Source organism: Carassius carassius, chromosome 7, assembly GCF_963082965.1.
Source record: "Carassius carassius chromosome 7, fCarCar2.1, whole genome shotgun sequence".
Classification (NCBI taxonomy): Eukaryota; Metazoa; Chordata; class Actinopteri; order Cypriniformes; family Cyprinidae; genus Carassius; species Carassius carassius.
Genome location: NC_081761.1, coordinates 29,784,661 through 29,846,587, shown reverse-complemented (window position 1 = coordinate 29,846,587; position 61,927 = coordinate 29,784,661). Strand labels below are relative to the sequence as shown.

General features: G+C 37.9%; 1 protein-coding gene across 3 annotated transcripts; it reads right to left on the bottom strand.

Annotated features, from left to right (window-relative positions):
• Positions 1–6,241: 6,241 nt before the first annotated feature.
• rnf24 (ring finger protein 24) lies at positions 6,242–55,476 on the bottom strand. Of its 3 annotated transcripts, XM_059554474.1 has the most exons (7): positions 55,115–55,476; positions 52,286–52,339; positions 27,533–27,682; positions 13,048–13,090; positions 12,799–12,840; positions 8,560–8,639; positions 6,242–6,808 (listed from the first exon to the last, which is right to left on the bottom strand). In XM_059554474.1, the coding sequence occupies exons 2-7, from the start codon at positions 52,300–52,302 to the stop codon at positions 6,667–6,669; spliced, it is 474 nt and encodes a 157-aa protein (XP_059410457.1). In that variant the 5' UTR covers positions 52,303–52,339; positions 55,115–55,476; the 3' UTR covers positions 6,242–6,666. The 3 variants fall into 3 exon arrangements, with proteins under 3 accessions (XP_059410457.1, XP_059410458.1, XP_059410459.1); XM_059554475.1 differs by lacking the exon at positions 52,286–52,339 and having other exon boundaries at positions 55,115–55,473; XM_059554476.1 differs by lacking the exons at positions 52,286–52,339; positions 55,115–55,476 and adding an exon at positions 47,476–47,670.
• Between the last annotated feature and the right edge of the window lie 6,451 nt (positions 55,477–61,927).

Genomic DNA, 61,927 nt, shown 5'->3' with positions numbered 1-61,927 from the left:
GCCATAATGAATTGCAAGCGCAAGGTAAAATTTGTGAAAGTGTAAATAAGATTGCAAGCGTAAATCAAATTTGCATGCGCAAGATAAGATTTGTAAAGGTGTAAGTCGACTTTCAAGTGTAAGAAAAAAATATTTGCAGCATTTTAGTGTTATTCGTAAGTGTAATTCATGTATTGTGAAACTGCAGCTTCATGCTAACGCAAAATAATAAGGATCTGCATTCTTCTGACTTCCATTTTTCCGCGTGTACACTTTTGGCACTGTTTCAGCGCACAGATGCGGCCAAAAGTACTGCAGGTCTGTGAACATCAATTTGCAAGCGAAAGCAACAGAGTCAAGAACTGCAAAACAGATTAATTGCGTAAAATCAAACTTTGTTTAAAAAATAAACTGCTGCAAACGTCTAAATTACTTGTTGGGTGCGTAGGATAAACGCTCCCGAAATAACCTGGTTTGCACAGTTCGTCTTTCTGCGCTTACAGTTTTGGCACGATTCTATCACTGACTTAGCTTTGCAAGCGTGAAAGAGGAGGGCGGGTCCACCTTCTTCATGTAGCCAATCAAATGAGCTTCTTGCTGACTCTCGATTTACTCTTATCTGATTGGTTCAATTATCGCGCCAGTCACCAGAAGAGAAACAAACTCCTTCGTGAGTGACTTTCTGACTTGGCTCAGCATCTTCCTCGCCGCCGTTATGGTACTTTTAACGCACACACAAATATATAATAATAAACAATTGTTGTAGGCCTATATTAAAATAATTTATAAGTTGTGTAGGCTACTATTAAGCCGACTCCCGCCTCCCGTGTGTTAATACTGCATACTATGACATTCTCGGTGTTAAGAAAAACAGATTCGGCTGGTTTGGCATTTTCATTGAAAGGATGTATATGTTAAGCATCAGCTCAAAGGTCTAAGCATATTATATGGTGTATATCATATAATCTGCTTAGAGCTTTGAGCTGATATCCAAATCTATAATTTGGGAAGGTGCGAGGAAGATGCTGAGCCAAGTCAGAAAGTCACTCACGAAGGAGTTTGTTTCTCTTCTGGTGACTGGCGCGATAATTGAACCAATCAGATAAGAGTAAATCGAGAGTCAGCAAGAAGCTCATTTGATTGGCTACATGAAGAAGGTGGACCCGCCCTCCTCTTTCACGCTTGCAAAGCTAAGTCAGTGATAGAATCGTGCCAAAACTGTAAGCGCAGAAAGACGAACTGTGCAAACCAGGTTATTTCGGGAGCGTTTATCCTACGCACCCAACAAGTAATTTAGACGTTTGCAGCAGTTTATTTTTTAAACAAAGTTTGATTTTACGCAATTAATCTGTTTTGCAGTTCTTGACTCTGTTGCTTTCGCTTGCAAATTGATGTTCACAGACCTGCAGTACTTTTGGCCGCATCTGTGCGCTGAAACAGTGGCAAAAGTGTACACGCGGAAAAATGGAAGTCAGAAGAATGCAGATCCTTATTATTTTGCGTTAGCATGAAGCTGCAGTTTCACAATACATGAATTACACTTACGAATAACACTAAAATGCTGCAAATATTTTTTTCTTACACTTGAAAGTCGACTTACACCTTTACAAATCTTATCTTGCGCATGCAAATTTGATTTACGCTTGCAATCTTATTTACACTTTCACAAATTTTACCTTGCGCTTGCAATTCATTATGGCATAATTTTATCTTCATAGTCCTACCATTGATTTCGTGAACACTAAAAACATCATGTCCGCCAGAGGTCAGTAGAGCACTCTGTAGTGGCTCGTGAACTCCAGTGCGTCTTTTTGAATTGCTTAGTTAAGTAAATGATTCCAGGTTTTTAGTTACACATACACTAGGTATATGCTATACATAACTGTTTATTTGTAAACATTGTTTTATCACTCACATCGGGCGTAAGCTTAGTGCCCGTGGAAGTTTTTGTGTGTGATACAAATACAAGAGTTTTCAGGAGCAATTTTATCTAGCTACAGTATATTTATTTGTGTACATTATAGACAAGCTCTTTCTCTCCTGTCACCTTATCACCAGAGAATTGTGTTGTGTTTGATAAGCACGTGGTAGCAGGCGATACGTGAGTTGGCTGATGTTAGTGGGTCAGTAGGCTGGAGGACAGAGTAAATATGTAGAGTAAAGGGTTACTGGCCTTTCAGATAAAGAGTGTTTACATTTTCAGATTCAAATGTGAGGGGTGCATAATGCAAAGGTGTTGTTGGGTAAGGAGTAGGCCTGTTTTGCAGTGGGGAATACGAGAGATCTAGCAAAAATCTAATTAAATTCATTTCTTAACACCCTATTAAATACACAAGAAAATGAGCAGGTATAGGCTGTTGTACATAAAGCAAATGTACGCAGAAAATTACAAGATGTTTGCAGAATGTATATCCTTGACCTCCTTTTACATTTGTGCATCGCAGGGCAAACGAAACAGACGGCGTGAGAAGTTGCTGAGAATTTTTCAAATAAAACTCTGAAGATGGAAGATGCACACATTGTTTATAATAGTGACAGATCTGAGACCTTATGTGTGGTCAAATCCATCATTACTAAAGGATAGTCTTCAGAGAGTGTGTAGCGCTGAAATAATTTGCTATCAAAATACACCACATAGGTTCTTGAGAGAAATTAGTCACAATTCAAGGGAGTCATAATTTTAATTAAAAGCCAAAAATTGTAATCAGTCCCAAATTAATGCATGCAAATTGTCCAAAGGGGAAAAAAAGTAGGTGGAGTAAGATGCAATGCCTACTTAAAGAGCCCATAAAGCTTCCTGTCATTAAAATAAGTGCAAGAAAAGTGATAAATATGCTTCCTGAAAACATACATAGCCTACATCACGGAGACGTCTGCATTTACACCAGCCAGACGTTTCTTTTAGTGTTTGTTCATCTGCAATACCTCTATAAGACATTTCCTAGATGTCAAATAGACGTCTATTAGATGTCTTTAAGTAATACGATTTAGAATTTATAGAAAACTGACATCTTACAGACATTTTTTTTCACATGAAAGTGAATTTTTCTACATCAAATACAATTATTCTGTTTATTAATGTACAGTATATAAATGTTTCTAAATATAACAAGCATTTTTGTCTATAACTAATCAATAAATGTGTGCACATTTTTTGGATCCAAATGCAGGAACTGGTATTAGTTTCAATATTATTTGATTTCATTTCTTGCTTAGAGGACAACTCCGTAAATAGTATCTTAACTCAACTTAGTAAAATGATCTATCCTCCATACAGATTTCTTTTTTTTTTTTTTACAGTTTGAAGAATGAAAACCAATATTCTTTATTTCAAAAACTTGCCAACTTTATTTACAATTCAAGTCAGTCACATGCAACATATTTTAATGAATATAACACAAAATTAGCAAAAAGAAAAGAAAGAAAAAAAGCATCTTTGCATTTTTTTATTTTCTTCAAAATGTTGATTAAATATACAAAAATATAGTTTACAAATACTGTACAGAAAATATTCTGCTGCAGAATTCTTACTTTTACAAACATGTTTGTGAGATTCAAAAACATTAGCAGTGTTAAAACAAGAAGGGGAGGGCTCGTGTTTACATCTGTGAGGTCACAATAGTGGGGGGTGGAGCAAGAGAAGGAGGCAAAAGAGTGGTGCAATGTACAATTGTCGTGATGGTTCATAATGACTTATGAATGGGGTAGCTGTTACATTGGCAGTTCCGTTTTGATTGAAATTACAAAAAAAATTTGAAATACACCATGTGCCTTAGTGACTCTTGACCACATTCTATGAAACATCTGCTTTACAACAGAATAATACTGCCAATATCTTCCCAACAGACTTTTTCCCCAACAATGAAATCTTTACCTAGTCTAAAAAGCCTGTTGGGAACAAACAGAAGTGGAAAAGTTAAACCAAAACCAGATATTAAGTAATGATCAGTAGAAAACATTAGTTTGGATATATTGAGCAAAAATGTAACCCTCCAGTATAAACACGCTAATTTGACCTCCAGTTTTCTAGATGTTTTCAAACTGATCGTGGATTTTTAAATGGCTTTTAACAATCTCCACAAAGCCTAAATTTGCATTAGCACTAACGTAGAGCTGTTAGTACTATTGAAATGTTACGGGTTTTAAACATAAGCACACAATAAATTATCGTTTTTTTTGCCCCATTTCAACGGAGAGGCACTGAAAAGTACAAATATGAAAAAGTGCAGTAATGTAATTCTTGATTTTAGACACATTCAACTACTTTCACATTATATTGACACAGTTGAACCACAGCTCTCTATATGCATACATCCGTGATCAGAGTGACACTTTAAGACCTGCTGTGTTACAAACGCCACAGAGATGAAGGAGAGATCCTAATTTAGGACTCAACCATATTTGTCCATGATAAGGAATTACAAGTCTAAATGAAACCCTCAGTGTTTTACATTTTCTTAAGACAGTACCAGAGCAAACACACAACAACAACAACAACAAAAATCCAAAAGAAATGACCTTTCATTAAAATTAAATAAGCTCAACTCAATTCACATCTCAATCTAGCCTTTCAAAAAACCATGAAGATACATTGCAGATTGTGGTGGGGAGTTTGCTTGGCAATAAATGGGTAGTAAACCATTCAGTCAGCACTTTAAACCGAACCAGTGCTGATTTAGCTTAGGTTTAAATAAAACATTACTTGCTTCAGATAATTCTGCTTGGCATCAAAATAAAGTTGACACATCTGGCATTGTTTGTGGTGTTGTGGCCAGTCCGTGTACGTAATATCATACATATTTCCCTTCTCGAGTGGCTTTAGCATGGAGGGCTCAGAGACCCAGCCGGACCCTATGGCAGGTTGGTGGAATGACCCTGCAAACTAGCTGTATAGCAGAGCAGGAAAGAGCCAGAGCTTCTATTATACTACAGAGAATAAAGAAGGGCCTTTCCTGCTGACTGAATCCACCTGCTGGTCATTGATCTTGATGGCTGAGGAATCTGTGTTGTGCTGGACTGATTCATTGAAAGAGGCTGGAATGATACTTCTGTAGAGTAGATTGTGTATGCGACTTCAGGTCAAATCTTTGTTTGTTTCTGTAACCTGTTTGATTTGACTCACTAGTGTGGCATTGCATTTATTAATATTTCTTGGAGACAGATCTGGGGTTTTATGCCAAGGATATTTTCAGAAAGCTATGCAGCACAATATGAGAGCTGGTGCGAACACACACAGACACACACACACACACACACACACACACTGGCTGTTTTGAATAGAGCCACAGCTTCATGTGAGATATGTAATAACATATGGAAATATAATACAGCTCAATAGTACCTGGGGCATAAAGCCCCAGATCCACGCAAAAATTTCATAAAAAGACTAAATATACTTTGGGACATTTTGTTCAGTTTAAATTTGGTTAAAACCCCTAATTTAGTTTGCAACTATTTCCATTAGTTCTATCAACTGTAAAACTCTGCAGATGATAAACAAACTGAAAAGAGACTCTCTGGATGGGAAAAATGAAGCCAGAAACTAATACTTTAACTATGAAGACTTTGTGAAAACAGAAGGGGTTTAGAGCAGTACGTGTGGGCCAACATAATAGGAGATGCATCTAAAAATTAAATGTATTATATATATATATATATATATATATATATATATATATATATATATTATTATTATTATTATTATAGAATATCTGTTAAAGTTCGAGAGAAAAAAATAAGTGTTTTTCTGCTTTTTCTTTAGCCTTTTTGTTATCTTCAAATGCTCATCGAACACGGCCTTGAACTTGAATGTACTGACATGTGTATGTGTGTGTGTTTGTGTGTATTTAACACAGCCCTCAGTTGAAAAGCATTTATATATATTTATATAAAATATATATATATATATATATATATATTTATACAAATATAAAGATGTCCAAAGATCAAATACTGCTGGGTCACATCCTCGCCTTAATAAGACAAACTCTGCATTCACATTTGTTTTGGCCACCAGCTAAAGGTCACTGCGAACCGTATCTATTTTTCCCGAGCATCAATACAAAAACACTCAAACAAACATATACACAATGGAGAGCTGCTATCCCTTTAATATACAGTATAAACCTAACCCTCTCTAATGAAAATAAAACCAATGGTTTGCTCTGTGGCTCTAAAAAAGTTTGAAATCATAAAATATAAAACAAGATCTTGCTACTATCACAAGCAACTAGGTTTGAGTTTTGTGTAAAGTGCTTAAAAAAAAAAAAAACTTTAGTTAAAAAAGTTGTTTCTGTCTTTTTTTTAAATGTATTTTTAATGTTATTTTTTTAGTCCTTGTCTTTTATTTGCCTCTCACTGGTGTCCTAAAAAAAGTGCTTTGGTGTGGAACAGTTACTTTAATCATGGCTTGGCCAAGTAAACTCAATTCTTCGTCATTGTCCCACAGGAAAAAAAAAAACTAAACCAAAATAAGATAGATTGAGTAAATCATCTATTATTGTAAATTGGAAAAAGATAATAATCCTTTGTAAAGCCACCAAGGCAGGACATGAACATATGCAGGTCACAGGTCACCGTGGCTCCGGGCACAAATCCTGTGCTCTGTCCTTGGATGAGAGCGTGTACCTGTACATGAGGGAGTGTGAAGGTAGTGGTGGTCACATTTTTAGGAGAAAAAATGAGGGGCTACACCAGGTTCTCCACTCCGGGCAGAGGCTGCTGCGTTGGGGGCACAGATTCGGACATGCTCTGCTGCTGCGCCAGCTGCAAGACGGGCATGTTGCACAGCGGGCATACCTTCCTCACCTCCAGCCATTTAATAAGGCACCTGAGACAGATACAAAGAGGTTTAGAAGGTGAAAGGCTAACAAGATAATAATCTGCCCCACATTTCTCAAATCAAGGTAGAGTATCCCACTACAAAGAGACTCTGCTAACCCAAACCACCAATAACGCTCCTGATAGCAAGTCTAAAGTGATCTCATGTGATGTCTCAGCACTGGCTGTGTGTCTTCTCCTCGCAGGAAGCCCATGTGGAATGTGAGACTGAATCTCGGGTTAGTTTGAGCGAGATGTTGCCATCTCTGCACTGATGAATAATTCACAGTAAGCACCAATCTATTTTAGGCCGTGTTGGTCCCATCAAGTAAACAAACAGATCTATGATACAGAAGTCCCCATTTAACCACTTGCACAGTTGGGATGTAGGAGCAGTGATAAAATTATTTATTTATAGATTTAATAATATTTTTATTTCACAATTTAATCATACAGATTAAAAAAAAACTTCTAAACTTCCCTGTATTTCAATAACAACCCATTATAATCAGTATGCATTAATAATAATATTTTATACATTTCTTCATTTTATAATTATTATATAATTCCAGTCATTATTTATATTTACAGATTTAATCATATTTTTATTTCACAATTGACTCATGCTAATTGAGAAAAACCTCTCTGTATTTGAATAACAGTCCATTATAATCAATATGCATCCAAACAACAACATTTTATCCATTTCATCATTTGTTATAATCATTTTATAATTTAAATTATTATTTATATTTACAATTTTAATAGCATTTTTATGTCACAATCGACTCTAATTGAGATAAACCCCACTGTATAGACCTATTATAATCAATATGGATCCAAACAACAACAAAAACAATAATAATAATTTATACAATTAATAATTTTAATGATTATTTTATAATTTTAATAATCATTTATATTCACAGTTTTTATATTTCTATTTCACAGGCAGGTTTTCTGTCCTTTATGAGTAGTCCAAATCTATTTCTTTTAAGATCTTCTAAAGAATCATGGGATGAAAGTGACAGAGGAATTTTAGGGGGGATTTTCCATAGGCGTGTCCTGCAGTTCATATTTCATAGTAGAGCGTGACATGAAAATGATATGTATCAAGTGATTTAGTGTCGCATTATATTATATTTCCATGTAGTTTATTTAGGGCCTAATTTCATAGCACACATTGTGGCCATACTGCACTGATTCTAAAATAATACACATTTTTATATGAGTTAACATACAAATAAAAACGTATTCATTAAATAATTAACTGCTCTCATTTTACCAGTTTACCATTTAATATTTGACTTCACTTCAGTGACCCATTTAAGCTATAAAGATTGGCTGGATTCCCACAGAAGCAAACTACAATGTTGAAATGTTTAAAAAGAGCAGAGAGTTCCCCACCCCTCTGATAAGTGTCCAAGCATTGCTCTGACATTTACTTTGGCCTTTACTCTGAAGTACAGCCCAGTGCAAATGTTTCAGGCACATTTCAACTAGATCAGTGGCAGAAGAACCCATGCAACACTGCAAATTTGCATTTCATTTTAGGTTTTAAGTGTGCACTTTATGTAATCTGTGCTGCTAGCAAAATCTGTCTGCCACTGTTCATCAAACAGGTGGTCCAATCTCAAACCCCAGTGTTATTTTTGGCCCAGCTGGGTCGCTCAAATAAACAGAGTGCAAAAAAGTGTTTGGTGCTGCTAGCGTTGCAGAAATTTTCCTCTTTTAGAAAACAACATATGCCAGGGTACTCACTTTCTGTGAAAGGCATGTTTACACGGGCAGATTCCCAGCTCATCTTTCTGCTTGAATTCCTCCAAACACACCGCACAAATCTAGGGAGAGAAAACAATATATTCCAGTGAACACACAGATAAAATTATTAAATCTAAACATTTTTGCCATCAAAGATGAAAACTGTTCCATTGAATACAAACAGCAAGTTATTACAAGAAATGGATGATATCCCCTTCAAAAATCAGTGAGACTTGAAGATATGTTGTAATGCAGTATTCATGAGAACTATAAGATCGACGTGCCTGAGAACATTTCTTTTAAGGCTTTTCCATCTTAAGCCACGAAATAGACTGTACTCGAGAAGTTTCCTTTTCATCAGTGGAAGCGCAGCATTTTTTGACTGCTGCCTAACATGTCTAGACCTAGTGCTGTAGGAGGCGAGTCAAACACTTTGATTAATGATCTGTCTCACATCAGAGAGTGGAATTCTGTGAACATTTGGACTTAATTAAATGCTGATGTAATCTGGAGGTTGGCAAAAGACTGGTACTGGCTATTCCACAGAAGGCTGAGGGCTAACAACAGCTAGTTCCTTTGAAAAAGTAGCTAATAAAACTCAAAGGAATTTAAAAAAAAAGAAAAGTAATCTGAGGAAAAGCCAAATAGCAAGACAGGATGTACCAGGGTAAAGATATTAAACCAGATGCAAACAGTGCTTAAAAGAAATTATGAATATTATGTATTTCCAGAAAGAATAAAAAATGTTTTCCTTCTCCCAAAATTTCACAACATTGTACTATGGAAATGACTACATTTCGTCACAGAAGAGAAAATGACTCATTTTCACAAGCTAACACCCTTGTGGCATAACTACAGCTACTGAAAGGTTTCTAAAAAAAAGAAAAAAAAAAAAGGAATTAACATAACATTTAAAATATAGGAATTAATTTATTCATATATACTATAGTGGTTGTCAGTATAAAAGCAAAAGGTTATTTGAATAATTTGATATATTAACCACTTTATTTAATAAAATACATGTTTTTATTCATTTTTATTAAATGTTTAAATTTTTTGTCAAGTGAAATCTGTAAAAGTAAAAAAATGTTGCTGGAATTCTGACATCACAGCTGCTGTTTTTACAAAATATATTCAGATTTTTCAGAATTACTTACACAGCCTTGACAAAATTGTACAATTATAAAGCAATAAAGTTAAAACTGATTTGTTCCATAGCTCATGTTATCCAGGACATCTTTCAGACCTGTAAACAAAGTAAATATTTCATCAACCTTGCTGACAGCAGATAAGGGGGCAAGGAAATGTACATCTGTACCAATTGTAAGAGAACAACAGTGGTTTCGAACAAACGTGCCTGTGCGTACATGTGTGTCTGTCACAACAGTTGTTTTCTGTTCTGTGTGTGTATCATAAAACAAGATATAGTTCAGTATAAAGTCCGAGTGCTTTAGGTGTCACTGACCCTGAGCAGGGGGTGGCTGGTGAATTATCGAGGCACAATGCTTCTCTGTTTGAAACGAGCTAGACTGCAAGCACACATCTCGCAAGAGATTGTCTGCTGATACACTGTTGGGTTTTGTGAGGAAAGAATGGCATTAACTGGCCAACAACGGACAAAATGTTTCTTCATGTAGCTAAATGGTGCACAAAAAACTGACAGTGCCTTGCCTTCACTATTGTGTTTTATACTCCAACCAAGGCCAGTCTGGTTAAAATAAACCATTCAACCATGTCAATCTCATGGTATGCCACTGTGGATCATCATGCATTTCTGTTTTATTACCATCCTGGGCCTCTTTTTCTCCTGTCTGCTGGGCTTCTGAATTGAAAGACCACCTCTGCAGTTCAAACGTGACTCCCCGGGGTCTTTCTTATCAAATGGAAATAAATATTGCTCAGTCCATTGCACACTGCCGCTCTCATCGGTTTGATCTCTCACCTAGAGAGCTGCAGCTATGCGGAAGAACAATAAAACACAGGCCACAGTTTTATCTCCGACCATTTCACTGCAGTGGAATTACGCACAATAAATCGTACTCACTGATGGTGTAATATTTATGTCTCACTGGTTGCCATCTGAGGATCCATATCTGGCACATATGTTAGATTTCTGCACCACTGTGTTTGCACATCAATCAACCGTGCACAAGCTCTACCGTACAAAGTGTCTGTGTATATAATCACCTTATAGGAAGGGTACTTATTGTTTTGAGAGTTGAGATTATATTCACTCGCCTGGTGCTGTATCTAATGCAAGCAAGGACGAGGTGATAGAGCAGTGTGAGGGTGAATAATTCTACTTATGAAGTAAATGGCCAGATCACCTTTCCAACTCATGGGGGGTTGAACTTAAAAGTTGAGCCTACATGCTGATCAAGGCTACAATTCTCGGATCAAGTGGAGAACAATTCATAGAATTCTGTCCTCATTTGCTCACCTTTAAGAAGATATTTTCCAAGTCAGTCGTGGACAACATTGGATTTCTAAGTCATTCAGATTTGGAACGAGGTTGAGAAAATTATAATGATGAGAATGATGTTTTTTGGTGAACTATATTTTATGGTAATATCATAGTTTTTGATATTTCAGAACCCTCTATGTTCCTTGGGGGGGGGGGGGGGGGGTAACTTTGCCTGGCTGTGGAGAACGTTTGTAATCTCTAATATTGTTAGTGAAAACCTGAGCACACATACAAGTGCAAACCAGACTTACCAGTACCCTGACCTGTTAAACTTGTTGATTCTTTATAAACAGTGCTCCTAAATTCTGTAGTTTACTTTAGAAATAAAGAAAACAAATCTACTTTTAATGTATGACCACATTTTTTCTGCACAATTTATGCTGTAATTTTGCAGTAAAATCTTTATAATTGTATGTGGTGGAGTGGATTTAAATGTAATTAAAAATAACTGAGTGTACTAAAATATTATTGGTAACTTAAAAGCATAATCAAATCAGCCTGGTTCACAGAAAATGTTGCCTAACAAAAAGATGGGAGCACCTGCAAATGCTGTTTAAACTATAAAACATCTTAAAAATAAATAAAATAAAAAGCCAATATCAGGCTCATGGATGAAAGTGTTTCCTCAAAGCTATTTGTGAAAAAAATCTATATCAAATAGAAAACCCTGAGTCTGACAAATGAGTGTCAAAAAGTCCAACAAAACATGAAGAAATACCATAAAAAATGAGTTTACAAGTGCAACTGACATGTGCTTGCCACTTCTGGGCAGTCTTGACCATTTTCAGGCGCTGAAAGATATGGATACTAATATAAAATCACAGACAGTGCTATTAATATTGATGACACCTCTAGCACTTCTAGTACTGGACAAAAATACAGCTCCTGGGAGAACGTTGTGTTCCTTTCCAAGATAAAATGTTACTAACTCTTTTTGAATGCGTTGCAGTTGAACAAACAGTATCATGCATACAACTGCTGTCGCATCAAATACAAATGATAAAAGCCAGATGCAACACATGATGCCAAGTTTTCTAACAAGACATAACCTAACTCATTTCAACACATGTATTCATGCACATCCAAATATACAGTTGCTGTCTGCTTTTTGAAGAGGAATATCTAACTTTAGCAATGATACTGAAAATAAAATGACCTTAAAATGAAACTATTCCTCGACAATGACCTCTTACGAGATACAGTAAGGGAGTGAAAGGCTATGAGAAATTCCAGGACAATTTGAGGATTCAACAAGAGCTCTGGTGTCCTCACACCTCAGTGTTGTTGCTAACCTTTCATTAGCACTCACATATGAAGTCAGGACACTGGCCCATTAACACAGTCATGTACAAACCATCTCGGTGAAGGTTAAGCACGTCATAGACTATTATTAAACATGGAGAGCGTACAGTACAAATCCTGTAAAAGGTCCTTATGTTCAGAACAAAGGGTAGCTCAGGTTTAACAGTCTGTAATCTGTAACCACTGAAAGGTCAAATATACAGTAACTGATATTCATGACCAATGTTTAACGTCAGCCAGAGATAAACAACAGTGCTTATCTAAACATTTTATTACAAATACACACAAAATACCAGAACTTGAATTAAATTAAAATATATTATTTTTCTGCCCGCTTCCCAAATATACCGCAATGATTGACAAATAATGCAAAATCAGTTTAGACAGGTCTATCTATCTATCTATCTATCTATCTATCTATCTATCTATCTATCTATCAAAATCCAGCAGAGTTGGATGAAAGAAAAACTCACCTCATGCAAGTTTAATTCTTTGACCTTTTCCTTCTGAATAACCTGTAAACAAAAAATAATAAGTTCTTGAATACATTTACAGTAAGTCTTAATTGCAATTTGGAAACTCAGTCTATAACCTAAACATTTGAAATTGCACGAGAAACAAACAGAGACAATTCCCTTCCACACCCATGTTAAATCATACAGTAAATAATGTACATTAAAATAATACAGTAGAGAGTTTGAATAGATAAGTCAGCGGCTCACCTGCTTGTATGCATAGAGCTCTTTGTGTGCCTGGTGCCGTAACCTAGACAAAATAAATCTTTGTTTTAATTCAGAGAGTGACATAACATTTTCAAAAACCTGTGATGGAGAGACATTGATCATACCATATTATATATAAACAAAACCAAGATCATAAATTGATCCATGATACTAAATTACAGGCCATTTTAAATTGTTGTTTTCACAGGGTTTCATGGGTGTGAAAAATGTATTGTATTTGGGTCAAGACCTCAGTTTATGTTCATATTCCAGCTGTATTTGGTCAACACTTGCCTGGATCTTATATTTCAGTCATAATTTGACAAATTGCAGCCTTCACTACCCAAAAGGCATTACTCCAGCCATTCTAAACATACATTATTTACACCACATTTGAGCTTAATCACACAATTTAACATTTAAACACATTGACATCCACTTCCACTTGACATTGGCTGCGTCCAGTTCTAGCAGTGCTGCCACAGAATATTAAATCTCTCTTCAGAGTCTCTTTAGAGTAGTTTGGGTCTTGTATTGTCTCATCAAGCTTGACCACACTTTAACAGCCTGTCTGAACCAGACTGCCCAGGCACTACCTACTCACACCGCTGCAATGCTTTACGAAGTGTGACTGTCAGACTGGAGCCAGACCCTTTAAAAGAACTATATACAGATACTCTTGGCATGATCTCAAGAAATGGAGGCAGCCAAGCAATGGACAGTCTACATTTAATACTATTTTGATCTTGAGCAAGTGCGTGTGTCACAGACAGAGAAAGAGAGAGGAAAGTGAGAGAGGAACTCTGATGGAAAATAACTGGAATGCATCAGGCATGATGCAAGAGTCTCTGGTGTAAGAAAAGGGCTATTTAAAGAAAACCAGCAAATGCCTTACACTCTATGTTTAGCCTCTAATTTGTGAACACTGAACGGTTAATGTCTGCAGGGCTGTTAGAACATTAGTATTAGTCCAATAGCTTTATCTTGGCCTTTTTTGAATGTTTGTTTACTGAATCCCTTTTCATTTAGATATGACATAATACTTACAACAAATATTACTTCCTGTGCAAAGGAAATGAACACAACATACAATACTGCAGTACCTTACAATCCCCTGCTTAGCAACAATTAACATTGCTGATTAAAGACAATAGAGTATACATTAAGAAAAGACTTAGCAAGTGAAGAAAGAGCTGGATAGATATGAGAAAAATTGAGACATGTATTGTAAAATTTACCTCCATTACAAGTAAGCTTAACCTCTCGCAGCAGAGTGAGAGGGACCTGTAAAACAGGCAGCACAGTCTAGGAGAGGAACTGACATTCTGAAAGAGACCAGCAGGTAAAGATGCAGATACTCCCTTTGGGGGAATGTATGGGTGACGATGAGGGATTTATGAGTATTTTAGGACATTTTTTATGTTTAGACTCATTGGCATGCAGAAACAATCTAACCCAGAAAGCCCTGGCACTATAATGTTGACATCTAAAGGGTCTTACAAATGTTTTTGAATTTAAAAATACACAACGCAGGGCAGTGGAATGAAAAAAAACCAAATGTTTTCTTTTTTAATTATATATTTTTTTACCTTAAAGGTATAGTTCACCCCAAAATTCTGTCATTACTTCGTGTCAAACCCATAAGACCTTAATTCATCTTCAGAAAACAAATTAAGATATTTTTGATGAAATCCAAGAGCTTTCTGACCCTGCATATACAGCAATGCAACTAAAATGTTCCCTGACCCAAAAAACGTATAAGGACAATGTTAAAATTTTACATAAGGCATCAGTGATTCAACCTTAATTTTACAAAGCTACAAGAATACTTAAGATGGCGCCTGTGCGAGTGGCATGCCGTCTATCATTCCCTACTTTGTTTTATCTTTGGCTGTTTTTATGTGCTCTTATACCCTTTTATCATACGGAGCCTATTATTTATGATCGTCAGACACTCCTGGACATTCGCAGTTATTGCATGGATGGTTTTAATGCGGAATTGGGGAATTTCGCAGATAATACCTACAGGAGCACTCTCGAGGGCATTCCTGAGTTTCTTCGTCCTTGGCCATTGGATGTTATCCCGAGGAAACGTCGGAGAAGACGTGGGAAACGCAGCGGAAAACTGGTCAGTCTAAAGATCTATCTGCGAGGTGGTCTCCGTAAGATCTCCATGTCTCGGCCATGGACCGAGGATCTGATCAGCTTCTCGGTTTAGTATACGCCGGTCCCGACATCTCGCTGGCTCACATATATTCAGTCTAACTCCCTTGCTTCTCCCAACTTCCTGGTTCGACTACAACAGGATTCTGACACTCGGATTATTACTCGACTTCGTCCGATGGGAGTAAATTCTTCAAATCTTCGCCCTCTGAGGAAAGCTTCATCTCCGGACAGCATCTTGCTTTCTCCTAAAATGGCACTGATCAATGCTCACTCCGTGGTCAATAAGACATTTATTTTACATGATTTTATAACATCTAACAACCTTGATTTAATGTTTATCACCGAAACCTGGATGAAGGTAGGAGATTTGAGCCCGTACTCTGAACTTATTCCAAATGACTATTGCTTTTATAACTCTCCCTGTCCGGTTGGTAGGGGTGGAGGGCTAGAAGTTATTGCTAAAGAAAGTTTTGGAGCATGTTGCCAAATGCTACCCTCCATTAACCCTACAAGCTTTGAAGTTCAACTATTAATACTTAACTGGACTCAACCTATTGTTTTAGCCTTAATATATCGGCCTCCGCATTTGACGAAGGACTTTATGGAAGAATTCACTGAGCTTGTTGGGGATTTAATTATTACTTACGATCGGATTTTATTGTTAGGTGATTTTAATGTACATCTATGCTGTGCTTCGGATCACTTAGCATCGGAGTTTTTGAATATCATTGATTCTTTTAATCTGATGCAGTGGGTTAAAGAACCCACACACAACCGTGGTCATATGTTGGACTTAATATTGTCTTTTGGACTCTCAATAACTGATACGGAAGTGATTGAACTACCCATCTCTGATCATTTTCCTATCATATTTAAAATGGCTCTTCCAGCTATGCCTTACATGACTGTCTCTGACTTAAAACAGGTTAGAGTGTATTCACCGCGATTTTGCGAGGCTTTCACTGAACGTTATAATGAAATCACTTCCTCAGTGTCCTATGAATCCTTATTATTAGATCTAGATGTTGAGCAACATCTTGAATCCCTAAACACTGTATGGTTGGAGATTTTAAATGCTGTTGCACCCTATAGGTTGCTAAAGCCGCAACGTAAAGCTTAGCCTTGGTTAGATCAAGATATCCGCTCCCTGAGACAATTATGTAGGAAAGCAGAAAGAAAATGGAAGAAAGACAAACTTCAAATATCCTTTACCATACTTAAAGAATGTTTATGGACATATCAGAGTGCAGTTAAGAAGGCCAAGTCTCTTTATTTTTCTAATCTGATCGAGGAGCATCATCAAAGTCCTAGAGTTCTTTTTTCGATTATCAATTCAGTATTACATCCCCCTGTACAGACTTTCCGTAATCCTACTAAAGCATTATGTGAAAATTTTCTAAATTACTTCGAGACAAAAATTATAAATCTAAGAGTTCAAATACAAGACACCAGTGACGATAAATTGACTTCAATGACTCCATTGGCTTCTTGGACTACTTTTAATTCTATTTCCTTAGACTCATTAAAAGAAATAGTTTTAAAACTAAAAACCTCTTCTAGTCCCCTTGACACTATGCACCCCCGCTATCTGAAGTTATAAATTGATATTGTAGGACCTGGCCTTGTAACTTTACTTAATAAATGCTTGCAGTCAGGGATTATCCCTGATAGTTTAAAAAGGGCCACTGTGACTCCAGTGCTAAAGAAACCCACACTTGATACATCTATCTTAGCAAATTTTCGCCCTGTGTCTGTCCTTCTGTTTATTTCTAAGGTGTTGGAAAAAATTGTCTCTCTGCGACTTCAGTCTTTCCTATCCACAAATCATATATATGAGATCTTTCAATCAGGCTTCAAATCATTACATAGTACTGAAACGGCCCTTATTAGAGTCTTAAATGACATCTTAATGATTACTGATTCGGGAGCTTCTGTCATTTTAATTATGCTGGACTTGTCTTCAGCTTTTGATACTGTTGATCACGGAATTCTCATCTCCCGACTGGAGTCCTATGTGGGTTTAGGCGGGGTAGTGCTAAACTGGTATAAATATTTCCTAACAAACAGAACTTTTTCTGTTAAAATTGGAAATTTTACTTCATCATTACGCAAGCTATCCTGTGGCGTATCACAAGGATCTGTTCTTGCACCCACTCTGTTTTCTTTATATTTACTTCCCTTGGGATCCATTTTCAGGAAACATAATGTAGCCTTCCATTGTTACGCTGATGACATGCAAATTTATCTGCCTTTGACCAGCTTGTAATGAGAATGCTGTTAGTAACTTATCAGCGTGTTTGAATGATGTAAAGGCATGGCTCTCAAAAAGTTTTCTTTTTTTGAACTCAGATAAATCGGAAGCTATTGTTTTCTGCCCTACCGAGCAAAGAAGGAAATATTTACCTAACCTTGATCTTTTAAATTTCACTATCTCAGAAAAGGTTCTGAATTTAGGTGTGGTAATTGATAACAACTTACAATTTGATAGGCAAATTGCCTCGGTAGTGGCAAAAAAAGTTAACTTTTTCCAAAATTAAATCTTTCCTATCCAATGATTCTCTTGAAGTTGCTATTCATGCCTTTATAACATCCAGGCTAGATTATTGCAACTCTCTTTATTATGGGATTTCCAAGAATCAAATCTCGAGATTACAAGTTGTTCAGAATGCAGCAGCACGCTTTTTGAAAGGTGGCAAAAAATTTGATCATGTGACACCTCTTTTGAGATCCTTTCACTGGTTACCTGTCCAATATAGAATCGACTATAAAATTTTATTATTAGTCTATAAATCCTTAAATAATCTTGCACCATCGTATTTACCGGATTTACTCCACCCATATACTTCAAAGCGAGAACTGAGATCAGGAAACAAATCCCTCCTTCGTATTCCTAGAACCCGCTTGAAAAAGAGGGGAAATAGAGCTTTTGAAGTGGTGGGCCCCACTTTATGGAATAATCTTCCTATTCATCTTAAAATGGCTTCCACTTTATCAGAGTTTAAAACAGCTCTAAAAACATATTTGTTTGGAGTGGCTTTCAATGTGTATTTTACTTGAACTTATCTTTTTATGCACTTTAATTGATTGCTGATAGTGACGTTGTTGGTACATTACGTATTTTATCGTGATTACTTTTAATATGTATTTACTTGAACTAACTTTTAATGCACTATATTTGATTGCTGATAGTGACGTAGCTGGCTGGTATGTATTTTGTCGTGATTACTGTACAGCACTTTGGTCGGCTAAAAACCGGAAGTAAATGTGCTCTAGAAATAAACAAACTTGAACTTGAACTTGATGAACACAAAGAAAACAAAAATAATGACTTTATTTAACAATTCTTCTCCTCCAAATCCGTCATCCAACTTTAATGAGAGTACCACAATGCATGCTTATGCACTCCTCTGCATGTAAATGAGGGACAGCACATATTCTTGTAACTTCGTAAAATTACAGTTGAACCACTGATGTCATGAACTATATTACCGATGTCCTTACTATATTTCCAGGTATGGGAACATTTCAGTTACATTGCTGCCTATGCATGGTCAGAAAGCTCTCGGATTTCATCCAAAATATCTTAATTTGTGTTCCGAAGATGAACAAAGGTCTTATGGGTTTGGAACAACATGAGGGTGAGTAATTAACATACCTGCCAACCTTGAAGAAATTTTATGAGTACTACAACTAATAAACATAACTAATAAACATATAAAACACATATACAAGTAGATCATAAATGTTATACAATTACTGCAATCACTCCGAACATTTTGTACAGGAGGCATAGCCCATGGAAACTTCTTACACCTGAAAATCTTGTCAGAAATAAAATTAAACTGAGGACATTCTTTCTAAATAAATAAATCAAAACATTAAATAACTGTGCAAAACCAACAGTTATCAATATCAAAATCAGTTTGCTAAAAACAAAAAACAATTTTTTTTTTATTTTCCATGCATAGTGTTTAAACTTTTGCATTGTTTAACTTGTTAAAGGTTGCAGATTTGGCTTTTTTAAGTAGTGCATCAGTGAAAGTCTCTTTGTAACAAATGATGCCTTTGGAGGCAATCATGACTTTTCTTGGCACCAGAGAACTAAACATCTCTGTGCTCATATTAATAAATTATTATTAATGTTGAAAAGAGCGGAGAATATATATTTTTTTTTCAGGTTTTTTCGGAGGGATAAATTGAAAGAACAGCATTGTTTGTTACATTTGTTACAGTTACATTTATTTGTTACATTTATATTATTTACATCAATCTTTTGAATGGTATAATATTGCATATTGTTATTGAAACTTCATAATGTTTCACTTGATTATACATTTAGTCAGGAATTATAGTTTGGAAAAAGTCTAACTAGTAAAATGTTTACACGTTATGTGAAATCCAGGGGCGGCGTTAGGGATGGGCTAAGGGGGCTGGAGCCCCGAATGTTTTCAGTAAAGCCCCGAATGTTTTTATTACCACCATGCCATCAATGAATTTTCATGCCCAATAAAGTAATTTATATTAGAATTTAATTAAATAAATAAATATCTCTTGACTCTCACGTCTACAGTGTCTGTCAATTTACGCGTTGTCATTCACACCCGACGAAAACCGCCCACTGAGTCTAGTGCTTCTGACTGACATGTAAACTGGCTAACCATCGATGAGCGTCTGTACGATCCAGCCAATGAAATGAGATCTTTTGGAGGCAGGCGGTTTGTTGGTGTGTAGTATTTTACTAGATCAATTTATTTGAAAATGAAAATGGATATTTCAAAATTCTTCTTCAAAAAATGAAGTAAAACCACCTCAGCCAACACTTGATCGCCAAGATACAACAGCTTCAGGTATCTGTAAATTTAAATCATAGTATTATATTTCTTTTTCGGTTTTAAAGAGTAACTAATTCCTAAACCAACTTTTTTTAGTTAATGATCTGTAAGAATGGGGCTTTATTAGTGCTGTTCATTGATTCGAGTAACTTTTTTGACATTGGAGTATAAAGTGTTTTAATTCTACAATATGTGGTGTAAAAACGTCTGAGTGCTGCCCTCTTCAGGTTAAATGGTGGCTACAGCAGTTGATTTTTCCTATTGGATGTTGCGGTGGCAAGTGACATAAGCGGTGGCAGGTGACGTAAGCAGTTTCCAGCTCACCACGCCCCTCTGGTACAAACTACCACACCCTTGGCAGTATAAAACCATCTTGTTCCTTCAAACTCACTGTAGTGAGTCCGCAGTTGGAATTGCGAGTATTGAAAATGACCAGGATAGACTATTATAGCATCTATTCAGCATAGCACTTATATAGTTATTTAGATTATTTCGTGTAGCCTATGTAGTTAATTAGCATAGTTGTTAGTGTAACGTTATTATTGTTAGAAGCATTATTAGTAGCATAGTATTGCATCAGTTAGGATAGCTTCAAGTTGGCATAGATTTATCTGTATTTAGTACAGTGGTCAGGATGGTACTGGTTACGACAGCACTGCTGGACTGCATAGTTTTCCAGCAGACTTTAAAATTAGGCGCCAGTGGTTGCATGCACTTGACCTGGAAGACCGCGAGTGTGCAAACTGCATTTTATGTGGGATTGCTTCTCCAACGCAATGGAGGTGGAAATGGGCTTCTCCACACAGCTCGCGCTGAAAAGCGACATGATGCGAGAGTTAAGACCGCAGTTTAAGCCAGCGGCTCGAATTGATATGAACAGACACCTCGACATCCTCCACTTCAGGTGAAGGTGGGGGAGAAAAGTCTCTACTTCAAATTAACGCTCTGTTGCAAAGTTACTTGCGTCCATAGACAGTAAAAGAAATGGACACAGCGACCCCATTGGATTCAACGGAGAAAAATGAAGTCAATTAGAAGCAAGCGCTTCCTGGGGGTCGGGCGTACTGCACTGACTCAAACTGAGCTTAATGACGTAGATGTCACGTGAGCAACATGTAAGTCTTCTAATCGCTGTGTCAATAGAAATCTGAATCACCCACCGAATCTTCCAGAGAAGGCGAGTGTGAACAGGAGCAAATTTTGGTAAGTATTCTGATTAATTATCTCCCTTGACTTTATACCTCCATGTACCCCCGGTAGCCTCATAGACAGTAAAAGATTTCCTGCGAGCATTTCCTCCTGTCCATACGGTAATTTCTCTACTGTGCGACAGAGAGTCGCTGGTTATGACGCAATCGTTAGCCTATTTTTTTACAAAAACTGCTTCTACGGGAACATAACGTAATATACAATGTAATGGGGCCTTTTATACATTCTTGTGTTTCTTTAGAAATAATTAATGGACAAATGGAGTCTTTAAACACCTCAGATGTAAAGTTATTCGCTTTCAAAGTGACGCCAAAATGAATGGGAGTCAATGGAATGCTAACAGCAGGTGAAGGTCCGCTAGCCAATGGCGGCACCCAGGGGTGCTTCAAAAAAATATGAAACCCTGCCCCCCTGGCGAAATGCGAGAAGCAACAAAATGCGTAACGTAGACTAACCATGTTCCATACACTTTTCGCTATTCACCGCATGCCAGTGACCACTCCTCCGGTGTTGAAAGACAGACAAGCTTGCTTGTGTGCTCATTCTCCGGGGGAATACCTATTATACAGTCTACACTTTGATTGATGTCTTTAGGAACAATAGTTTTTGAGAAAACTGGGGAAAAGTACCACCTCCTCCAGTGTATGGAAGATGATAGGGGTTAACGGTGTTCTGTACAGGCTTATAATGGTGTTCCGTACAGCGCTCATAACTTGATTTTATCGGCGAAAATGGACATTTAACTGATCAAAAGTGAACTGTTTATTTATTTTAACTGCAAGAAAACATAATTTCAATGTATATCAAAGATTAGTACCTTTTTATTTGATTAACATACAAGTTAATTGCTGCTTTAATAAAGGGTGCATGCGAGTTAGGCATGATTGTGTCATGATATTAATTATGACATGTGAGTTAAGCATGAACCATGTGAAAGGTTAGTGAACATCATTTCCATATCTTTCTGAAGATGCAGAAGACGGGAAAGGCAAATAATTTGCACTGATTAATAATAAAAAAAAAGGTTAACCAATGTGAAAACTTCATAAAGTAAGAGATCTCTGCTGAGTGAGGGTTGCGCTAAGTGGTCATCGCCCGCAATCGATGCTTAAACATTCCCATTTCAAAGCATTTATTCAACAAAACGTAATATATTTAACACAATACTCATAATGTTCATTTAATAAAGGCTGTAGTACTGTGGAAAACATAAGTGGAATAGAAATGTACATTCCGCTACTCTAGTTGTCTTCCCTCCCAAGCTGAAGTTTTGAAGTAAATCTTCCCCAACGTCCATTTTCAAGCGCGGTGGGCGCAACGAGCAAACTTACTCAAATCTTACTGAAACAAACAGCGGATGGTCTCTGTTTAGATCAGAGGTGAAAGAGAGAAACATAAGGATTACACAGATATATAGTTTATGTACGAACTGTAATTATTTATTCTGCAATCGGCGCTAAAACATCACCTGTACGGAACATTGTTTTGTATGGAACATGGTTAGTCTACGTTACCTAGAGAGCAGCGAATCGTACAAGCGTACTTATGGGTCAAAATGCGTGCAGAGTACGAAAAATGCGTACATGTTGGCAGGTCTGAATTAATGACAGAACTCTCATTTTTGAACGAACTATCCCTTTTAAGCGACGCATTTTTTAAAAGCCATGTCACGTGCAAGACACTGCGGGTGCAATGGTCAAACACGTCTGCCTACCGCATATTTACAAAGGAAAACTATGGAAAATGCAAAAATGTGTTTTGTGTAAATAGCAACTGAAGTTTGTGTAAGGCTGGGGGAAAGTAATCACGGACCATTCATTCTTCATAGCAAAACTACAATCATAATGTAAAGGGAATGCAAAATAACAAGATATTCATAATCATGGCCAAAATCTTACAATGTGTTTTGGTCTAGTTTCTGAGGTCAGCTAGGTCAAGAGAAACTGTAGTTTGACAAACTACAGGCAGTCATGATTGCTCACACACTATTAGGGCAGTGTTATAGTTCATCACAAATAACCTTATGACCGTTTCTCTGCATTGTTAAATAACCGGCACAGCTATTAACATGTCACAGTGAGTGCTCAATCTCAAACGTGTGTGTGAATTTCTTTCTCTTCCCATGAGGACGACTGCGCCAGACAAACACTTCTGCACCCGCCTGTTTTCTTCTCCAAGTGTGTTCGCTATTCATGGGGGCATTTCGCAATTGTGTGTCAAAGCTGGTGCATGGCTGCTACGTGCTGCTCTGTGTTTGCTCTGAATCACAACGTTCTTCACAGGTCCACTTGAGCTCACGACTCTCTCGTCTTTCACGTTATGAATGTCCACAGAGTCGCACGACTACAATTTGATTGTCCTTTGTTCAGTCTGTGATTTTCCGGATAAAATAGCAGTTTAACTAAACAGGTCAAGAGCCCAGCTCAGGCCTCAATCATTTCATCTCGAATTTAAAAGGAAAGCATCTTTTACGTTGAAATCCCTGCTGAAAAGACCTATTTCAAGCTTGTCTAGCTGGTGGACCAGTATATTCATAACTAGTTAGTTAAGTTTTAGGAGGATTAGTTTTACCAAAATTGAAAATTCTGTCATTTTTTCTCACCCTCGTGTTTTAAAACCCACATTACTCTCTTTCTTCTGTGGAACAGAAGTTTACAGTAAGTTTGTTATAAAAAGGCTGAAATTCATTCATTTTCATTGTTAGGATATTCTTCATAAATACACTTTTTTGTGTTCTACGGAAGAATGTCATACAGGTTTGGAATGACATGAGGGTGAATAATTGACAGAATTTGTATTTTTGCGTTAAAGGTACAATTTGTAAGATATTTGCAAAAACCACTAGGCTAGTGTTATATATTTTGTCCAGCTGATTACTAACAATATCTCTAATGTTTTCAACTACTTGTAAATCATGAGAAAATTCCCATTCTAAACAGTGACACGGGGCAGTGCAGTCGCCTGTCAATGACGTTAGTTACCCTTTGTTACCGCCTTTACTGATGTAGAAACCACATGACAACAGTGTCATGGACAAATGCGGAAGTAGTGTCTAGCATCCAGCAAACCACTAGCTTGCTTCAAGCGGTTCCTTATTTATTCTTCTTGCACATTTTATGGTGGATTGTGTTACTTATTTATGGAACATAATTACTGTTTACCATCTGCCGCTGGTTCTGTCGACAAGGACAACTCCCGCAAACGTAAGCGTACGGGCCAACCAAACGACCCAAGAAGAATTTGGGACAAGAGGACAGAAAGAGCGAGGATCAATATCGGTGTTGCATTTTCTAGAATGAATAGATCGCCGACAAACTTCAGCTAGAAAGAGATGCCAATCTCGCTTGTGTTTTACTCGACAGGTGAGTTGTTTTGATTGGTACCTTTACAGAAAACGTATACTATTATAACAATAAACAAGATTAGTATTATGGGGCATATACGCCAAACGCGGGGCATCGCGTCTCTAGACCCGCGCGGGGACGCGTCTGATCCATAGTCTGATCGCGTCTTTGCATTGACTTTGTATGTAATGTACTCACGCAAAACGTTGAACTCGCGTTTCCTATGTATGCCCAATTATTGTACATGTACATATATTTGTTGAACAAGTGGTAATCATTTTCATATCGCCTGAATGATTGCCGTCAGTGGTTGGGTAGAAGAAAACAAATCCCATTATTCCACGCTCCTTCTTAGCATCATCAAACTACGCGATTGTTATTGTTTAGGTAGTGGGCCCTCTAGTGGCAGGTCCTACGACCTGTACCTTCAACTAGTCCAGGTGAGTACACTAGCACACAGAAATCCCATGCTGGTACCAGCATTCAAAACACAGCATATGCTGGTCTTCTCATTAGGGATGTCTCCACCCTGTCAAAAGCAGTTGTTAAATGATGAAACAAGCTGTGAATAAGCACTCTGTGCTGTGCCCTTTTGTTTCAGCGATGCTGAATGTATTTGTGGAGGTGAAAAATTGCATGCTAAAAATGTAGTGGAAAATGCAGCTGGGTAGAATGGGAGCCTACTATTTTGGTACTTGCTGAATTTGCGATTGTTGCCATTTCCATTATCACCTGCTGGTGTAATGTACAGTATAAATATTTCAGAGCTGCTTTTCAGATGCACAGTGGCCCCACTAACATATTCCGTGAAATGTTGTACGTGAAAAGCATGCTTGTGTAGTTAACTAAAATAAATACCAGCTATTTTCACATTTTGTTAATTAATGCAATGACGGTAATGCATTTTTAAGTGCGCTTGAAGTGTCCAAATACGTTTTCTGGGGCCACATATTGTTTGTGCATGGGGGCATGACAAATGTTTTCTGGTTATTTTAATGAGGAAGTCATGAATATTTGTGACCTAATTACATGCAAGGGAGCCTGCATCTTTAAAAGCCTGGAATCTGGGCTAAATACAAACTCTTTTTATAAATGACTTGGTAATCTGACAGTTTTTCATTTAAGAATCAAGTGTTGTTGTGTTTTTTACTGATATGACTAATTTAAGATTATAAAAGATTACCAAAACAGGAAAACATTTGTAAATGCAGTAAGGGGGAAGCAAAGTCAATTAAAACAGAACTAGTATACAATAAATGGGAAAGAACTTACCATCTTCCCCACTGGTTAGGGTGAATTTGGGTAAGAGCCGCTGGTTTTCACTGTTTTATGTAAGAGATGCTACACAATTGCACATTAAAGCTTCAATATCTCTGCTCCAGGAATGACCACATGGCAACAGTGCTCAAGACAAATCTGACTAGATGACAACTCATTAACTCAGTAGCTGAAGGAAAAGGAGTTTCTTAAGCTTCATGAAGGGCCAAATATTCCCATTTCTATGTGCTTGCTGTAAAAGATCAGTATTCAGTTTTTTTTTTGTTGTTGTTGTTTTTGTTTTTTCACTGCCAGGTTCATTCTCACTTGAAAAGTAGGAAGAAAAATGTTTGTTTGGGAGTTATTGCAAAAATAAGAAGCTTTATATCCAACCACGCTGAAACTACAAGCCAAATCCAAGCAGGTAGCTAAGAGATTTTTGTTGTCAATTCAGATTATCAAGTCAGTAGTTTTCTTAGCTTCTCCAAACTGTGCTGTTTGACCTTCTCACTCTTCATGAAAAGCTTTGTTAGTGCATAGAGCATGTACAAAAACTATCTAAAGCAACAATTCCATTTCAGGGACAAGTAATCGTGATTCAAAATGCCATACAATTGCCTTGTTGTCTTGATCATCACTTATTTTAATTTTAAAAGTTTAGGACTATATTTATGAGCTGAACACACCATGCATACGAAAATGCTGCTTTGCAATAAAGCTGTTCAGGCATGCCATCAAGACATGGTTTATAGACCAGTTGGTTTAAATGTGTATTTTAAACGTATAAACAAATAAATGCAAATGACATTATGGTATGACTGTGTAATTGACAGAGAAGTCTATTTAATGAAATTTTAACAACCAACCTTAATTTACTCATAAATCCAAAATTTCAGAGGGAACCCATTCTGAAACTGAACTGCTCTATTTGAACCAAACAACAACAAACCATGTTAATGTGTACGATTAGCTTCTCTGTACTTAGCAAAAGTATAAATCAATAAAACTTGCTGATTTATGTCTACTTCTGTGTTGGACAGCCACTAACAAGTAAGGTATGGCTCTGAAATTCAGAGTTGGTTCAGTCTTCAAAGTAAGCATGATAAAAGCTGCCTCACATGGTATGAACTCGGTATGAAGATGAAAGAGAACTTCTCCGTTCCATCACCATCTGTCAGCTCTCCTCTATCCTCTCACAGAAGTCTTTTAAACTCCCTTCCATTTTCTTTTGACCTTTGAGCATGGTGCATTATGCAGTTGTCTAGATGAACACCAGTCTACACATTTGTGATATAATCTAAGGCAGTTAGGTGTCAGCACATGAGGTCCATAGATAATTATGTTACTTTTATATTTGTGGTGTAATTGTGACTTTAATGATGCACATTGGTCCTGTCAGCAACACTCTACACCACACACTCCAACTACACCCACTTGTTCATACTGAGTGAGTTTCCTTTTCAGCTTCCAAACAAATCATGAGGCAAATTACACTTACAATGTGTGTTAGCTGTTTAATTACAACAGTTCCATTTTGTAGCCTGTATGTTTAGGGATTAAATCAAGACTTTCAATCTGTATAATTTACTGAAGAGAATAAATAAGCAAATGTATGGCATTTTAAAGCTTGTTCACACATTCTGCTGCCACACACAGAGAAAAGTCAGGTGGTCTTACCGAATCAGGTAACAGCAGAAGAGTAGGCTGAGGATGAAGACGAAAATGGCCGTCCCGAAGACCACGATGTAGATATTCAGGGGAAGGTTCTGGAACCCTATATTTGGCATCCTGAAACTGTAATGCTGTAAATCTGAGGTCATGGATAACCTAGAATGAAAGGGGAAAAGAGACAAAGAAACATCAGTGAGTGATTTATTTATCACAACACTAATGCAAATGCTAGCAGACCACATGCCCTTTAGTGTAGTAATCCATTCATGCTGCGTCAGCTCAATCTCAAAGGAAAATAATCACCCTGTCTGCCGATGCAGGTATAAGTGAATGTTCTTGTCACGACACTATTAGATGACTCATTTGCATACTTGTTATGCAACTAAAGTTAGGAGATGTAGTAGTTAATATCAGTATAAAAACAACAAAAGTCAAAGATAAATGCCTTTTATAATAGAAAATAAAAGTTTCTTTGGAAGTAGCAAACCCTTCCAAATAAAACTCATAATGTCACTAAATAATGTCTTAATCCATATGATAACATTTTAGGGTTAGTCTAAATAACATTTTTAAGAAAACAGCAGGAGTCAGTGTTTGTGTGTAGCTCTTTGTTTGTTTACATGTGTGAGTGAGAGTTTTCACTGGACATTCTTTATGATGTTACTCCCGCCCTGCACGGGCATGTCTGGACATGCCTTTAGTAGACAAGAGACACGTTAGATGATGTGTGTGTAAACAAAGGGGGAGGTAGAGAAAAACTGTGAGATGCAACAGCACATGCAGCTGGGTGTTAGGCATCATACTTTGTTCTTACAGGCCAACTTGTACAGTCCCTATAAACATCTGACATCCTGGACCTGTCTGAATGAATGCGACGGCCTTTGACACATTCGGAAACGCTCCCACTTTCACCCAGATTCCTACTGACAGATTGTTTACTTTGCTTCTCTGTCTCTGCCTGTCCTCCCTTTCCATTACAGCTTTAACCATGCAAAGCTTTCTGATAGATGAGGGTAAATATCCAAACAGAAAATCAATAACCAGCTGCCTTCACACACACACACACACACACACACAGTTATATCAATAACAGCATCCCTCATTCTTACCGATACAGCATGTACTAGTAAACAGTGGTATTTTTTGACTAAGTTAGAGGTCTGAATCTGTCAGGCTCTGCTGTGGCAAAATACGGTTCACTTCTCTTCTCGTTTCTTTATATTGCTGTACAGCCATTAATCGTCTGAGCTCTTGTGGCCTGGTTTTTGTCACAAAGCCAAAACATACATTCACACTGACATTTTAATGCCCTCAAACAAAAAGATGCATGTACTTGTGAAAACTCCTCAAGTTTAGGGCATGGAAAAGAATCCGGAAGGTTGGGTAGGGCATGGGTTCAAGACTGGGAGAGACTCCACTGGCTGCTGGCAAGTACTTATCCCTTCTTTTCCCCTCAGTGTCAGTGATAATATATATTTTAATGTCATGTCTGTTGAATGATTACTTGCTTGCAAAATTTGCCACTTTTTATATATTTTAAAATGCAAAATATTCCTGTGTTTGCAAAGCTTGAGTTTCAGCAGCCATTGCTCCAGATTTCAGTGTCACATGATCCTCGAGAATTCATCCCGATATGCTGATTTAGTGCTCAAGAAACATTTCTAACTGTTATCAAAGTTAAACAAAAAGACACATTACCCTGAACAAACAAAAACAGAGATAATAATAATAAAAAAAAAGATCAGTATCAGCCCAGGTATTCGTTGCTGATAATATGTGAGCAAAACATCTTAACTACTTATAATTGGTTTGCCACCAATTAAATGCATGGTCAATGTCAGGTTGCAGTAAGTTGCTGTGATGATTGTGTATCAGGAATACACGAGGAGAGGGGAAGATCCAATTGCTGGTAATTTATTGCACAAACAGGTAATACAAAACAAACAGTCCAAGTAGACAAACAAAACAAAAGAGGTAACCGGATGAAACGGAACGGGAACTTGGAGGAACGAGAAGGTAAGGGGAAGTCTCGGGAGACGAGAACAAAGGTACACGAAGGGTAAAGACTCCATACAAACAACAGGGAAAGACAGCTATTTATAAGGAGATTAATGACAATAGATTGCCTGCACCTGTGCAATTAACTGGAGTGCAATTACTGTGAAGACAGGACCAGACTGGAGGAATTATAGTGCCTATGGTGAAGTGCCTAAGGAGAAGTGAGCTCACTAGTGGACACCCAGGAAAACAAAGACTGACAGCGTGACATTACCCCCTCCCCTACGGAGCAGCTTCCAGATGCTCCACCTGAAACCCAGGAAAACCCAACAGATAAAGAAGTAGGAGGGAGGTGGAGCGGCGGCGGACTAGGGGGAGGGACTGAGGGTCAGAAAACATAGTATACAGAGACAGGAGAACCAGGTAGAATGGGACAACAGAGACAGGAGAACCAGGTAGAATGGGGAGACAAAGACAGAACAACCAGGTAAGATGGAAAGATAGAGACAGGAGAAGTGTAACACAAAACAAGGAGTCCAGGAGGGTGGTGGACCGGCGGAGGATCAGGGGGAGGGACGGAGGGCCAGGTCCAAAGAAGGAAACAGACAGAAAAACAAAAACACAAAAACATGGGTCCATAAAGGACATCACGTGATGCCCACCCGGGCGGAACAGAGGACCACCACACCCATGTGGTCAAGGAAGAAGCCCCCCCAGGGCGGAGCAGAAAACCACCACATCCTGGTGGTCGATGCCGGAGTCCCCCAGGGCGGAGCGGAAGACCACCACATCCTATTGGTCGATGCCGGAGTCCCCCAGGGCGGAGCAGAAGACCACCACGTCCTTTTGGCCAAACCAACGGGAGGACAAAGATAGTTGGTGACTTGCATTTGGTCATGAAGATCCCCGGTGACTTGACTCAGTCTTTGAAGATACCCGGTGACTTGACTCGGTCCTCGAAGATCACCGGTGACTTGACTCAGTCCTTGAAAATCACCGGTGACTTGACTCTGTCCTCGAAAATCACCAGTGACCTGACTCTGTCCTCGAAAATCACCAGTGACCTGACTCTGTCCTCGAAGATCACCAGTGACTTGACTTGACTGTGAAAGGTCAGCAGTAACTAGCCTTGTCTCTGGAAAGTCCATGGTAGCTAATCCTGACTCTGGAAGGTCAAAGGTGACTAACCCTGACTCAGGAAGGTCAATGGTGACAAACCCTGACTCTGGAGGGTCCACGAGCACCTGACTCGACTCTGAAGGGTCGACCGGAACCTGACTAACCTCTGGAAGGTCAACAGGAACTAGCCCTGACTCTGGAGGGTCAACGGTAACTAACCCTGACTCAGGAAGGTCGACAGTGACTAACCCTGACTCTGGAGGGTCCATGAACACCTGACTCGACTCTGGAGGGTCAACCGGAAACTGACTCAACTCTGGAAAGTCAACGGGCATCTGACTCGACTCGGGAAGGTCAACAGGAATCCGACTTGATTCAGGAGGATCAACTGGAACCTGACTCGACTCTGGATGGTCAACAGGAGCCTGACTTGACTCTGGACGGTCAACTGGAATTTGACTCAACTCTGGAAGGTCAACAGGAACTAGCCCAGACTCTGGAGGGTCAACGGTAACTAACCCTGACTCAGGAAGGTCGACAGTGACTAACCCTGACTCTGGAGGGTCCATGAACACCTGACTTGACTCTGGAGGGTCAACAGGAATCTGACTCAACTCAGGAAAGCCCACTGTAACTGCCTTCCTCTGCAGTGGCTCCGGGCTGGCGGCCATCTTGTGCAGTGGTGCTGGCTCCGCAGACGGGACGTGAACAGTCTTGGGAATCTCTAGGATTTTTGACAGCCTGGAGAAATAATCCAAAAATGTCACTGCTGCCATCTTGGGCGTAGGCGCTGAGCTGGCAGCCATCCTGTACTGTTGCGCTGGACTGGTGGCCACCTTGTGCTGTGGCGCTATGTTAACGTCCATCTTGCCTCCTGGCGCCGGGTTGGCAGCCATATCGTGCTGTGGCGCTGGATTGGCGGCCATCTTGTTCTTTGGTGCTGTGCTGGCCTCCATCTTGCCCCTTGGCGCTGGGTTGGCAGCCATCTTGTGCTGTGGCGCTGGACTGGCGGCCATCTTGTGTGTTGGCACTGAGCTGTCGGCCATCCTGCTCGGTGGCACTGGACTGGTGGCCACTTTGTGCTTTGGCACTGTGCTGGCTTCCATCTTGCCTCCTGGCGCCGGGTTGGCAGCCATATCGTGCTGTGGCGCTGGATTGGCGGCCATCTTGTTCTTTGGTGCTGTGCTGGCCTCCATCTTGCCCCTTGGCGCTGGGTTGGCAGCCATCTTGTGCTGTGGCGCTGGACTGGCGGCCATCTTGTGTGTTGGCACTGAGCTGTCGGCCATCCTGCTCGGTGGCACTGGACTGGTGGCCACTTTGTGCTTTGGCACTGTGCTGGCTTCCATCTTGCCCCTTGGCGCTGGGTTGGCAGCCATCTTGTGCGTTGGTGCTGAGCTGTCGGCCATCCTGCACTGTGGCGCTGGACTGGTGACCACTTTGTGCTTTGGCGCTGGGTTGGCGGCCATTTTGTGCAGCAGCACAGGACTGGCGGCCATCTTGCACAGCAGCGCTGACTCAGCCGATTTGCGTCTCCTCTCCCCTCTCTGGACATAATGGGGAAATGGTGGCTCCCAACTGAACCCCGGGTCAATGGGAATCCACAGTGGAGATCGCTGCCGGACCTCCTCTCGACTGCTTGCTCCGGAGCGTCCTCCCCTGGTTCCACGGAAAACAACTTGGCGAGTGCCCTCAAACCCATTTCTCTCCTGCTTGCTGGCTGGGGAGGAAATTGTAGCAGACATACCGCTGGATCTTGGTGGATGGAGTCCTTCTGTGATGATTGTGTATCAGGAATACACGAGGAGAGGGGAAGATCCAATTGCTGGTAATTTATTGCACAAACAGGTAATACAAAACAAACAGTCCAAGTAGACAAACAAAACAAAAGAGGTAACCGGATGAAACGGAACGGGAACTCGGAGGAACGAGAAGGTAAGGGGAAGTCTCGGGAGACGAGAACAAAGGTACACGAAGGGTAAAGACTCCATACAAACAACAGGGAAAGACAGCTATTTATAAGGAGATTAATGACAATAGATTGCCTGCACCTGTGCAATTAACTGGAGTGCAATTACTGTGAAGACAGGACCAGACTGGAGGAATTATAGTGCCTATGGTGAAGTGCCTAAGGAGAAGTGAGCTCACTAGTGGACACCCAGGAAAACAAAGACTGACAGCGTGACAGTTGCTCAGAGACGAGAAGACAAAGTGAGAGCTGAATGCATTTGTCACATCACTTTCACCCCAGTTAACAGTCGCAGCATTCCAACTGAGATTTGTGTTTAATAACCATAATGAGAGTACACAAAAGCAGTTTTGATAAGTAAAAAAATCCAACACCATCATAAAATATACACTGATTTGGAAATTGTGGGGCGATATCAATAACAATTAATCAGCAGCTTATTCTGACTGATACAATAGCTGGTGCATTTACTTTATGAAATATTATAATAATAATTATAAGATGAAGCATCACACAGATATAAGTCATGAATCGTTGGAAAGATTTCATCACTGCGACACTTAAATAAACCCAGTAAAACTAAACAAATGAGTTAAAATATTGGGCAGGAATTCCTTCTTTTTTTTGGTATCATTATAATAAACTGAATTTAAACAGTAAGTGCAAATAATATAACTGCTGCTATTTCAGTTACATCTTTGCATTGCAAGTTTTAATCAATAAAACTATTTAATGAGTGAAATGAGATTGCTCTGCAAACGCATTTCTGCCAACATTGTCAGTTAAGTGCAAAAATCCTAGTCCATTTTTGCTTATGAGTCTGGTCCAGAAACTTTCAAACAAAGCTGAACCTTAAACTAGCTGAATCTTTTTCCAGGTAACAGCAGCTATCAATATTATAACCATTTAACAGATTGTAAACGTAAAAAAACGCAGCACAGATTTATAGCAAAACTGATTACAGTTTATGACACTGGTAGGAAAAAATCTTTTGTTTACCCATGACATAATAGCAAGAATCCATCTAGGGAGTGTTAGGGATTTTCCCCAAATCGGATCCTGTGATTCTGAGATGATGTTTCTTAAATTAACAATACACATCTTTCCTTCCTGTCTCATTCTCGATGGACTGCAGTACGATATTTATGCAACTTTCAAGAACCTTGCCTTTGAAGGGAATGGTGTGAAAGCTTTAGAAACACATGTCAACTTCTCAAAAAGGAGAAGAGGGAAAGCTTGCAGAGGTCGCAGCAGGGACACTACCAATGAAAACTCCCAGAGTGAGTACCAGAGTGACAGTTTCACGTACCAACTTCTGCTAAGAAAGCGAGTCGCAGACACCAAATGTATTCTGGAGCCACTGTCCTGCTGTGGAAGACAACCCAAACCACAAAAGGTGTTTTTAAGTGTCAGTCAGGCCATTGCTGTCATCCAAAATGAAGCGTAGTTAAACTAAACGGGTTCTTTTTCTGATCTTCCATACCACAGAGTGCAATATCTAGTTTCTCCTCACCCCTGCTGCCCATTATGTCACTGAACTGACCAGACAAGGTCATTCTGCAATACTCGGCTTGCTGTAACGACACTGCCAAATGGTATTTTCACCTCCACTAAGGAAGAAAAGCTTTTCAATAGTGCATTGATTGCAGAGTAACACTGGAATGGCCCTTGCTTGTTCAAAATGTGAATTTTACAATCCTTAATGTGTTCAGATGGGTTATAAAAAGTGCTCTTGGGCTTAAAAGAGGGATCTGACTAAACAAAGATTAATGTACAGTGAGCCATGTGCGCTTAAGCAGTAGCACTTTTTGGTTTTATTCAAACAAAGCAAAGAAACCTACTCTGTAGTGCCCTATTCACATCTACTTTATTTCTTTTTTACTTTCAGTGAGAATAAAGGAGTGAGAAGTCTCAAAAAGTCTCAATAGCACAGCTGGTGCACTTGAAATATAATAAAGCACTTAAAGGATTAATTTTAGGGAAACAAATATATTCCTACAAGAAGATTTACTTACAACACTAGTAAATATCTATGATTGGTGCTTGGAAATGAAATTGCTCTGGAGTAAAAGCAAGGCTTAACAATAATCTTGAATAACAGAATATTAATATCATGAACTTAGCATTTGCATTACATGAAATTAAATGTTTATATATATATATATATATATATATATATATATACACACATATACATAAAGCATAGCTTTATAACCCTTAGTTAGCATTCATTTTTAAATATACTATTGTCTGTAAATAATTAATGATCATGCATAGTTAATTAACTAATATAACTTGAAATGTTCATAATACATTAGCATATGTAAACATTAACAATGATCAAATAAATGATGTAGAAAAGAAATATAACCCTCGAAGGAGCACTTGAAACCCAATTGTGAATGAATAGGGCTTTATCTGTTAAAGGTCCCATATTGTCAAAGTTGAAATTTCCTGGCTTTTTTCACGATAACTGAGGTCTAGGGGCTATTTAACTAGCAAATCAGTTTCAAAACAGTCAGTCCACAGTAAAATGCACACAGCCTGCTTAAAGTAGCTGTGATATTTCACGAACCGTTGTGACTTCCGTAAACAGTTGATGGCAGAACTTTCCCCTTTGTTTTGCTGCCTCCAGCTAGCGCTGTGACGTCAACTGACACTAATTACCTGTGGTTGGCCTGGTCGTGCGTCACTCAGAAAACAACAGGCCAATCAGAAGAGAGGCTTGTGAATATTAATTAGACAGTCTAAAATAGACCTGTTTTTAGTAGAACTCCTGAGAAAGGAGCTGTAAAAATATAATGGCATGGTTTTTGGTAATTATACCGCAAAAATATATTCTTAAGGACATCAAAACCTAAAATAAAACTCCAGAAAAGTGTACAGTATGGGACCTTTAATGCATACGGTTGCGATTTTTGTTGTCTTTCTATGTGCTAACTCTCTTCTCTCTCTCTCTCTCTCTCTCTCTCTCTCTCTCTCTCTCTCTCTATACACTCTTAGAAGAGATTGAACCTTTAGAGTTCAAAAAAGAACCTTTAAGTGCAAAAATGAACTTCTAGCTATCAAAAAGGTTCAAAGTTGAACTTAAAGGTTCTATAATGATCCACTGGTTATTTGGCAGTTATTTTAAGAACCTTAGTTTTGGTAAAAGGTTCATATTAGCAGGGCCGGCCCTGACCAATTTGCTGCCCTAGGCAAGATTTCATCTGGCGCCCCATGCACCACAGCCCATTTCACCCTGTCATTGTGTTCATGATTTAGCATATATATATATATATATATATATATATATATATATATATATATATATATGTATATATATATATATATATACACACACACACACACACACACACACACACACACTACAGCAGAACTGTTTCCAACACTCATAATAAATCATCATATTAGAATGATTTCTAAAGGATCATGTGATAGACCGGATGTCACATGTGACACTGAAGTATGGAGTAATGATGCTGAAAATTCATCTTTGCATCACAGAAATAAATGATAATTTAAAGTATAATAAATTGAAAACTAATTATTTTAAATTGTAATAATATATCACAATATTACATTTTTTCTGTATTTTTGATCAAATAAATGCAGGCTTGATGAACAGAAGAAATTTCTTTCAAAAACATTAAAAATAGTAATGTTTCCAAACTTTTGGCCTGTACTGTATCCCCCCAAAACTGCACAACTGTAGAGTAAAACATTAATAAAAAAGTGATAATAAAAAATGCGTCTTAAAACTGACATGATTGTACAAAATCACAGTCTGGGGACTGTAAAAATAACTGCCATGAAATTATAGTATCTTACTCCTATGCAATAAATTGTTCTTTCACTACATCTCTTTACCTCTGTCTTTATCATCTTCTCTTCTTTTTGGCACTGTATCTATCGCAGACTATGCTCATTTATAATGTGTCATGTAAATTCGGCCTTCGGTCACAATCAGGAAACTTTCACGGTGTCTAGAACTGGCGCGAGCTGCCAGGCCCGTTTCTACGAGCTGTGTGTTAACAAAAGCAGTGCTGTCTATGGATGCGGCGTCGGGCACGCTACACAACAAATTACCAACAACTGATCGCGCGCGCGCTCTGTTTCTGACGCACTTCAAGCACTCGATGGGCGGGGGAAGATTGAAGAGCCGGACTTTTTTTTTTTTTTTTTTTTGCTTTATTTGGTAGTATTTTGAATTAATGGTTTTTAAATAGTAGCCTATTATAAAAAAAAATATGTAAAAAATTTAAAAAAATTCACTCGTTCACTCATTCTGGCGCCCCTATGGATGAGTGGCGCCCTTAGCATTTGCCTATACCGCCTATGCCGCGGGCCGGCCCTGATATTAGAACCTAGCATATTTAAGGTTCTTTCATGAACCTTTTTAAGACGCAATGAAAAGACTAGACAGTACAGTTAGAACATGATTTTCTTAACTGTTACATTAGTAAATTATTAATTTACACACTCAGTATCATTTACTCTTATTCATTTACTAATTGTGATGTCAGATGCAGTTGTGGCAACATTGTTGATACAATGTGTTTTCTCTGTACTCATGACCACCTCACATATCTCTAAATTGCACAATAATCTTTATTGCACCATGTTGTTGTCAATTTTTAGAACACAAATTAAAAATCACAAAATAAAAACTAAGTTCAGTTACATGTTCATAAATGAACCAGAAGCTATTCTGTGCTAAATGGAGAGAGTGAAGTGAAATTCTAACCCCTAAAAATAAACTTTATGTTCAATAGGCTATCTTCATATCTTACAGCCGTACATCCTTTAAATTTTCCCCATTCAACATTCAACCTTCAAATCTCAGATAGCCTACTAATTCAGCTCAGAACATGACAAGTGACAAAAGCTAATGATTTTAAATGAATCTGGTAGCAAAACACCTTTTTAGACATGTTTATATTAATGAGGAACACCGATATGTCGTTTTGTAACACTCCTTCAAATGTGAAGCATATCTATATTTGTTGTGTAAGGTTTCATCAGCAAGATTATCTTTCTTTCTTTCTTTCTTTCTTTCTTTCTTATTAGTACTTTCTTTCATCATTATTACTTTTATTATTACGATATTGCTTCGATTTTGAGAATAAAAACAATCAAAACATATATGCATTTAAACCAGGGCGAAGGTTTCTGGGCTTAATACGCAAGTTGCGTAACGCAACGCAAAGCACTGAATCTGTTACGCGCAAGATCAGAGATCGCGCAGAAAACCGTTACAAAAACATTCAAGCGCAAACAGCGGCAGTGCGGCACTGAGTAAAGCAGTATGAATATCTGAGGTAAGACAGCAAAACCTTTCAAAAAACTATGTCCTTTTTGAAAACCTATGAAAATAACACCTACCTAATGTCATAACTGTGTGTTACATAATGAATAAATGACGACGTGCCACAGAATTAAGCACACAAGATGTTAATGTGGCCACAATATTAAGTCACTTTACCCGTCCAGAGTTAATTATTCTGCGTATATCGTGGTTACTAAAAGACCTTTTATCAGATGTTTTATTTCAAGATATTTGTAAAGATTTTACCAGAGCACCCGTGTATTGATTATTTGGAATCTTTAAAATAAGTCATTTTAATGTTGTTAACAATGGTTATTTAAAATGAGTGATATATAGAATACGACTCTTTAATGAATTGACAAAATGAAAATTATACACATCAGAATTATTTTAACTTCTGTCTCCTAAATTTATGCTTATTTTCCCCAACAGAGGGCGCTGTGAGCTACATTGATTGCTTTGTCGTGTGCTGCTACTTCATTCCTGAAGAACTGAACCTGGACGACAGCAGGACGCTATTATCATCAGTCCTCAGAAGAGACGCCATTGTCCCTATATAAAGGTAGTATGTCAAATTAAAATAACACTTGTACTTTATAACTGCCTTTCTAACTCTAACTTTATAAATATAATTTTAAAACATGACAAGTGAAATATGTGCAAACTGTAATGAAGCAGAGATCAGTTTGTTCCTCACTTTTCCGCGCTGACGCCGAGATCGTTCGCTTGCTTCAGTGAAAGTATAACGTGCCTAACGTTTTCGACTCGTACATTACACGTCACGCCCTGATGTCACGTGTCGTTACGTGATCTTTACGGGTTGTGTGTGAAAGCACGCACATATCCCGGGTAATCACTGGCAGTGTGAAAGTGCAAAATCTAGCGACCCAAGAACAATTGCCAGAACACTTTACCCGTGTATTTGCACGGGGTACACGGGGTATTTGCCGGAATGGCAGTGTGAAAGGGTCTTAAGTCATCAGTGAGGTGAGTGTATTTGTATCCATAATATCTAAATCTATAATTTGTACTTTTTCAACCCCTTCTCTTGGTTATGATTTCTACGAAACATTTTTTTTAGAATGGAATTATTCTATGGAGCTATATATATATATATATATATATATATATATATATATATATATATATATATATATATATATATATATATATATGGCGGGTGTCGCTGTTGGACAGTGTTTTCTCTACTTCCTGTTGGCCTTCTGTAGCAAATTGTAGCTCCGTGTAGCTGTTTTTATTTTATTTTTTTCTCTAGAATCTTTATCTTACTATCACTCTCTGTTTTTTAAAGTGGTAAAATATAACTTAATTCACACCATATTTCTGATATTATCGATCAATCTTATCAGATTAACTTTGATCGTTCACATTTATTTTATTTCCGTGAGTGCAGTACACCTGCAAAGCGTTAGCACTCGTTAGCTTGTCATTAGCGTTTTCATTCGAACCTATCGCTGTTTTCTTTTCTCCTCTCCCTCGCTCAAGTTTTTCACAAGTTCATCAAACAACCGCAGTAAGAATTTTCATCAAGCACGGTGAGTAATGGCTTCTCCTATCATTGTTTCTTTCACCTCTTGCCACATGTACAGTTTATCTATCTCTGTCGCTGATGAGGGATTCACATGTGATAAATGTAGGGAAATAGTTAGGCTGACAGAGAAGATTTCAGAATTAGAGACACGCATCGAAACTTTAATTGAGGACAGTAAAAATGTTAGGGCTCTAGATACGGCTTTGGATGCGTCTAGCTCAGGGATTCCTGTACATTGTTCGGTTCCGGAAACAGAGCCCCAGCAGCAGGGCAACTGGGTGACGGTGAGGCAGCGTAGTCGTGGGTCAAAACACCGCTCTTCTGTTCCGATCAAAACATTAAACAGGTTCTCCCCACTCAGTGATGCACCCACTGAGAAACCTGATGAAAGTGCTCTAGTTATTGGTGATTCTATTGTACGGAACGTGAATATAGAGACACCAGCCACCATAGTCAAATGTTTACCGGGAGCCAGAGCGCCTGACATCTTGGCAAATTTAAAAGTGCTGGCTAATGCTAAACGTAAATACAGTAAGATTGTTATTCATGCCGGCGCTAATGATGTTCAACTTCGCCAGTCGGAGATCACTAAAAATAACATTAAAGAGGTGTGTGAACTTGCAAGCACGATGTCAGACACTGTAATATGCTCTGGTCCCCTCCCTGCTTACCGTGGTGATGAGATGCATAGCAGATTGTCATCACTCAATGGCTGGATGTCTAAGTGGTGCCCACAGAATAACATAGGTTTCATAGACAATTGGACGAGCTTTTGGGGCAGACCTGACCTGTTTAAAAGAGATGGTCTTCATCCCTCCTGGGGTGGCGCCACTCTTCTCTCTAGAAATATGGCAAATAGTCTTAGTGTTTATACTTGACTAACTGGGGCCCAGGTCAGGAAGCAGACAGACTGGCTAAACCGACCGTCTGCTAGCTGCCTCCCGTCACAGAGGTCAGTTAATTCTCAGCACATAGAGACTCTTTCACCTAGATATCACACTATAGAGACTGTGTCTGTTCCCCGAACTAGAAAATACAAAAAACGTCCAAACCAAGTTAAGATTAACAATTTAATTGAGGTTCAACAAATAAAAAACAGAAGCAATATGGATAAACAAATGATAAAGCTTGGCTTATTGAATATCAGATCCCTTTCTACGAAAACACTTTTTGTAAATAATATGATCACTGATCATAATATAGATGTACTCTGTTTGACAGAAACCTGGCTAAAACCTGATGATTACATTATTTTAAATGAGTCCACCCCCCAAGATTACTGTTAAAAACATGAGCCACGTCTAAAAGGCAAAGGTGGAGGTGTTGCTTCAATTTATAACAACGTTTTCAGGATTTCTCAGAGGGCAGGCTACAAGTATAACTCGTTTGAAGTAATGGTACCTCATATAACATTATCCAAAGAAACAAATGTTAATGATAAATCCCCTGTTATGTTTGTACTGGCTACTGTATACAGGCCACCAGGGCACCATACAGACTTTATTAAAGAGTTTGGTGATTTTACATCCGAGTTAGTTCTGGCTGCAGATAAAGTTTTAATAGTTGGTGATTTTAATATCCATGTTGATAATGAAAACGATGCATTGGGATCAGCATTTATAGACATTCTGAACTCTATTGGTGTTAGACAACACGTTTCAGGACCTACTCATTGTCGAAATCATACTCTAGATTTAATACTGTCACATGGAATTGATGTTGATGGTGTTGAAATTATTCAGCCAAGTGATGATATCTCAGATCATTATTTAGTTCTTTGCAAAATTCATATAGCCAAAATTGTAAATTCTACTTCTTGTTACAAGTATGGAAGAACCATCACTTCTAACACAAAAGACTGCTTTTTAAGTTATCTTCCTGATGTATCCAAATTCCTTAGCATATCCAAAACCTCAGAACAACCTGATGATGTAACAGAAACTATGGACTCTCTCTTTTCTAGCACTTTAAATAAAGTTGCTCCTTTACGCTTAAGGAAGGTTAAGGAAAACAGTTTGACACCATGGTATAATGAGCATACTCGCACCCTAAAGAGAGCAGCCCGAAAAATGGAGCGCAGCTGGAGGAAAACAAAACTAGAGGTATTTCGTATTGCTTGGCGGGAAAGTAACATATCCTACAGAAAAGCATTAAAAACTGCTAGATCCGATTACTTTTCTTCTCTTTTAGAAGAAAACAAACATAACCCCAGGTATTTATTCAATACAGTGGCTAAATTAACGAAAAATAAAGCCTCAACAAGTGTTGACATTTCCCAACACCACAGCAGTAATGACTTTATGAACTACTTTACTTCTAAAATCGATACTATTAGAGATACAATTGCAACCATTCAGCCGTTAGCTACAGTATCACATCAGACAGTGCACTATAGACCCCCTGAGGAACAGTTCCACTCATTCTCTACCATAGTAGAGGAAGAATTGTATAAACTTGTTAAATCATCTAAACCAACAACATGTATGTTAGACCCTATACCATCTAAGCTCCTGAAAGAGGTGCTTCCAGAAGTCATAGATCCTCTTCTGACTATTATTAATTCCTCATTGTCATTAGGACATGTCCCCAAAACCTTCAAACTGGCTGTTATTAAGCCTCTCATCAAAAAACCACAACTTGACCCCAAAGAACTAGTTAATTATAGACCAATCTTGAATCTCCCTTTTCTGTCCAAGATACTAGAAAAGGTGGTATCCACACAATTATATTCCTTCTTAGAGAAAAATGGTATATGTGAGGATTTCCAGTCAGGATTTAGACCGTATCATAGTACTGAGACTGCTCTTCTTAGAGTTACAAATGATCTGCTCTTATCATCTGATCGTGGGTGTATCTCTCTATTAGTTTTATTGGATCTTAGTACTGCGTTTGACACAATTGACCACAACATTCTTTTGCATAGACTTGAATACTTTGTTGGCATCAGTGGAAGTGCATTAGCATGGTTTAAATCATACTTGTATGACCGCCATCAGTTCGTAGCAGTGAATGAAGATGTATCCTATCGATCACAAGTGCAGTATGGAGTACCTCAAGGCTCAGTACTAGGGCCGCTACTCTTCACGCTTTATATGTTACCCTTGGGAGATATCATCAGGAAACATGGTGTTAGCTTTCACTGTTATGCTGATGATACTCAGCTCTATATTTCTTAGCAGCCCGGTGAAACACTGCTAAATTGAAAAAACAAATGCGGAAATGTTAATCCATGCATTTATGACCTCAAGGTTAGATTATTGTAATGCTTTATTGGGTGGTTGTTCTGCACGCTTAGTAAACAAACTACAGCTAGTCCAAAATGCAGCAGCAAGAGTTCTTACTAGAACCAGGAAGTATGACCATATTAGCCCGGTCCTGTCAACACTGCACTGGCTCCCTATCAAGCATCGCATAGATTTTAAATATTGCTTATTACTTATAAAGCCCTGAATGGTTTAGCACCTCAGTATTTGAATGAGCTCCTTTTACATTATAATCCTCTACGTCCGCTATGTTTTCAAAACTCAGGCAATTTGATAATACCTAGAATATCAAAATCAACTGCAGGCGGCAGATCCTTTTCCTATTTGGCGCCCAAACTCTGGAATAACCTACCTAACATTGTTCGGGAGGCAGACACACTCTTGCAGTTTAAATCTAGATTAAAGACCCATCTCTTTAACCTGGCATACACATAACATACTAATATGCTTTTATTATCCAAATCCGTTAAAGGATTTTTAGGCTGCATTAATTAGGTAAACCGGAACCGGAAACACTTCCCATAACAACCTATGTACTTGCTACATCATTAGAAGAATGGCATCTACGCTAATATTTGTCTGTTCCTCTCTTGTTCCGAGGTCACCGTGGCCACCAGATCCAGTCTGTGTCCAGATCAGAGGGTCACTGCAGTCACCCGGATCCAGTACGTATCCAGACCAGATGGTGGATCAGCACCTAGAAAGGACCACTACTGCCCTGAAAGACAGCGGAGACCAGGACAACTAGAGCCCCAGATACAGATCCCCTGTAAAGACCTTGTCTCAGAGGAGCACCAGGACAAGACCACAGGAAACAGATGATTCTTCTGCACAATCTGACTTTGCTGCAGCCTGGAATTGAACTACTGGTTTCGTCTGGTCAGAGGAGAACTGGCCCCCCAACTGAGCCTGGTTTCTCCCAAGGTTTTTTTCTCCATTCTGTCACCGATGGAGTTTCGGTTCCTTGCCGCTGTCGCCTCTGGCTTGCTTAGTTGGGGACACTTCATCTACAGCGATATCGTTGACTTGATTGCAAATAAATGCACGGACACTATTTAACTGAACAGAGATGACATAACTGAATCCAATGATGAACTGCCTTTAACTATCATTTTTGCATTATTGACACTGTTTTCCTAATGAATGTTGTTCAGTTGCTTTGACGCAATGTATTTTGTTTAAAGCGCTATATAAATAAAGGTGACATTGACATTGACATTGACATATATATATATATATATAATACATTTCACGTTAACTACTAAATATTGTTATAGTATAACATTATTTTCTCCTTGTTTAGGAACCAGATACACCCAAGCCTGTGCTGTTTATAAAGGGGCATGCCTTGGATGCAGAGTCTCTTTAAGAAATAATGATGGAAGTGGAGGAGGAGGTCTGTGAAGCAGACGATATGAACACAGCTCTACACTTCAACTTCAACACTGAATATGCTTCAAAGTTGAGAGACACCCTGACTTTTACTGAAAACTGTTTAATGTATCATAATGCAAAAACCAATATGCCACCCACAATGGCCAATTATTAATATTTGTTTTATCAAATTAATTTGTATGTATATAAATGCATGATATTTATTGTTGTTTATGTATGTGTTTGTTAGTTTGTTTGTAATACATATTTATGGATGATTGTTTATTTATTTGTGTTTGTTGATTTGTTTGTAATACATATTTATGTATTAAACAGTTTATGGACAATCATGGTGTTCTGTGTTTATAGTGAAATTGGATTATTAATGTATAATAATAATAATAACAACAACAACAACAACAATGTTATTGCTATCTAGAAAAGGGTTCATAAAGGAACTGATGAGGGTCATTAAGGCACCTTTAAGTGAAGGTTCCAATTACAACCTTTTCAAAGAGGTTCAAAAATGAACCTTTAAGGTTCCCCCACAGTTGCAATCTTCAGGAACCTCAAAAGGTTCATTTTTGAACCTTTTCTTCTAAGAGTGTATATATATATCAATATTATTATTACATAAGATCATAGGGCACAATGTCACATTCCACTTTATGTGCATTAGCTAAGCTCTAATCGCAATCTTAGACCTACTGTGCCCTGATGTGAACAATGAAAACACTTACAGTATGCCGGAAAACAGAGGAAATGCCTGATTAACCACCAAACAATCTTCCCAAGGGAGAACAACCCACCAGCACACTGGGAAAAATGAAGTGCATGCTCCTCAACACACATTGAATTCTCCCAGCTAAAGTTAATACATACATTTGTCAAATACCGTGTTCCTAATTGACCTTAGCAAATCACAACGGGTATTTAGCCAATGTTAAATTTGCATGGCGAGGGCATCTGGGGAAAGAGGCAGTGATTTTAAATAAACTAGCGTTAAGCCAGTTTCGTTTCAGACTTCTGTAAAAAGAGACGGGCTGAGGATGCCTTCAACTTGAAATGTGGAACAAGGTTTTGAAATTAGATACTACATTTTAAGGACAAAGTTTAGAAACATATTGTGCTGTCAACCCAAGAAACTTTCATTTGAAGGCCTGAATACTATATTACTGAGGCAGTACAAAACTTTAGTACAGGGAGAATTAGTTCAACTTCAAATGTCTGTGCCTTTAAACAGAACTCTATTATTTAGGTATTAGGTTGCTAGCTAACCTGAATAACCGTTTTTCAGCCAGCTAACAGTCGTTCAGATAAGTAACAGACTTTAACAAACGTAATTTGCAAGATACCTTTCAAACAATTACTCCACTGATGGTAGTTAAACTAAAAGAAAATGGGCTGTAGAACACTATAGTTTACTGTAGAAGACTATAGTTTACATACGTTTGTCCACTATTTAGCAGATTAGCCAAACTAAGCTACAATCCATATATTTCAGAAACTATTTCAGGTTTTAAATCTACAACCTTTTAGTTACAGTTAAGATCTGTAATAGATATAAATCATGTTTGATCACCCTCATGTTACTGTCTTCTAGAAAAGTGTTCAAAATGCACAAAGTTCTAACTATAAAAGTTGGAAATGCCCATTTTTGTTATCGGTAAGAGCAAAAAATCCTTCAGAGGTTAAAAAAGCAACCTGTTATTTCTGGAAAAGAAAATAAGACAATTATTTTTTTATTTAATTTTCTGTCTTTAGGCCACCAGGAGAATTTGCCATATACTGTACAGAGTACACTAAGGATATGCAACTTGCTTTATAACATTCAACTTCACTTTTACATTTGCTCATGAGTCATGTCTGACTCTGACACTTAGCACAGATGCAAAAGGAAGCATTTATCACAGGAAGAGAGCTATAATTAAACACCCTGTATGCAACCCTGATTACTTAAGCGTTTGCATAGAGATGTTGGGAAACTCAGTCAAGCAGACCATCAGCACACACCTTGATGATGACCTCTCTTATGTTGTCTGGCAGCTAAAGACCCACTGGCACAGGTTAATGCATAGATATTTCAAACATCCACTGAGTGGCCCCAAACATATAAAAAATATATGACATTAAAGAAGCGTCTGTAACCTTAGCAGCCAAATTGCCTTTACAACCACAGTCTTTACATTTATGAATGCATTTAGAAATTATGGCAAGACTTCATCAGTGAAGAAGAATATTGGACAAAAACCAATGTCACAATGAAAGTGAATGAAAGGGACCATCAGAACAAACATTGTGTCTTAACAACACAGAACTACTGGAGCGAAGGTAATAGCAAACCTCAATATTCACTTTGAAGACCCCGTTTCCACAATAACCGACCATAAGGGACATCACAAAGCCAACATCCATGAAAGACCCACAATTGCTAACACTTCAATGACAGAAACCAATGCTAAAATGTTGAAAGATGGTGTCATGATCATAAACCTGGAGCTGGAAACTGCCAAGACGAACTTCAACATGTGCATGTACATTTCAGTAGTGGGTACAGTGTATTAATTTTTGGCATTTATCATGACTGATTTTCCAAATTGTATTAATTTTTTTCTCCCAGTGCATCTTAAACTTGCGTCATTGAAAAGTTATTATACTGTCATCATGCACTCTTTGCGTCAAAACAAGAGCGTAAAGATCATGAGCTAAACTGTTGTCTAGATAGGCAGAAATTAAATCACCAGGGTTTAGAACAGAGACAAACTATATTTTTCCCCTATGACTACGTAAAGTGTTTATTCAGCTTTTCAATTTAAGAATGTAAACTACATTCAACTAAAGATAAAAATAACTCTACTACTCATACTGACACCACCCTCTGACCTCGCTACAAAACTTGTGTAACTGCCATAAAAACTGACATGAAGAGACACCTTGTCTGTAAGTTAAAACTCTTATTTATCCATGGGAACACTATCACGCAGAAAGAAGACTCCTGGCTGAGTACTTCTGGTAATCTTCCATCATAGGGAGGGTAGTTGTTACCCCCCACCATCAAGGAAGGAGCTCAAAATCTCAAGGCTTAGAACTGTAAAACCATGTTTTTACTGTCAACATGCCCCTACTGAGCAGCAAACGTTACTCCCCCCCCTAACATTGCTGGTTGATCATTCACTTTTAACAGCCGGTTTGGCTCCAAACATGATCAATAGGGCTGTATCAGGGACATTATTTTGGGTAATTAGCATTCCTCATATCTGAGTAAACAGGGGCACTGGAAGGCAAAGGAATTATACGCAATGCACAAGATTCTGCATTTCTATATATAAAAAAGTATAATCTACTAACCGTTAAAGGCTGGAAAAAGAATTGCTCAATATCCTTCTATTCACTGGAGCCCTTTAAAACAGGAACATGATTTGCCAGAAATTGATTTTTTTTCTTTTTTATTATTAGCAATAACGGTTTTTGATTCTTTTTATTAATGTCAGGAAAAAGCTGTCTGTCGTTCGCAACAGAGTCCCAAGCCAATTTCCAGCAACTTGTGTCAAGCCCCTGCACCAGAACAAAGGCTGCTCTCTGAATCTGAAGTGGAAATTTCCACTGAGCCTTGAGCCCTGGCTATCCCAGTTGCACATTTGAAACTTAATATTACAACAAAACTAGAGGGCCTCCAGCTTGGTAAGGGGAGTGGTGTGGGTTCTGACAGTGTCAATGCTAGTTTTGTGAGAATATGTGGTCACCAGTTTCTTATTTCATCTTACATATAGTACCTAACAAGATTTGACAGAACTGTATCAACAGTAGCAGTAACTTGCAGTTATGGAAAGAAAAAAATACATATAGAATGCCCTGAAAATGAACTGATATTCAACTCTGGGAGAATAATACAGTATATAGTACCAGACAATGACTCTTCCAACATCTGCATAAATAAACACTTTTCTTATCAGTGTGATAAGTCAATTTTCAAGGATGGCGCTTCCTTGAAAAATTCTAACTTGCAGAGTCCAAATTGACTCAAAATTAAGCTCTTTGTTTTTTTATTAATTGTTCAAGTTGCATTTAAATTTTAGACTCTCAAAAATTAAGAACATTATTTTTATATGCAGCTTAATAATCACATTTATGTGAATATGTCTTGGAAAAGAGAACTTTGTCACAACTGTAACAACATATAAGCATACACTACCATTCAAAAGTCAGAAATCAGTAAGATTTGTTTTTTTTTAAGAAATTCATACTTTTATTTTTAGATTTTACTTTTATATCAGCAAGGACACAATCAAAAAATTGACAGTAAAAACAACAACAAAAATTAATTAATCATGGTTTTCACACATATTATGCAGCACAACTGTTTTCAACATAGATAAATAATAATAATAAATGTTTCTTAAGCACCAAATCAGCATAATAGAATGATTGCTGAAGTATCATATGACACTAAAGACTGGAGTAATAATGCTGAAAATAAACTTTGCAGTCACATGAATAAATTATATTTGATCAAAAGCATTTAAATTGTAAAGAATATTTGACAATTTTACTGTTCTTACTGTTTTTGTTCAACCTAGGTCATCAAAAGAGATTTCTTTCAAAAGCATTTCAATAAAATGGGCTTGATGAACAAATGGTTGTAAATACATTTAGGCAGATCCAAAGCCATATTTATTAAATATATAAATGTGATCATCCTAATGGATTGTTGGTCTTTCCTGAGCACATGCAAATCTTGTACATCTGCATCTCTGATCCATGTGAAGTGAAACTTTACCACATTAATAACCACATAATTCAGTCTTTAGGTTTGTGCATGATAAAAAAGGAACCTTATAACAATGCAACCGTCATTGAAGTCATCAAAGAAAAGCATAAAAAAACAGTCTCAGCTCAGTGTGTGTGTGTGGGCAGTGAGATTAATACACAGTTTAATCCAGGGCAATGGTGTTACTCCTATAGCTAATTAATCCACTTTAAGAAGCAGAGCCGCAAGTGAGGGATTAGACAGGACAGAGAAGAGGAGCCAAACCCTTACGACTTTATATCTGAGGAATACAAAAGGAGAAATATTGCCTTTTTGTGGTCCACAAAAGCAAGAATGTCATATGGGTTTGGAACAACATGAGGGTGAGCAAACAGCAGAACTCTCATTTCTGGGTGAACGGGAATACGCACTGCAGACTAAGCACTGGAAGTGAGAAGATATGATTTATAGGTCCAGGGGGATGATGAATACTCCGCATGCTATCAAATAGCTTATCTTGCAATAATTGTCTCCAATGCTCTGCTGTGCTGAGAGTGCAAGTTGGCTTGATATACTGATCCGAGAACAGATCTGCCATCGCTTTTATGAGTGGTTTAATGATCCAAAAAGTACGTAAGAGGGTAAGTGTCCTGTCTTGTGAGCTTAAACAGTAACACGAGATGGCACAAACAAGCTGTAGAAGTGACACCAGCAGCTGTTGCCCCTAATTTAACCTCTCAACCGACATTCCCCACAGCGCCCTCATAAACAATACTCACTCTGTATTTCTTTTAGCCGGTCTTTGTTGTTGTCTTATTTCTCATCTTCTTTTCATCATGTGGACATTTATATACTGTACACAGAATATTCATGCAATAATACTTTGTTTATATTAGTATTAGACAAGTATCCTTTGTACAGAATCAGTGTTTCTAAAACAAAACAGAATGATTTTCTTTCAATGCGTCTATTAAAACTCCAGGTTCTGGAAATATCAGAGCAACTGTTCATTAAAGAGACTTACAAGCTGTCGATGCAAGACATGAAGGTGAGGGAACTCAGATGAATGATCAACCACACAAGGGACAGTTTTAATCTTACAGAATATATGTAGAATTTCTTTGATTTCTGCATTTTGGTGATAAATTAACTTTAAAGGAACAGTTTGCCCAAAATTGCTGAAAACCGACTCACCTTGAGGCCATTCAAGATGTAAATGAGGTTGTTTCCTCATCTGAACAGATTTGGAGAAATTTAGCATTACTTATCCTTACTCACTACCAACGAATCATCTGCAGTGAATGGGTGCCATCAGAATGAGAGTTCAAACAGCTGATAAAAACATCACAATAATACACACAACTCAATTCATGTCTTGTGAAGCGAAAAGCTGTGTTTGTAATAAACTCATAATCAATACATTTTAAACTTCAAACCATTGCTTCTGGCTTAAATACAAGTCCTCGCAGTTCTTCTCTAGCAATAAAGTTGTCCTGTTAGAATCAAAGGGCCTTTCTTTAGTACCAGAACTAAATGTACAGTACTAAAAGTACTGGGATGATTTGCGCGAACTATTTCCCAGTACCATTTAAAGGGTTGCATTCGCACTGACTGTGTGTACTTTCACGGACGTGAAGTAAGCCGGTCGACAACGTTAACAAAGAAGAACTAGTTAACAACAGGAGGATGGAGGACGCTGTGATCGGAGCTGTGTTTTTGATGCGTCTCACGGGTTACACAATAATGGATATGAAATGTCGACGTATTCGTAGAGCGATTGAAAGAACGGAAAGGAGGATTAAGAATCTCCAGCGACAACTGGCAGTGCTACATTTGCCATAAGAGCCTGCACTTCAGCGTCCGTATATTTATCGCTGTTCATCATACTTGCGAAATAAGTTGACACAATGATTACAGTATGTTACACAGCGTTTTAAATCATGGCGGCTGAGGGCGTTTTCGAACGAATCTGGCCAATCAGTGTCTACTTACATCACAGTTAGTACCAGTCAATACTAATTTGGTTCTCGAAAAAGGCAGTCCTGGTACTATGAAAAGGTTGCTGCGGTGCAAAAGGCCCTCAAGAGAGAACATAAAGATCAAGCACACTGTTGACAAGCAAAAACTGTTCTAAACAGATACATCAGTGGATTTGGATGTGAGAGGACTTTCCACTGGGGAAATCCTTATTATGGATTATGAACTGGTATTTTGGCCAGAAGTGACTGTTAAAATTTGTTGGATTTTAAAAACATTGGATTTGTTTCTTTTCTCATTCTGATGGCACCCAATCACTGCAAAGCAGGGCTGGACGATTTCCCCGATTTTATCATTCAAATTTATTGTTTTGCCACTATTTTATTTTTTAGGAATCGAGGAATCACGATTTTAAATAGAAATATTACCAAATGTTAGAATTAGACACTGACAATATGCTGGTGATAACAGTAAAGAGAAAATAACTATCCAACCGCGCATGTCAGTGCACGTGATTAACCGCGCACATGTGACGAGCTCTGTGAAGGACCATAAATATAGTGCTAAGAGCCATTCACACAGAATGCACTTTTGTGTTGACAAAGATGCGACGCAGGCAGTTGAATAGGCCTAGGTAAAACATGCAAGAAGATGGGAATGAATTACTTTTAACTTGATGCTGTGTTTTAAGAATGTAGTTTCATGCATTACGCACTGCAAAAAACGTGAGCACAACAGTCAAACACATCCATGTTTACACAGAAAAAAACAGTGGAAAAGCAGTGCAATCGAATAAAAAACTTGTAAATAACTTCTACTGTATGTCCGATATTTCATGTTTGCATCATGTTGACAGGCTGAAAGCTGCTATTGTTTTTAAAGAACATTTATAGTTAATAAAAGTCTACTGGTGTTATACCTTCAATCATTTTTAATGTGAATTACCTAGACTTTTTAGATTTTCTAAAATAATTTCCTCTCATTATTTCTGAACACATAATATGTATAAGACAAGCTAGTACAATATGTAGTTTTAGTTTTTGCATATTTTGTTCAACATTTACATCATGTTGACAACTTCATGTGTGCTGCAATTGGAATAAAATTTTATTTAACCAAAGGGTTAAAGTAATAAAAAATGAAAATCGAGAGTCGGTCAAACTTTTTTGCAAACATTCTGGAAAAAAAAAAATCGAGATTTTTTGCAAAATCGCCCAGCCCTACTGCAAAGAATCCATTGGAAAGCAGGTGATGCTTAATTTCTCAAAATCTGAATAAACTCTACAACAAAATCAAAATCTACATGTTAGATGGTCTGAGGGTAAGTAAATTGACGGCAATTTTTCATTTTTTGGGCAAACTATTCCTTTAAAGGACCAGACAACTTGAACTTCAACTATCAAATATGTTGTAAAGCATTATATTAAGACTTACACTGGCAGATATATCATCTTTGTGGATTTTAGGCAGGATTCAGAATTCAGGAGCCTGCAAAACATGATGACTAATTCACATCTGTGTCTTTACAAAAGAGTATTGAGTGGAACAAACATGCAAATCCAGCTGAAGACGAATTGCCTCACTATCTATAATTTGTTTCCACATATTCGACCTGAATAAAACAATTTCCGGCCTTATCAAAAGAAAAAAATTTTTTTTGGAATAATTGGAATCAACTACACTTACCACAAATGACCCATTAGTCATATGTGGCATGTGTAAAACTATTCATAAACATTATGCACAACTCAAGACGGGCTATAGGTTGAACAGCTCATTTGCATGTTAAGTAACCTCAAACTTCTATTATAAAAACCTGAATTTATGTCAATCATAAGCATACAGCATCATACAAGCATATTTTACACTGCATACCAAAGCAGAAACATCAGAAATGACCACTTTTGTTTTAAATGTCAGCACATTGAAATAAACTAAACACACAGTGAAAACAGTTGCATTTGAGGGTCAGTTGCCCCTTAATAAACTGCTTTTAACAGTGAGCTGTAGGCAAATGTTTAAAGTTTTTGAGCTGTCCTCCACATAAGGTCACACAGCTGACCTCTACACCATAGGGAGCTGTTATTTTCATTGTCTAAGACCAAACAGCCAGGACGGCATAAGGCAAACTGACATCTCTGGACATTGTGCACAAAAACAAGTTCTTGATTAGTTCTTGTTACGTGCCATACATGTCGTTCAGCCAGCTACACTGAAAAACAGCATGCACAAGCTCGGTGTATTACACCAGAGACCAGAACTGCCTGCTTGATGAAGTGAGGGATGCAATTAAAGTAAATGAAATTTCTTGCCATGACAAATTAAGAAGAATGCTGTGGTTTGGATTCCTTTATTATATAAAGTTTACATGTGCACTTTGCATATTTTGTCAATTAACCTAAAATGTGCTTTATGCACTATATGTAAATCAGTATTTATGATATCTAACTTGTAGGCCAAGACCCACAATGGTTTGTTGGGCTGTTCTGTTCGAGCATCTAAAGTATATAAAAAATAAAAAGTTAAATGCAAATAATAACTTGTTATAATTCTGCATAACTTCTTTTTTAACTAAACAGTCACCAAATTAGGCAAACAATAGAATGGACATGCCCTCATCCATGACTAAACTAAGTTTTAAAAAAGTAAGACCCAAAATACAGGTTTATAACTGGATAGACCTACCAATGAAAGTATGCTCGCAAAACATTTTGTCATGCATTGTCTCAACTTGAGGCAACTTTAATTCAAGTTTCAGTGTACCATAACTAAACATTCCCCAGAGCTGGCGTTTATAATGAAGTGCACAGATTATTACTACTGTGTTTAACAGAAGCACGTGGTAAACAAACAGCTGGGGTCAGGCCAGCACGTGCCTCGAACATTCTGCTCTCGCGCCTCCTTTTATTATCATAATGACGTCGAGAAGTATGATACCACACGTGAATGAATGAGCATTCAGAGAGACGTAGTAACACACATAGCAAATCAAGGCGTCAATACTGCTCAAATTCAGAGGTAAACCCGACCTAGTTCAATTCAATCAGTGAAACCACTGCTGAATACAATAGTTATAGCATATTTGTATCGGGCTGATAGTATGCAGTGTTTCTGCCGTATATACAGAGTAATGGATGCTCTCTCCTTGTAAAAGCAGAAGCATATGTGTCTAATTGTAATTAGCATGAACATTATAAACCTATTAGCGACATTAAACGCCGCGTCTACAACGGACGTGAGGAACAGCTAAAGTCTGTCTACACCTGGCGCGACAAAACAACCGTTGCAAATCATTTAAACTTTGTGTTAGTTAGTCATAAGCCAAACGAGGCATCAGTTTATTGTCGGGGATTTGTCGCCGTTCGCGTCCGGTGTAGACACGGTAGCTCACTCATTTCTGCTATCTAAAATAAATAGAGGAATCCGACTCACTTCAGCGAATCGATTCGTTCGCACAGTTAGTTTAAAATAATCTTTTAAAAAGGATTCAACGTTCTTTAACGTCATGACGTCTTTGCGTCATCCTTGGGTCCCCGACAGCCCTCTGAGGAACGTAAAATTATTCAATAACGTTTTCTTACATATTGCTGTTTATTCCGTTTTTATTGCAGTTTATTATTACTAATATTATTGTATTAATGTAATACGCTCCAGGGCTTCATAGTAACACACATTTTGTTTAGAATTTAAATATGCATATACATTAAACATGTATTCACGCCCAAATAAAATTATATTTATTAAAGCCTAGGCTTGTTGCTTGTTGATAAAGTTGTCAACAAATGTGCATAATATTTACAGTACATTTTATATGCAACGTTAGTTTTCGTCCTATCAGTGAAATCCTTTGTTCAGTCCAAATCCACGGATTCATTATCCAGGTCGGATTATGAGTCCGACGTTTTCGAAAGAAGCGTTTCTTGATCAATGAGTAGTCGATCACGAACCGTACGGATCTATTCATTACGATTCCCAAAAAGACCGGTGTTTTGTCAAACGGTTAAATCGGAACATTACAGAGATCCGATCCGACTCAACTGAACGATTCGCTCACGATTCGGACACATTTTACCTGCAGGCTAACGGAGTCTACAACGTTAAAAGACGACTCATGTCTTTTAATATTCGGTTTAAGGGTCGCGCTTTAATCGGTGCACTCGAGGAACAAACACTGCCAAGGAAGAATGTCTGTTTATGATATTGCAACAGCCACATGATGTATGTATTTATTGCTTATCTGGAGGTGTAGTATTATGGACTTACCAGCCGTTTCTTCGCCACTCCTCCCTCCTGCTCGATCACAAACCCAAGCAGATGAAAGAGCTCAAATTCTGTGCCTCCGCAATATAACACACCTTCTACTTTCTTCTAACCGACGATAAATAAATCAAATCAAGCCTGGGTAAGTGTGCACGAATCCGTACGCATTATTAACAAATCAATAATCGTATAAACACAAGCATCGCAGGCTGTACGTTCATTGATGCTCGTAAAACAGAAAGAAAATTCGCTCTCCAGTTCGCTTGAGAATAGTGAGATGTGCGCGCTCTTAATGCGTATTCACGGGATGGTCAATTGAGATATTTGGTGGTAAATCTGAACTCTGCACGTAGCTCACGACGAGAGCAGGTCCCTCCTCCTTAATCACACACGCAGAGAGAGAGAGAGAGAGAGAGAGAGAATGAGAGGGGGGAGTTAATCTGGGCGTGTGGGGAGGGATGCGGATGCTTTCACAAAGGGAAGGGCAGATTCATGCATAGCTTCTTATTATATCCTCCAAAGATCTAGCAATTTATTTTAATGAACAGTGCTCTTCCAGTCTAGCACCCCCAGTTGTTCCCCGGGTGCTGGATATACTGTAGCTGCCCACTGCTCCGGGTGTGTGTTCACGGTGTGTTCACTTCTCACTGCTGTCTATGTGCACTTGGATGGGTTAAATGCAGAGCACCAGTTTCGAGTATGGGTTAACCGTACTTGGCAAATATCACAACTTTCACTTTCATAATATTATATAACATCATACTTTTAGCCCCCCCCCCCCACACCTTTTTTCTTTTCTTTATCTATATATAAATTATATTAAAAGTTTTGCATTTATACACTATATAACTGTTCATATTTGATGAATCTTGGGGTAGGCAGTTGAATCGGTGTCCAGTGCAAACCGTTTTGGATTGAACTGTCTCTGCAAAGCACAGTGAGTGGGCACACTTGGTTGAGAAAGTGTCTGTTCGCGTGTGCCAGTGCATGCCAATGAGGTGCCACTGACAGACACATATTGTACCAGAGCCAACTGGGTGGAATCATGAGAAGCCATGAATAGTTGCCTGGGGGTGGGTCGGGAGACCAGGGTGGCACCGCTTACAAAGCCCTATTGAGGTCGGCACACCGGGTGCTAGACTGACACTGAATCAAGTGACATGTGGGGGATAAAGAGTGCATGAAGGCAGGAAGCATTATCCTTCATACAAACCGATGAAGCAGAATGGAGTATAACGCCATTGTATATGGAACTGTAGAATGACAGTTAAAACGATCTCAACCTTTGTCAACTACCACAAACATCCTTTTGCCCCCATATTCAATGCTTACTCAAAACAGCTTTCATGTCGTTAAAGTACACATTAGAGAACAATTTGGAAGTCAATAGGGTCCTGATACTGTTGCCCACATTCTTTAAAATATCTTCTTATATGTTCAACAGAACAAAGAAACTCAAAAAGTTTGGAACAACTTGAGGGTGAAGTAAATGATAGCAGAATTTTGTCTTTGTAATTCTATTCGTTTACCACAAAATTTGACATTGATCTTGGTATCATATGCAGTGCTCAAAATCACATTATATTATTTTCTTTTAATAAGGCATATGCAAATATTAGGCTTGTTGAGTATTTACCATGGAGGTTATTAAAATGTTTTGAATCTACTAGAAGTATGTTAATATACATCTCCATTCAATATGCAGAGATTCAATAATAAAGCCACTATGTCTTATGCTTTATTATACTAGTGCTGATTTCATAATATGATTCAAATTACACAGTGTACAAGCGCTTGGCCATTTTTTATTTTATTTTAGCTTGTGATATGCAGTACATCCCACAGAATAACAGAGATGCCAGTCAATTAAACTTACAGAAAGAGGATCTATTGTCCCTGGTGAATGTTCTGAATTCTGTGAAAAACTTGATTCTGCCATAGGTCTATAAAAATTTATAGCCTGAATGCACTGTAAGTTGCTTTGGATAAAAGCGTCTGCTAAATGCATAAATGTAAATGTAATGTAATAAGGCTGACTCTTGTAAAGAAAGCACTGTGATGAAGGCTTCCTCTCAACTTTTAATAAAATGGAAGTGTAGGTAGTTCTATTAATCTTTTTTGAGCAGCTGAAGAGAGAACAGGAAATTGTCAGACAACAGGGGAGCTCTATCTATAGTCTATCTCTATGGTCACATTAGAAGCTGAGATCAAAAGTTCAGCTCTTAATGCAGGCCTGCTTCTAATTTGTATATGAAGGCCTCTCTCACCCTCTAGTGCTTGCAGATTGCTATTACATTCAGGATTTGCATCACAGCACAAAAAAAAAAGAAAATACAAAAAGTTACATAACAGAATATCTGCCAGAACAATTAGCATAGCCTTCAGATTCAGAGCTAAACGCCCCTGAGAGACATTCTCTTTTTAAACGTCCAGGTTTGATTTTTTTTTATTGGCCGGTAAAAAAAATAAAATAATAATAATTCTCATTCTGAACAAGACTGCATTTATTTAAATAAAAATACAGAAAAAAAATTATCTTTTGAAATATTGCAAATTTAAATTGTAATAATAAAAACTGTAATAACTTTCTGTGTCATGATTCTAATATCCTGATTTGGTGCTCATGAAACCATTTTTATCAATGTTGGAAACAGTACTGCCGAATATTTTTGTGGAGACAGTGATACGTTTTCTTTAGGAACGATATATACAGTATAATGTCATCATCATCAGAAAAATACACTTAACACCAAATTAAATTCACAAAATGTAAATGAATACAAATCTAGTGTGCTACTGTATGTATGCCCACTTTCTTTATTTGGTACATATAATTATCTAAAGATAAGTTGACACAACAAACTCACCCTATAGTGCAGTGTAGAGGTTTTTGTTGTTGTTTTGTAATGTGATTAGAGCATCAGCTGTTGCAGTTATTACACACCTGAAGGCAACAACTGACCTTTAACCAAACTAGAGAGAGACTTTACAGAGGTCATAGCTGGGAGGGAGTAGAGCTCTGTCATGTGAAGATAAAGCTTGTGGGTGAACATTCAGTTTATTTATATAGTTTTTTAGAGTGAAATAGAAATCATAATACCAGGCATTGTTAGAAAATGAGTGGTAAGAAAATGTGTTTCTAGTACAGTCGTGGCCAAAAGTTCTGAGAATTACATAAATATTGGAAATTGGAAAAGTTGCTGCTTAAGTTTTTATAATAGCAATTTGCATATACTCCAGAATGTTATAAAGAGTGATCAGATGAATTGCATAGTCCTTCTTTGCCATAAAAATTAACTTAATCCCAAAAAAACCTTTCCACTGCATTTCATTGCTGTCATTAAAGGACCTGCTGAGATCATTTCAGTAATCGTCTTGTTAACTCAGGTGAGAATGTTGACAAGCACAAGGCTGGAGATCATTATGTCAGGCTGATTGGGTTAGAATGGCAGACTTGACATGTTAAAAGGAGGGTGATGCTTGAAATCATTGTTCTTCCATTGTTAACCATGGTGACCTGCAAAGAAACGCGTGCAGCCATCATTGCGTTGCATAAAAATGGCTTCAACGGCAAGGATATTGTGGCTACTAAGATTGCACCTAAATCAACAATTTATAGGATCATCAAGAACTTCACGGAAAGAGGTTCAATTCTTGTAAAGAAGGCTTCAGGGCGACCAAGAAAGTCCAGCAAGCGCCAGGATCGTCTCCTAAAGAGGATTCAGCTGCGGGATCGGAGTGCCACCAGTGCAGAGCTTGCTCAGGAATGGCAGCAGGCAGGTGTGAGCGCATCTGCACGCACAGTGAGGCCAAGACTTCTGGAAGATGGCCTAGTGTCAAGAAGGGCAGCAAAGAAGCCACTTCTCTCCAAAAAAAACATCAGGGACAGATTGATCTTCTGCAGAAAGTATAGTGAATGGACTGCTGAGGACTGGGGCAAAGTCATATTCTCCGATGAAGCCCCTTTCCCGATTGTTTGGGGCATCTGGAAAAAGGCTTGTCCGGAGAAGAAAAGGTGAGCGCTACCATCAGTCCTGTGTCATGCCAACAGTAAAGCATCCTGACACCATTCATGTGTGGGGTTGCTTCTCATCCAAGGGAGTGGGCTCGCTCACAATTCTGCCCAAAAACACAGCCATGAATAAAGAATGGTACCAAAACACCCTCCAACAGCAACTTCTTCCAACAATCCAACAACAGTTTGGTGAAGAACAATGCATTTTACATGCCCAGTCGAATTGCAGAGGTCCTGAAAAAGAAAGGCCAACACTGCAAATACTGACTCTGCATAAATGTCATGTAATTGTCGATAAAAGCCTTTGAAACGTATGAAGTGCTTGTAATTATATTTCAGTACATCACAGAAACAACTGAAACAAAGATCTAAAAGCAGTTTAGCAGCAAACTTTTTGAAAACTAATATTTATGTAATTCTCAAAACTTTTGGCCACGACTAAACTGTCCAATCAACTGTTTATTCTATTGACTTGGTAAGTAGCAGTGTAGTAAATTATGTTTTGTAAGTTGTGTAGTAAGTTGTGGCCCTAGGATACAATAAACCCCTTCATTGCTATTAATAAAAGGCATTTATTCTACAGTAAATAATCCCTTAATTTGATATTTTTAGACTAAAGTTGTATATATATATATATATATATATATATATATATATACACACACACACACACACATATATCAAATCAATAAAAACAGACGTTTTCTCTTGTATCTATGTATCCTCTAGGTGGCAGCAAATTAAAATTCATGACCTGGTTTAAGTTATGAAACTTGAAGATGCATATACATATGAATATGAAGTCTTACTTAGTATTGAAGTGAGTAGTGTTCCACTGTACCTATATTAATGTCTCCACAGCGCTAGAAATTATACACTCTGCTTGTCTTTTTATCCCCTCATTTGGAGCTGCACTAATGGTTATGATACATCAGAGGATCTGTGAATCACAGATTCCCCATTTCAGTATAAAGATGATATATGAAGTTTCCAATGGTTTCTGCAGAACATAAAAAAAAAAAAAACAGAGATTCATGTTCCGGCACAAGCAGACACAGACAGCAGATGTCTTCATGTTTGAATGACTAGAAGAGATTTACTCTTTAAACAGTGTCAAGGATACTTAATGCTTAAAGAATTCCTCTGAGCACTTTTTGTAGAACACCATGGCAATAAATGAAACAAGTGACTTGTCACAGATGTCCAGAATTTTCGGAATGATAAAAGGAAGAATTTTTTTTCACCTGATGCTTCATACATCATTTAATTGTTTATTTCTATAGAATGTATGCATTTCTATTTTAGATTTTGACTTAAACATTTGTAGTATGATTTGTGTTTGTTTGTTTTAAATCAACAGTGTATGTTTCTAACTGCAAATAATAATAATAATAATTCTGAAGAACAGATGAGTGAAAAAGTAATAATTTAGTAATTGTGACTGTAACTGCCATTTTCACATCACTTAGTAGAAAAAGATAATTCCAGGCAATGTCTGCAAAGGTGTCAAAGGTGTACAACTAAAAAAATCATTAAAACAGCTCGACACCGCTTTAACTTGGCACAAAGTTCTGGAAAAACTGTGCCCAGATCTTTTCCCATCCCTTCTCCTCTCTAGTCTAAAACCGTGACCGTGTCGACTGTCACTTTATGTTCGAAAATCTATTGCAAATAGATGTCAAAATAGCTGAAAAAAACTAAATTCGAATTTTTTACTTAAATATGATCAAAATTCGAATTGTATTCGAATTTTAAATGCATAATTTTAGTTAGGGTGGAGAAAAGCTTTTTGCTTCTCTTCTGAGGCTCAAGATAGCGCATCGAGTAAAATATTACTGCATGTTTATTCAAAGCATTAGAATACATGACTGTGAAAAAAACATAATATTTAAAATAATGTTTAAGAACCAATTATTATTAATTAAGTTGCTTAAAGAACTATAAACAAAACAGCATCATGTATGCATGCATAGTTTAAATAAATAAAAAGGGCAGAAAACCAGTCACACAGGATACATTTTTTCATTTAAAAACATGAGATGCGCGAAAAAAGCGTTCTGTGTGAATGGCCTGGTTTCAGTTTTGATGTAAACAAGATCTTCTCCACATTGATTTTTTTTTTAAGTGGCTTCAACTGGATAGGCTAACATAACCTTATAATGCAATGACACATATATTGTCATCGCATCTCGTGCGCGTACACGAGGTGAAAGATGAGATAGCAGATACTGCGTGTCGAGCTCGTCCGCCTTTGAAAGTTGTGTAGACACAGCTGTGCCCGCGGCGAGATGGAATGGAACGAGCCTATCCTCCAACAAAAAACGACCATATAGGTCGTTTGTGCAAGCATTTATTACGACCTATATTTACGTTTTAAAGTTAAGCACCCTCTAGCGGGCGTAAAAATAATGACAGTATCGCATTGCGCCTGTCGTCATGAATTGACGTATAACGTCCTTACCAATCAAAACGCACGTTTATTTAAATCCAATGTGTGGCGTTTTACACCGATCTCACAGTATTTACTACATATTTTACTAGGTGGTTTATTCGTTCGAATGACCACACCTAACCCCACCCCTAAACCTAACCCTCACAGAAATCATGCTAAATTATGATTTATTGAGCATATACATTTTCGTGCACGTCTATTCCCTGGGATCGAACCCATGATAGCATGATTACATATCAAGGTATAATGCAATACTCTACTAACTGAGCTACACGAAACACAAACCAGAGGGCAAATAAAAGAGTACAAAACATTAATATGAAAATGACCTTTTGCCGATAGGGGCGCA

Bases quoted from the DNA above. Each gene is read 5' to 3' on its own strand.
- rnf24 (XM_059554474.1), bottom strand. The intron at 8,640-12,798 runs GTGAGTTTTTCT...TTCTCTCCCTAG, and splicing joins AAGAATTAAACTTGCATGAG to ATTTGTGCGGTGTGTTTGGA. The intron at 6,809-8,559 runs GTGAGTACCCTG...TATCTGTCTCAG, and splicing joins AAACATGCCTTTCACAGAAA to GTGCCTTATTAAATGGCTGG.